At 39.8% G+C, this 72,089-nt stretch overlaps 1 long non-coding RNA gene across 1 annotated transcript; it reads left to right on the top strand.

The window, feature by feature from the left end:
* The first annotated feature begins 26,177 nt into the window (after window positions 1–26,177).
* Window positions 26,178–40,563, top strand: LOC114679376 (uncharacterized). The gene is made up of 3 exons (XR_003731198.2): window positions 26,178–26,677; window positions 27,752–28,541; window positions 38,105–40,563. It is a non-coding gene; the product is annotated as an uncharacterized LOC114679376 (long non-coding RNA).
* Window positions 40,564–72,089: the final 31,526 nt, after the last annotated feature.

Below are 72,089 nucleotides of genomic sequence, written 5' to 3'. Positions count from 1 at the left end.
ATCGCACCACTGTACTCCAACCTGGGTGACCGAGCAGAAAGAGACTCTGTTCCCCCATACCCTCAAGAAAAACTAAAAAAGTAAAAAAATTGTTGAGGGCAATTTAAAAATAGAATCTGTATTGAAGAATTATAAGCAGAATATAAAATCAGATAATCACTCTAGAGCATGAAAACATTATTTAAAAATCAAAGTGAATAGAAGAGGAAGAACTAGAGATCCTAGCTTAGAGATTTATTCTGACAGCTCGAAATGGTAGAGAGTATATGATGCTGAATCAATCAATGTGATATATATAAACTTTTCAGAACCGAATTTAAATAATGGCCTTTTATCTTTTTCTGTTTTAAGAAGCCTTAAATCTACCAGGATGAAAGAATTAGAGAAAAGAGATAAAATTAAGTTTTAGAAGATGGAAAACACAAGGTAAATGGAAGACCTTAAGGCTAAATCATAAACCAGAAGAGCAAGCCAATTCACAGAGCAAAACCTAGAAAAAGTTCAGAAACTGATGGAATCAGTTACCTTTGTAAGTGAATTCAAATGACTGCCTAAAGTTATATACAAGAAGCATTAAACTTGGAATGCCACTTTCACTTAAGATCCAGAAAACTGTAGGTGAGTTTCATCTCGTTCTAACAACAAGAAAAAGAGGAATCTATAAAATCTAAAACTATCTTCAACCTATTATAGGGCTCACTTTGCAAGGCAACTAGTGACCTAAATTCTGAGTCATGAGTATCTCCTGTAAGGAGAAATGGAATATATGGACTCTTTTACCTATGGAGATGAATGCCATACAAGTAAGAATAAAGAAACAGAAATTTTAATAAAACCTTAGAGGACAAATGTAATAAAACCTTAAAAGGCAAATGTACTCTATCATGGCAGTTTAGAATTAATGAGAGGACTAATAAAAGGAATTTCTGCATTCACCACTTTTTTTTCCCATGGATCTCCATTGGGAGCTCATAAGAAAGACTAGGAATGGGGCAGAATACCTGAAAGCCAGGCTTGGTGGCCAAAAAACACTTCAGAACTTCTCTTTCAAGAAAAACAAGACATAATCTACGTAAATCCCTAAGAAAAAAAGTCATGTGGGTGTTGGACCAAGATTTCATCATTCCTTTCTTTGTTCTTGATACAACAGTAGGAAAAAACCTCAGTTCCTGGCTAACACAGTGAAACCCCGTCTCTACTAAAAATAAAAAATAAAAATTAGCTGGACGCAGTGGCAGGCGCCTGTAGTCCCAACTACTTGGGAGGCTGAGGCAGGAGAATGGCGTGAACCCAGGAGGTGGAGCTTGCAGTGAGCCGAGATTGCACCACTGCACTCCGGCCTGGGTGACAGAGCGAGACTCTGTCTCAAAAAAAAAAAAAAAAAAAAATAAGGATTATAGAAGACCTGAACAATGTTGCAACCAATTTGACCTAACTGACCTTTGCAGACCACTCAAAGAGGCAGAATATACATTCTTTTCAGGAGTGCTGGGATCATTCACCAAAATAGACCATATGGTCTAGTCCAAACAATATAATTTAAACAAAATAGGCCATAGAGACTAATTTAACCAATCATAAACTAGTTTCAAAGGATACAAAGAATACAAAATATTTTTCTGGCATGATGGATGCTTAATAGATATTGGAATAATTTAATAGATATTTGGAAAATTCCTAACATTTGGAAATTATACAACATGTTTTGAAATAACCCATAGGTCAAATAAAAAACCATAAGAAAAAATAGTAAATAATTTCTAATTTCTGATTTAAAATGAAAAGACAGCCTTCCATTTCCAAAATGACAGTATAAAAGCAAGTTGGTGTTACTCTTCCCCCACAGAAGAACAAAAAGAAATATACAGTACTGATATTATAACCAGCAATATCCCAAACTCAAATATGAGAATGAGATAGTTCCTAAAGTCACAGAGAAGTGAAACAATTCCAAATAGATAGTAAGAGAATCAGACTTCCATATCCATGATGCCCCTCCGGGTAATCAGCCCAGCACCAAGTGCATGGAAAATTTCCAGAGTCCTCACCATCTGAGTTTACTAGAAAGAGACCTGTCCCTGTATCAACCCTTGGGAAGCAGCAGAAGTGTCTGAAGGGAGAAATATCCCTGAGGACAGCCAGAGACAAAGCAGGGAGGACTACCATCCCCAGTTCAGGGAATGCTTCTCCATAACTCAGCCAAAGGAGATGCCAAATCACAGTGACTATTCAGCAGCAGTATGTTGTAGGAGATTTGTTCCATAGGTCTTTGGGCACAAAACCCTACCAAGCCTTTTCATACTACCAGGATATTCTCTTTGAGACCTCCCATATTCAGGATGGACCATACTCTGATAATTCACTAGAACCAAAGAAAATCTAGGCTTAGGGTGTCAGCTACTGCCTAAAAGGAGGAAGCAATCCAGTTGAAAAATTAAAAAGACAGAAAATCAGCAGGCAAATTACAAAGAATCTCTATGCAAACATATCCAATAAAAGGCAAAGTAAGCCAGACAGAATAGTCTGAAATAAATAATCCTTCAATGCAAGTATATAGTACTATATCCACAGGAAACAGTAGCAAACAGGGAAACCTGACCCCCTCAAATGGATAAAGCAAGGAACCAGTGACTAACCCTAATGAGATGACAATATGTGAACTCTCGACCAAAAATTCAAAACAGCAGTTTTAAGGAAACTCAGCAATCTTTAAGATAACAGAAAAAAGCAATTCAGAAATTTATCAGAGAAATTTAACAAAGATACTGAAACAATTTTTTAAAAATCAAATAGAATCTTGGAACTGAAAAACACATTTACCGAACTGAAGAATTCATTAGAGGCCCTCAGCAGAATGGATCAAGCAGAGGAAAGAATCAGTGAGCTTCAAGATAAGCTATTTAAAAATACACCATTGGAGGAAAAAGAAAAAAAAGAGAATAAAAATAAATTAAGATCACCTAGAAAATATAGATAATTATCTCAAAAGACCAAATCCAAGAATTATTGGTATTCGAGAGGGAGTTTAGGAAGAGCAAAGAGTAGAAAGAAATAATAACAGAAATAATAAAAAATAAGAGAAATAATAACGGAAAATTTTCCAAAACTTGAAAAGAGATAAATATCCAGGTACAGGAACGTCAGAGAATACCAAAGAGATTCAACCCAAATAAGACTACCCGGAAGCATACAATAATCAACCTCTCAACCATCAAGGACAACAAGAGGATTCTAAAAGCAGCAATAAAAACGGAACAACATTTTAAAGAGCTCGAATTCATCTGGCAACAGACTTCTCAATGGAAATTATACAGGCCAGAAAGAAATGCGATAACATTTTTTAAATATCCAAGAATATTGTATCTAGCAAAGTTATCCTTCAAATATGAAGGCATGATAAAGTCCTTCCAGACAAACCAAAGCTGAGATAATTCACCACCACCAGACCCATCACACTGGAAATGCTAATAATTCTTTAATCTGAGAGGAAGAACAACCACTGTGCAAAAAGAAAACATTTAAATGCAAAAAATCCACTGGGAAAATTAAGCATGTGGACAAACTGAGACTACTCTAATACTGTAATTGTGATGTTCAATCTACTCATAACTCTAGTATGAAGTCCAAAAGACAAGTCTATCAAAGACAATACTTACAGAAACCTGTTAAGAGAAGGTATGTAAAAATACATAAATTGTGAAAACGAAACCAAAATGAGGGGGCAAGGAGATGGAATTAAAGAGTAGAAATCTGAAAAACGCTTTGTTTGTTTCTGTTCTTTCCTTTGTGATCAAAGTTAAGTTTTCATTCCTTTAAAACAACTTGTTGCATCTATGTTTTTTGTAAGCCTCACGGTGAGACTACAATGAAATGGTGGCCTATAAAGGATTCGCTAAAAATAAAAGGGAACAGATTAAAACATATTACTAGAGAAAAATCACCTAGCCACAAAGGAAGACAATAAGAAAGGAACAGAGGAGTTCAGTAAACAACCAGAAAGCAAGCAACACAGTGGTAGTAATAAGTCCTTACTTATCAATAACAATGAATGTAAATGAACTCAATTATCCAATTAAAAGGCACAGAGTTGCTGAATGGATAAAGAAACGAGACCCAACTATATGCTATCTATCAGAAAGGCACTTCACCTCTAGAGACACAGACTGAAAATGAAGGAGTTTCCATGGAGCTGGAAACCAAAAAAGAACAGGAACAACTATACTTATATCAGGAAATGGACTACAAATTAAAGACTAAAAAGACAAGATCACTACATAATGATAAAGGGTTCAATTTAGCAAGAATATGTAATAATTAATAAATATCTGTGCACCCAACACTAGAGATCCCAGGTATATAAAGCAAATATTAATAGATCTAACAAGAGAGATAAACTTCAATACAATAATAGCAGGAGATTACAACACCCTATTTGCAGTATGGATAGACCATCCAGACAGGAAATCAACAAAGAAACATCAGCGTTAAACAACACACTAGACCAAATATATCTGACATTTATAGAACATTTAATCCACCTGCTGCAAAATATGCATTCTTTTCATCAGCACATATAAAATTCTCCAGAACAGACAATATATTGAGCCACACAAGTCTCAGCAAATTCAAAAAAATAGAAATATTAGATATCTTTTCTGAACACAATAGAATAAAACTGGAAATTAATAATAAGGAAAACCTCAGAAAATACACATGCACGTAGAAATTAAACAACATGTTCTTGAATGACCATTAGGTCACTGAATAAATTCAGAACGAAACTTTAGAATTTTTAAAAACAGATTGAAATGGAAATACAACATACCAGAATCTATGGGATACAACAAACACAGTACTAAAAGAGATGTTTGTGACAATAAATATATATGTCAAAAAAGTAGAAAGTCTTCAAATAAACAATTTAGTGATACATCTCAAGGAATTAAAAAAAGAATGAATCAAACCCAAAATTAGTTGAAGGAAATAAAAATATGAGCAAAAGTAAATAAATTTGAAACTAAACAACATAGATGATCAACAAAATGAAAAGTACTGAAACTAAAAAAGTAATGTAATTTTTGTATCAACAGCCTGAAAAAAATGATATGATCTCCTTAGATGCAGAAAAAGCAAAGTTCAACACCCATCTACAATTTAAGAAAAACAGAAACAAATGAAAAATTCTCTTACCAAACTAGACGAAAGAAAATTGCTCCATCTGATTAAGGACAGCTTCAAAAATCTGTAGCTAGTATCAGACATAATGGTGAAACACTAAATTATTTCCCCCCCAACATCAATATAAAAGCAAGAATGTCTGTCCTTATGACATGTATTTGACATTGTGCTAGTGCAGTACTAGCCACTGCAACAACATAAATTAAAAAATAAATAAAAGGCATACAAATTGCAAAGGAAAAAATTAAATTTTCTTTATTCACAGACTTGATTGTCCACCTGGCAAGTCCCCAAAGAACTACAAAAGGCATGTGACCTTGAATATGACAACACCACAGAATAAGTAAAAGGTCAAATATAAAATCAAAAGTACTTTTGTATTCTAGGAAAAAACAATTGCAGTGACATGATCCAATTGGGATTAAAAAAACAAAACAAAACAAAACCACTCTGGTTAACTGTGAATCATGGCAGGTGATGGCATACTCAGTAAAAGGCCATTTAGGAAAGTTCAGTAGTCCAGCAGGTGATAATGATCAGTTGGCCTGGAGTGATGATGGAGGTGGAGAGTTGATTGATTCCAGAAATGTTTAAGAAGTCAAATCAATGGGATCAGCAATGGATTATTCGTGGGAGAAAAGAGAGGTGTTAAGGATCACCATTGTTCCTGACTTTTGTAAATTGGTGGAAGATGGTGCAGTTCATTGAGGAAGAAAATTCTACAAACAACAACAACAACAACAACAAAAACAGATTGGAAACAAAGGTCATATGTTTAGTTTCAGATACAAGCAGCCCAAGGTACCTTTGAGACTCTAGGAGAAATCAGATATGTCAATCAGAAAACTTGACTTAAAGACATCTGCACCTACTTAAAAACTAGTTGGGGAGTGTTTTACTTCCAATTACGTGGTCAGTTTTCATGAGGGGCTTAAAACCTAGATGACGGATTGATAGGTGCAGCAAACCACCATGGCACGGATATACCTATGCAACAAACGTGCACATTCTGCACATATATCCTGAAACTTAAGTAAATTTGTTTTAAAAAATGAAACAATATTAAAAAAAAACTAGTTGGGGTTCAAATCACCTAGGTAGAAGTTTAGAATAGAAAGAGAATAAAACCTGGGATTAACCTTCCAAGAAACCAGCACTTAAAGGCTGGGTGAGAAGGATAAAAGTGAGGAAGAGGAAAAAGAATAGTTAGCAAGATAGGGAACAAAGACATTATTTGTCTTAGATGCTAAGAGAAGAATCATCAGAAAGTACTTATTCTGAAAAACAGGCTCCAAATATTACTATGCAATGTGATGAATTAAGATTTAATTCAAAAATAGGAGCAATTACAGTGAAGAATAAAGTTGGGTAAGCAAAGAGAGATGAATACGTGAAAGTAATTTTTTAAATCAGAGATAAAATCATGCAGATTGTGTTTTCAAAAGAATTTTAGATTCTGTTTAATACCTTTACTTCTTGCCCTAAATTCTACTTTGTCCCGAAATAATTTTATTAATGCTACTTTATTTTCTCCCAATTATCATCAACTTACAATTTTTAAATCTTCTCTTTAAGTCTTTCTTTCATAGTCTCTTTTGTTGCTATAGTTGTAACTGCAGAAAATGTTTTGAATAAGCAAAGGAATGGTTTTGAGGGGAAATAAAAGCCCTTGCTTTGATAATTAGATAAATACAGAAGACATTAAACCAAACAGTTGCCGTGATCATCTCTGGGTGTTTGAATTTCATATGGATTTTATACCCCTCTGTATTAACTAAATACTTTAAGATAAATGTGCATTACTTTTTATATTTTAAAATATGTCATAAAGTATTAATTTTTTTTAAGGAGAAACCATTTTCCACCTATGTTTTTGTTCATTGGTTTACCCTTTTTGAGTTGTCATAGTGTTTTTCTCTTTTTCTACTGGATTGTTCTTTTTCAAACTTATCTAAAGCACTCTATATATTAGGCTTCATATCTTTATATATTGTGTTTATTGCCTCTTTTCTGTTATACATATTTATATTTTCTCCCAGTTTATCATTTTGTTTTAATTTTACTCATATCAGTGGTCATATAAAAGTTTTAATGTGTATGGAGAAAAATCTGTCAATTCCTTCCTGTGTGTCTTGTTGGTACATATCCAATATTTTAATAGTGAAAATAAGGGTAATAAATTCATAGCATTAGATATTTGCATAAATTGTGACACATCTATGAACATACAGCAAACAAAAATTTAGCAACATTTGAAATGTTTACAATTTCTTATTAAGAAATAGAGTAATTGCAAACATTATGATTCCATCTTTTTACTATATAAACACACAGGAAATGAGGACTGAAAATGGATAGTTATCTTTGTGCAGTGCAATTACAGATGATATATTCTTTATGCTTTCTTATATTTTTCAGCTTTGTTTCCTGCAATGTACAGAAAAAATGGCTTTTATAGGAAAAAAACTTCAAAAGTCATTTTAAAAATAAAAGGACATATATGCAAGTGATCATAACGATACACAAGATTAAGTGGGGAAGTGGGGATTAAGGGAAAGAGGCTATTTAGGATGTTTCTAACATTTTGAATCTGGACACCTAAAAGTGTGTCCTTGACAAATAAAAGATATAGGAGGAGATTAAAATGAGGAAAAATTGAAGAGTTCTGCCTTGCAAATGTTGAGTTTCTGCTGACAGTGCATTGTCCATGTATGAGTCATTTGAAAATGTAGAACTGGAATTCAAGATGAGAGATACAGATGTAAAAGTCATAGGAAAATTAGTGAAACATGAGCATTTTCAGAATAGGTAATTCCACAAGGAGATCTATCCAGAGAAGGAATTTGAGGCCGAATCCTTAAGAAACAATAATGTTCAAGGGAAACAAAGAGCATCTTCTATGGTCTGAATGCATCCTCACAAAATTCATGTTAAAAGTTATTTGCCAATGTGATGATAGTAAGATGTAGGGCCTTTGGGAGCTGATTAGGTTATGAGGGTGGAACCCTTGTGAATGGATTAATGCCCCTATAAAAGGATTCAAGGAAACTAGCTAGGCCCATCTCCCTTTCTGTCCCTTCTGCCATGTGAGGACATAGCATTAGTCCCTGCTGAAGGATGCAGCAACACGATGCCATTTTGGAAGCAAAGCCCAGGCCCTCACCAGACTCAACCTGCCAGCACCTTTATTTTGGACTTCCCAGCCTCCAGAACCATAAGAAATAAATTTGCTCTTTATAAATTACCCAGTTTCTGGTATTTTGTGATAGCAGCACAAACAGACTAAGACAGTGTCTGAGAAAGGGAGCAGGAGAGACCAGAGCTGATGAAAGAGAACCTGAATGGCACAGACCTGAATTACCCATCTTGTGGATGATGAAGAAGGTAAAGAAGAAGGTCTCAAGGAGGAAAGAAGTGAGCACATAAACATGCTGCTGTGGTTAATAATAATTAATTTCTGCTCTCATACTTCTAAGTAGGAATCCAAATGGCAAAGTGCCCCATCATCTTTCACCCTAACCCTAAAAGTCCCCAATATAGACTTTTTATCCTACTCCCACCTTCAAAACCTACAACCAAGATATATATATTTTCCAAATTAAGAATAACAGGGGAGTGCGTGGGGATGGAAATCAGGGAGTTGGATAATTAGGTGGTGCTGGGGCAATAAAATTATATGTTTAGAGAGGGGAAAGAGCAACATTTCCTCTTGTCTCCTGGCACCTCAATAGGAAGAGCTGGATTTCTCAACAACCTTGGCCAGATTCTATGAAGACATGAACTAATAACGAAAAGTGTCTAAGTAATGGCAGGAAATGACCCAGTTGCCCATTACTTAGAAAAGTATGGAAGATAAGAAAGTCTGTTCTTTGAAGACCCATGTCAGTGTAAAGACATCTGAAAGTCCTTTCATGAGTCTTTAGTGGAAGAGAAGAGAATCACTTCCCCCTTGCCAAGAGCATTCCTTAACAGGAATACCAGGTATTGCTGAGCAGTTCTGAATGGAGTGCCAAGCCCCATGCCACTCCAAGGACTGTGTCTGAGTGACTGATAGTAAATGCCATAAGATCAAGGACAAGCAAGGGAATGCTTCCCTTGTCGACCCAGATATCTGGATGTTTTGGTTTTGTTTTTTGTTGTTGTCACTGTCTCACCCATTACAGATGAAGAGGAAGGACGAGGACTTTTTTTAGGAAGTTAGGGAAGGATCAAGCTTTCTGAAGGAGAAAAAGATGGAGCGAGCCATAAAATTTGAAAACTTTTTTTTTAAATATTAGTTACAGAACTAAAGAAAGAATATAGATCCAGAACTGAAAACAAATTTTAACATTTTACAAATGATATTTATGAAGCAAAAAATTGTTTTACAAATAAATATGTACCTGCACCAAGATGACATAACAGACCATTGTCTGATTGGATATATTATTAATTTTTCTGAAGACAGAGCAAACGAGTCAAAGGTCAACCCCTTTGATATCAGTTAAGCTAAACTGAAGGTAAAGCAAAAAAAAAAAAACCCTCAGGATAATAATTGGAGAAACAGCTTCCTTAGGAAAGAAGAGCTCATGCATTTTTCTCTTAAATCCAAAATGAAAAACCAATATTAAAAATGGACAGAAATTTGATTTGTTTAAAACCAGAGTTGCTCTTGGAAACAAGTAACAAGGACAGTTTGTTCATTGCAGTAGACCTAATAAATTTAAGGCACCAAATGTGTAATTGGAAGTTTGTTATCATTTGGAAAGATCTTTCTTTCAAAAGCACAGGCGCCCACCAGCAGTAGGTTGGTGTCAAGCAAATAGCCAAGCCAAATAGCAGTGACTTACTGTTTGGCTTGCAGGTAATTGGGGCCATGAAACCATTTTTCAGAGAAGTCCAAACCCTGTGAGGAATGCCTGGGAGGAGGGAATAGAGCAGGGGAGGCTGGAAGGGAGGTGGTGGGGGTCATAAGGAACCAGGAAAGAACACCAGTACTCGTATTGGGATTAGGGACAGAGAAGTTTTACAACTTTTGAACCTAAAAAAGACAAGTATTTCTTAAGCAGACATTGATACGGGAGATGATTTATAATAATAATAATAATAGATAATATTTATTGCTTGGTATGTACCAGATAGCATGCTAAGCACTTTAAATGTCATATTTACTTCTCAAAACAACTGTTTTATTGATGAAAGTTCTGATTCTCAGTAAGATCAAGTAATTTGCCCACATCATGTAACTAGACACAGAGCCAACAATTAAGCCCACATCTGCCTGATTTCAATATCACACTTATTAACCCCCCTCCCCCACCTCCGCCTCTTCCCTAACACAGGCTAAATGAAATGGAAAGGTTTTGTTTGTCTCCATTTTATTTTTGGTTTCTGAGATATAGCGAGAGCTGCCTCCTTATCTCTCTTCCTTCTGGAATTCACCAAGAAGAGGATTCAGTAAAAAGAGCCAAGGCAAGCTCCTGTGGCTAAGGAAGAGACAGTGTGAGTTTCTTCTTCTTTTGAGTCATGCTTATGTTGTTGGTGTTTCTTATAGTGGATTATTTAAAGCAAAAACAGGTAGGTGTATTTCAGGATGTGTAGTTTCAATCAACACTCTTAAAGCAAGCAAAGGAAGAGATTGTAAATCAAGCAGACCTGCAGATGGTCCTGTGGTAAGAAGCTTCAGGGTCATCTGCTAATGCTCAATGAATCTCCGTGTCTCACCACCCTCCTGACCACCAAACACATCACCGTGCACCTGTGGCAGTTCAATTTCTCCTTTGATGACTGCAGAGAGAGGTTGAAAAAAATATCCCACAAAAGTCTTTCTTCTTCTCTGTTGCTTCAACTCCAAGAGGAGACTGAAATCAAGGAAGAAATCCTTGTAGTAGAAATCAACATAGTACCACATGCAGAGAGTTTCTGTGTCTATGAAAAATGGAAAGATAAACCCTGCACACTTGTCCCCCTACCCATGTCCTAGGAGAGAGACTGTGGGCCCTGCTGCAGCTCCTGTCCAGCAGCCCCTCCACCTGGTGCTCTCCACCAGGGCTCCAGTAACTCCTCCCTCCCTTTTCCCTTCAGGTGGCAGTGAAAATGCTCCCCACCCTGAAGGCTCCCTATGGCTTCCCTGCACTCTGCCCACAACTTCGATCATAATTTCTTAATGTAACTCTTTTTATGTTATTCATTTTTAAGGTGCTGTTTCTTGACAATATCCTGACAGATTCCATCTTATATAACATTAAAAATTGAAAAACTACAACCCAGAGGAAATGAAATCAGTACCCTGTAGAGATATCTACACTCCCACATTCACTGCATCATTATTCACAATAGCCAAGATATAGAAACAATCTAAGTGTCCATTGAGGGATGAATGGATAAAGAAATTGTGGTACATATATATAATGGAATTATTATTCAGTCTTTAAAAAGAAGGAAATCTGCAATTTGTGACATGGATGAATCTAGAAGTCATTATGCCTAAGTGAAACAAGCCAGACACAGAAACAAAAATAGTGTATGATTTCACTGTGGAATCTAAAACAAACATCAAATATGTAGAAACAGCCAAAAGCAGTGGCTCACACGTGTAATTCCAGCTACTCAGGAGAATGAGGCAGGAGGACTATTTGAGGTCAGGCACTGGAGACCAGCCTGGGCAACATAGAAAACCCTGTATCTTTAAAAAAATGAAAAAAAAAATAAAAAGAAATCAATGGGGCTGGGTGGCGCATACACCTGTAGTCCCCACTGCTTGGGAGCTTAGGCATTCAAGGCTGCAGGGAGCTATGATGATCGTGCCATTGCACTTCAGCCTGGGCAACACAGCAAGACCCTATCTCTTGGGGGAAAAAACAGCAACAGAGAACTAGAACAGGGAGGGAGATTAAGTCTAGGGAGCTCATGTACAGCATGAGGACTGTAGTTCATAATAAACCAGATGAATTAAACAACTGAGGAGGGGGTAAGAATGTTGTTAGGATAAAAAAGGGCAAGGAAAAGACAATATCAGCATGTGTACGACCTACAAAGTTGTGAATTTCCAAGCCAGCTTGTATACAGTCATCCCTCTGCATCTGCAGGCGATTGTTCCAGGCGACCTCCCACCTTTGCCCCTGCCTCCAATACCAAAATCAATGGATACTCAAGTCTCTGGTTTAAAATGGTATACTATTTGCATATAACCTAGGCATATCTTTCTGCACACATTAAATCATTTCTAGATTATGTATAATATGTAATACAATATAAATGCTATGTAAATAGTTGTCACCCTGTGTTGGTTTAGTTGTATTATGTTTATTGTGCTATTTTTGTTTTTTCAAATATTTTCAAGCTGCAGTTGCTTAAATCCAGAGATGTGAAACATGCAAATACAGGAGGCTGACTGTATTGTGTAGTATGTCGGAAATCAGCTAAGATAATAGCTTTTAGGTGACCCCACCTCAAAAAGTAACAATGGAAGATGATGGATAGGATAATTTGCTTGACTGTAGTAAACACTTCAACTGTGTATATCACAACATGATGTTGGACACCTTCAATATATACAATGAAACAAGAAATTCGATACCAGGGAAGTACTGTAGAGATCCTTCCTCACCTTCATTGAAACCCCCCTCATGCTCTGTCCTTTCTCCCTCAGATTCCACATGCTGCACACTTCATATGCACATCATTGTTTTCTGCTGTCACCTCTGTGGCTCTTGATTCATGTGATGAAGCCCTGCCTCTCCATCCTCTACCTGCTTCTACCCCTCCATGCTACCTCCACCTTTCACTCCCACGACTGCCTGTGTCATCATCTGCATGGATTCTTTTCACTTCTCTGCCAGCTTCAAGGTGTTGCTTTGTAAGGTATTTTATTCTGCCAGCACCTCCCAAGGATATCATTTGCCTCCTTGCACCACCAAGTCATGATGATCCCACTCTTAAAGGTCCAAATAGGCCAGGCACAGTGGCTCACGCCTGTAATCCCAACTGTAATCCCAACACTTTGGGAGGCTGAGGTGGGCAGATCATGAGGTCAGGAGTCTGAGACCAGCCTGGTCAACATGATAAAATCCTGTCTCTACTAAAAATACAAAAAAAAAATTAAATAAATAAAATTAGCTAGGTGTGCTGGCAGGCGCCTGTAATCCCAGCTACTCAGGAGGCTGAGGCAGGAAAATCGTTTGAACCCAGGAGGTGGAGGTTGCAGTGAGCTGAGATCGCACCATTGCCCTCCAGCGTAGGTGACAGGGCAAGACTCCGTGTAAAAAATAAATAAATAAATAAATAAATAAATAAATAAATCCAAATAACATTCTACTTCACTTGCAAAGCCTGCATTACAGAATCAAAAGCTGTAAAACAGTAGATTCTTTCACACTACTAACCTCAACACAACCAAATTGTCTTCTCCAGCTCTTCATGCCTGTTCCAGATTTGTACTCCGAATATATATTCGAGTCCATTTGCTTATTACCTATAGACACAGTTACTTGTTCTTCAGATAGCTGTGCCTTCTTTACAAGGCACATTTTCATTGACAATGGGCGCTTGGTGTTTGTTTCTGGGACTGCTAGTTAGAGTAGAGGGAAATGCATAGGCCTGAATTCTCTCTCTCATCTCATTCTGTTATTAAAAGTGAGTCCCTAAGAGTTTGTCTCACTAGGTTCAATTTTCAGCACACAGGTTATTCAAATGCTCATTCTACATTGAAATCAGCATGGAATGTGTAATAACAGGAAAGAGAAATATACAGACTCTCTGTGCTTGGCATGGTAATGTGTCATGTGGCTTGAAAAGGTATGTCTGGGAGTATCATATGGCTGTTACTCAGTCTGGACACAGAAGAGCTTTGTATGGCATCCCTCACTGTCCAGCCCCAAATAACAGATATTCAGCTGAGCTGGCTCACATCGACTGTGAGAAGTTTCAATCTACTTCATGAAATATTTTTTCAACTGCAAAATATTCATTTTTGTCCAAAAGAAAAAAATTCAATCACTTCTTTATTTTTACTCCCAATCCAAGATCATGTTTTAATCTTTTGATTCAGAGGACCCAGGATTACACCTTAAATAAAATAACTCATCTTTAATTTTCAAAGCATGGTTTGCTTGGAGTGTTCTCTTTTAAATATATTCTCATGTTGTAATTAATTCCCATTAATTAAATGCTTGTGAATGCTACAACAACCCTATGAAGGAGGTACTATTTTTCAAATGTCAAAAAATGAGGCTTAAGATGTTGAAGAAACTTGCCCACATTTACACAGTTAATACATAAGGATCTTGAATTCAAATGCAGGGCTATCTAATTTCAGATACTGATAGAGTTTGGCTCTGTGTCCCCACCCAAATCTCACCTTGAATTGTAATAATCCCCATATGTCAAGGGTGGGACCATGTAGAGGTAATTGAATCATGGGGCCAGTTTCCCCCTTGATGTTCTCAAGATAGTGGGCTCTCACAAGATCTGATGGTTTTATAACGGTCTTCCTTCCCTTGGCCCTCATTCTCTCTCCTGCTGCACTGTGAAAAGGTGCCTTCTGCTGTGATTGTAAGTTTCCTGAGGCCTCCCCAGCCATGCAGAACTGAGTCAATTAAACCTCTTTCCTTTATAAATTACCCAGTCTCAGGTGTTTCTTCATCGGAGTGTAAAAATGGACTAATATAGGTACCAAGATTTTTACCACCATACTACTAGCCTGTTAGACCAGTGCTGACTGTCTTCAGTGAAAGACAAAACCAAGATGATTTATTCTAGAAGTGTTCTCATGACTCATATTTTTCTAAGTCACCAAGAAAGCTATACCACATAGCAATGGGATGGATTCATGAGCCAAGGACAGTATTCATATCATTTCAGAAGAAGGATAAGCAGAAAATCCTTGGAATAGCTTATGAACCTAGGAGCCAGGAATAGCAAATCTCTTCTTGCTGCTTCATATCAGAGGTGATAGAAAACTGCACTGCCTCTTGGATCATGTACCCCCAGAAAATTGTCAATAAGAATTTTCCATGATAAAGTCAATTTCTGACAATCACAGATTTTTCACCAAATCTCTGATTTGTCAAGCATTATTGAAGAGCTCTTTCAAGTTAAACTGATTTTGGGGAAGGAAGAGGTCATTAAAATCTGTGGGATTAGCCACTTGGAAAATAGCAAGGGCTGGGAGGCTGCTACAAAAGAAGCTAGCAACACATGTGATTCTTTGGATCACTGGCCAGCCCTCATGCGTGTTCTTTGCAAAGGACACAGCCATAGCCATGAGACAAAAAACCAAACACAACACTCACAACACAATTAAAGTTGCCCTAAAACTTGGCTTCCTTACTACTGGGACATAGGATCCGGATCTTATCTCATCCCACATCACTCCAAAAAGGATATTTGTTTCCCACAGTTTTACAGCTTGTGAGGTTCTTTTTTCTAAAGATGTGAGAGAAATAAATTAAGAGGCTCTACAGTTAACTTAGTTAACTTCCTGTTTTGCACAAATGCAGCTATGTATTTCTCTAAAAAGTCAGCTGGAGCCATTTCACTATGAACTTTATCACTTGGGGAAAGAGCCAAAACAGCTATCAAGTCTTATATCTTCATCCGAGCTATTTATGTCTAGAAGCCAGTTATTTTAAGCGACATCAAATAAACAATTTAACCATGATAAATACTTGGAACACTCAACTGCTGTCCCTCTCTTCTCATTAGTATGTGTAATCATACACATGCATTGTATATAAATGACAACGATCCTTCAGAGCCAAATGGTGTTGTCCGCATGTAACTGTGACTGGATGCTTCAAAGCAGTGCTCTCTTCTCTAGGCATACGTGAGTATCCTGAACTGATGTGGCCACACTGGGGCCTTTTGAGATTCTGGCTGCCTACCACATTGCTCTAGAGTGGCTGATATTCCTTAGGACCCCAGTTTAGTCTTTAGGCCATTAAAAGCTTCAGTTTTGTAGAGCTTGTCTACATATATATGTAGCTATGCTGTATGATGCCCCTACTGTATCCATTAACACATCTTTTAGCCTCTCAATACCTATCATGGTAACAGTCCCAAGAAAAAGTGGCTCAAACTTAGAATTTGGGTGGAACCATTCCTGCTATTGCTGATTGAAACAGGAATCATGGCATAAACCAAAGTAATCCTATCTAGGCCTATATATGCTATAAATGTATTAGAGAGGCCCCCAACTCAAAACTGGCTCAAATATGCTGCCATCCCAGAATGTTTCATATCAAGTAGGCAAAAACCAAATCGCATCTCTTGTTTGGAGAAGTACAAATACTTCAAGTCAGTGGATCACTTGAAATGAGGCTGTTGCAAATAAAGCAGAGTTACTCTGTTGAGTCTTATTTGTGAATCCTTGAGAACCAGAAGGATTGCTTCTGAAGCATTTCTATAATGCCACACATTCCTGAGCTTCTGTGCAGCAATTGGCAGTGGTGAAGCAAACTTAACACACATCTCTTTAAAGAGGCTGAGCCATCATCTATTATTTCAATCTCAAAAAACATTGAGAGGCTTTTAATATCAAATAAGAAGTAAATATTTTAATTCCATTTTAAAGATGGAAAAACAGGCTCAAAAAGCTTAAGTGACTTGCCCAAAGCCCAAGAGGGAGTAAATGGAAGAAGCTCTATGTGCTGGGGGCAGTGTCATGTTCTTCAAAGCCTTGAAGCTGTCGGAGTCTCTAAGGCTAATCCTACATAAAAAGGAACAAAGAGGATGAGCAGGAAGGAATTGTGACCACCCAGGGTTCCCCTCCTGGCCCAGTGCTCCTACACTGGCATCTCCTCTAGGACTGCAACTGCTGAATCCATCCGGAATGGTTTACCTGCCTATCTTTAATGCATCTAAGCCCAGTTCTTTTAGATTTCCAAGTAATAATCCATGAACTGATAAAGACATCCAGATTGCTGTGATGGAGCAGGGAAGCCTCCTTCCCTCTCGGGGCTATCATACTCCTCCAGGAGCCCTGCCCAAAGCTCTGTGTTTGGACTTTTACTCTAAGATTGAAGAGTCAGGCATGGCAGAGAGGAAGGCAGTGTGATTGCAGGCTGATGGTGCTGATAATATTTTGGGATCAGTGAGGCCTTCTGGCACGCTTGGAGAGTGTCCTGTATGACTACCTACTTGTGATTAGCTCTGGTTATTGAGCATATGAACACACTATCATCATCCCCAGACATGTTTTTAATAATAAATAGTGAGCCATTCTCACCAACATTTAAGGTTTGGGGAAAAAAACAAGTTCTACAGGGAAAAAAACAATTTCTACAGAGAAAAAAACTTTGAAAGGATGTTTTTGTAGGACAGCCGCCTTTGCTGGTTGCTGTCAGCAGGGACAGCTATTAGCAGGACATCTGAACAGCTGGAACAGAGTTATCCTGGGATTTGTCCACTGCCCCTGGGAGGAAGGTGATCAATGCACATTCCAAGTAATAAAAGATCAGCTGGGAAACAATCCTGGGGCTTTGATAAACTCTACCAGCATCCCATAAATGAGACTAATAAAAATAATCCATCAAAGAGGCTGGTACATGCAGGTCTCTCAACAAACGAGAGCTCTTATTATTTCTTGTACATTGATGAAAATAGCAGAAGAATCTCAGATGGTGATTTATTCATGGGAGCACTTGGTAGATTTCCACTGAATCCCATACATTAGATAAAAACCCAGAAAGAAATAAACCCTAGATAAACATTGGAAGTCCAAGAAAATATAAGCACTTATCTAAAATGTGATTCCTGCCTCCAGTCACACTAAGACTGTGTCTATTTTTACAGCATTTATCATAATCTGAAATTATCTTCTTTGATCACTGTGGTATCTCCAGAACCTGGAACAGTGCCTACCTGGCATACAGTATGTGCCCCATAAATGTGCATTGAGTAAATACACAGACACATACATACAGTGTTGAATGAATATATATCAAGTCAATCAATAACTATTAAGAGGCCCAATAAAGAACATTTAGGCTATGTGACCTCGGGCTGTCACTTGATGTCTCTTTGATTCATTTCTTCATCTATAAAGTAATTATATACCAATCTCATCAGGTTAATATGAAGATTAAATAGTTTAAGACACATGAAAACAATAAACCATTGGTACAATGCAAATATTAAGACTATTACAATAAAAATAAACAGTGAGATAATGGGATTATTATATACTTAAGACCTAAGCTTTGTACAACTGATCCCAATGGGAAGCAGGTCCCCATTTTGAGTCCCACTTTTTCTAAACAATTCTTTAATAAGCATGCTCCTTCCTGATCTCAGAACGTGCATATGTCTTTCCCACTGCCTAGCTTAGCACTGTGCACATATAACAATGTTAATGTCTTCTGCCTAACTCTTACTCATCCCTGAAGACCCAATTCAGGGGCTGCTTCCTCCCAGAATTCTTTCCTAATGTTCTGCCTGAATCCTCCCAACTCCCACACTGTGACTAAGTTGGATCTTTCTCGTCTGTAATCAGAAAACTGTTTTGCCTATTTATTTGCTTAATCATCAGGACTGGACCATAAACTCTGTGAAAATTGTGGCTTTCCTCTGATTATCATCTGAACCTAGAACAGTGTCTGATACAAAGTAAGAATTCAGTAAGTGTGGAATAAATTAATTATGAATGAATGAGGCTTAGAAAGGCCTAAGTTTCCATGGGTCAGCATAGCAGAAAATTCCCTAAGGTAAGTTAATGGTTAATCTTCCAAATGTATTCCAAGTACTGACTCACAGACCTTCAGGAATGTGTGTCCTTGAAGGGGTTAGAAAAATGTCAAACTGAGCATGGCTGTTTATCTATTAAATGATATTTTCCCCCTTTTATTTTCCTTATATGTCTCCTCTAGCAATAAACAGGGTCTCTCTTCTTACCATGGCATAAATACAGCATAAACCACAAACTCCACACATTCCTCTTACTGAGGCAACTGTACATGTTTTCCAAAACTGAAGCAAAAGAAAAAGAAGTTAGATGCAAGACGTAGAAGTCATCAGCAATTTCTTAAGGTCTCAAAGATTATTAAAGGAATTGACATTTGTGAAATCACTTTGAACTCTGGCATTCAGCAGCTTTTTGACTGTTCCATACAATGAAAAGTTCCATTCCCATAAAGTTAGAAATACCTTTCTGGGCTCATTTCACATCAGAATGCAATAAGGTTCATAAATGTCTCTGTGAAGTTTGAGTGTAATAAAGTTCAGCTATAAAACATTTAATATGCAACAGGCTTCTACACCAGCTGAAGCACTGACTCCATTTAATGAGGCTCCCTTTACAGCATACTTCATCAGCAACAAGAAGAAACATTTTTTAAAATCTATAAATACCTGCAATACAACCATCAAAGTCTTTTTTATTATTCTTATTACAGATCAGGCTGAGACAAACTGACATGCCTGATCACTCCACCCAAAGTATGTTCATAGAAAGCTCTTGTAACTCTGTCCCCAAAGAACATTTAAAATCTACTTTGGTTGTCATTCAGCAGTTGATAGATATTCTCCAGCAACTTCAGCAGCAGCCTCTCCTACAAAATGAGGGTTTTATTTTCCTCTGAGAACCAAAGAAGCAGGTTCCTTCCACCTGTCCAGAGCTGTTTGTGTACCCCCTCTTCAGCCCAGTCCAGGTCCCAGCACAGAGCCATTGGCCCCTGGATAGAGCAATCACATTAGAGTTCAGTGAGTCAGTTCAGTTTGCAGTTTGGGTCTACAGTCCCAGGGTGTCTCTTTCCTAGAAATGACCATATCAGCCAACTAGGAGATCCCTCTTTGATTTCATACTTCTCCAAGGCTAACAGGAGTGCATCTATAATGATTTAAAAGAAACTACAAAGCTCACTCTCTCGGTGAATTCATGTTTCTAAGGAAATGTCTTCAACACATATAGCCTTTCCTGACTACCCTGATTAAAATCACTCCCCAATTAGACCATATCTCCTTATCCTATTTTTTATACCTTTTATAATCCCTCACTTGTCTGTCTCTCCTCACTAAGATGTAAGCCCCATGGAAGCTGGCACTTTGTTTCACTCACTCATTGTTATGTTCTCAGGAATTAGATTATTTCTTATTTTAAATTCCAAGTAACATGTGCAGGTTTGTTACATGGGTAAACATGTGCTGTGGTGATTTACTGCACCTATCAACCCATCACCTAGGTATTAAGCCCAGCATGCATTAGCTATTTTTGCTGATGCTCTCCCTCCCCCCGCTCCCCATCCCCAACAGGCCCAGTGTGTGTTGTTCCTCTCCCTGAGTCTGGGTTCAAAGTGTTCAGCTTCCACTTATAAGCGAGAACGTGGTGTTTGGTTTTCTGTCCCACGTTAATGTTCTAGAAGCCATTATCCTTAGCAAACTAACATGTCCAGCTCCATCTATGTCCCTGCAAAGAACATGATCTTTTTCCTTTTTATAGCTGCATAGTATTTCACAGTGAGAATGTACCACATTTTCTTTATACAGTCTATCATTGATGGGAATTTGGGTTGATTCCATGTTCGCTATTGTGAATAGTGCTGCAGTGAACATATGCATGTCATGCATGTATCTTTACAACAGAATGATTTCTATTCCTTTGGGTACATACCCAGTATTGCAATTGCTGGGTCAAATGGTATTTCTGGTTCTAGGTCTTTGAGGAATCACCACACTGTCTTCCACAATGGTTGAGCTAATTTATATTCCTACCAACAATGTAAAAGTGTTCCTATTTCTCCAGCCTCGCCAGCATCTGTTGTTTTTTGAATTTTTAATAATCACCATTCTGACATGAGATGTTACCTCATTGTGGTTTTGATTTGCATTTCTCTAATGATCAGTGATGTTAAGTTTTTCATATGTTTGTTGGCCACATAAATGTCTTCTTTTGAGAAGTGTCTGTTCATGTCCTTTGCCTACTTTTAATGGGGTTGTTTGTGCTTTTTTTCTTGTAAATTTGTTTAAGTTCCTTGTAGATTCTGGATATTAGACCTTGTCAGATGAATAGATTGTAAGAATTCTCTCCCATTCTGTAGGTTGTCTGTTTGCTCTGATGATAGTTTCTTTTGCTGTGCAGAAGTTCTTTAGTTTAATTAGATCCCATTTGTCAATTTTTGCTTTGTTGCCATTGCTTTTAACATTTTTGTCATGAAGTCTTTGCCCCTGTCTATGTCCTGAATGTTATTTCCTAGATTTTCTTCTAGGGTTTTCAGAGTTCAGGGTTTAACATTTAAGTCTTTAATCCATCTCAAGTTAATTTTTGTATAATTTTTGTGTATGGTGTAAGGAAGGGATCAAGTTTCAATTTTCTGCATATGGCTAGCCAGTTCTCCCAGCACCATTTATTAAATAGGGAATCCTTTCCCCATTACTTGTTTTTGTCAGGTTTCTCAAAAATCAGATGGTTGTAGATGTATGGTCTTATTTCTGAGTCCTCTGTTCTGTTCCATTGGTCTATGTATCTGTTTTTGTACCAATACCATGTTGTTTGCATTACTGAAGCCTTGTAGTATAGTTTGAAGTTAGGTAGCATGATGCCTCCAGCTTTATCTTTTTTGCTTAGGATTGTCTTGGCTACTGGGGCTCTTTTTTGGATCCATAGGAATTTTAAAATAGTTTTAGGAATTAGAATTATTTCTAACACCTCGTTGATACTCAAGAAATGCCTGTTGAAGTTGGGCATGGCGACTTATGCCTGTAATCCCAGCATTTTGCCAGGCCAAGGTGGGTGGATCACTTGAGGTCAAGGAGTTCAAGACCAGTCTGGCCAACATGGTGAAACCCCATCTCTGCTAAAAATACAAAAATTAGCCAGGCATGGTGGTGGATGGCTGTAATCCCAGCTACTTGGGAGGCTGAGGTAGGAGAATCACTTGAACCTAGAAGGTAGAGGTTGCATTGAGCCGAGATGGTACCACCGTACTCCAGCCTGGGCAACAGAGCAACACTCCAACTCAAAAACAAAAGGAATGCCTGTTAACTTTAGTATGGATGAAAGAATGAAAAATGAATGAATGAATGAATGATGACAAAGGTAGGAAGTTGTGGACAAATTGTGTAAAGGAAAACTAGGGAAGCCCAAATTGTAGTTAGTCCGTATCCAAACACAGTGTGCAGTCACATGCCTCCCTGTTTCTATTCATGTTGTCCCCTCTGCCTGTGATGTCCAAACTCCCTGCAAAGGTACCTGTTCTTTAACACAGTGCCAGTATCATCTACTCCCTGAAGCTGCCACAGCCCTCACAAGGCAGACAATCATGCCCCTCTCTATGTTACAAGTGCATTGTAAACTTATCTCTATAAAATCCTTTTAACAAGGCCCCACACCACATATGCACTCACACACATACACGCACCCCGGTGCCTCCTATATAAGACAGCATGTTTTCTAAAGACAAAGCCTGGTATACAGCAGAATCACACAACATATACTCACTGGGCTCTGACTGTTTAAGGCATTTAGGATACGTCAGTGAGCAAAATGCACAAAGATCCCTAACCTCATTGAAATTATAGTCTAATAAATGTGAACTAAATATTTGTTTCAAAAATGGATTTTCCTTTATGATATCTGGCTCAGCCTTCTCATCCATGAACTCAGCATTTTACTTACTACATCAAATTGCTTACAAAGGAGAAATGTTTATTGAGTAGACAAGGGGAAAGACAAGTCTTTAAGGGTTTCACCATTATGTGCCATTTCAAAGGTTAGATTGAGAAACTCAGCTTTTAGATGGCAAAAAAAAGAGAGAGAGAGAGAGAGAGAGAGAGAGAAGGAAGTGGGGAAATCAATGATTTCCTTAGGAATGGGTGAGCTCAGCAGCATAAAAAGCACCCAGGACAGCAGGACCACAATAGGAAGTCAAGGCAGAGGGCCCTGACCCACTGCTCATTCTAGTTCCATCCCTGCAGCTATGAGAACCAAGCACTATGATTCGTCCTGCAGCAGCCATGGAAATCAAACTGAGATTACTCCATGTGTGTACGAAGCTTGGGAGAATTACTTCCAAATAACAGTAACTAGTGGTTAAACCCATGATCAGTACATATGCGTTTTGGTGAGACAGATTTTTTTTTTTTTTAATATAAAGAAGAAGGCATTGAAGGAAGAGGGATTCTTTGGACTGAAATATTTGAAGGCCAACGAAACTAAAAATTGGTCAAGATGTTAGAAGATCTAGGCTTTCCTACATGGCCTTTACATATAAAGGCTTGCTGTTTTCATCACTGACATCTCCCTGCCCTATCAATAGTGTCAGTATGCTCTAAATCTCAAATCAGAACAGGTCATGTGTCAAACAGAGGTGGATGTACAGTACAGTCTGCAGGTTTGAAATAAGAACTATCCCACCAGATATAGATTAGGAACACTATAGCAATAGAAAAGTACCCCAATCTTAATAACAGGCTTCTGCTGGGGAATATGGGGAACAAAGTTAATGCTTTACCTAGCATCTATTTCCATACCCATTAAAAAGGTAATGCATTAGTTTTCAAATATTCAAACTGACATAGGCTAAATAACAGAATTTCAGCACCAGCAAGGACTGTAAATCATCTCATCCTCCCTTCCACACATAGTGCCTGCACCTTCCCTGGAACAACCCTTTTGTGTTAATACCCAGCTTCTTTTGAACATCTTCAGGATAGATTACTCATTGTGCATTTGTCGTACAACTTCCTTACACATCCCCCAAAGATATTTAATAGCTGATATTTATATATCTGCAAGGACATATATTGATCTGGGGAAAAAGTGAAATCCAGACACCCTGGCACAGTGCTCTCTTCTGTGTCTCATAATCACAAGAGGAATTAACCAAGGGTTAATTCAATATATGTAATGTTCTCAGAGGATGAAAGAAATAACTTTCCCCCTATTTTTCAAGCTATTTACCTTCATGTCCCTTGGAACCTTTTAAATAACATTGCTTGAAAATCCAGTCTGTAAGCTGCCTTTGGCTCCAAAAATCATTAAAGAATTTATAAGCTGTTTTCTCTCCTATCCCTGGAGCTGCTGCCAGGGGAAGCAAAATCCAGACATTTGCAACTCAACACCAGTGAGTGCCTGGTTAATCTGATCAATGAGGAGGCAGCCGTTGCAGTCACCTTTGACACAGGGCATCTGACAGGCGGTGACACTCTGTTCTTACTAGTGCTACCAGAGGGCACTTGCCTGGCCCACATCCAGCATGGTGGAGCTCTGGGTTTTAGGGGGTGAAGACTTCCAGGCCAGGTACCAATCCAGACAAAGCCAACCTCTCCTTTCTGCCAGTGCCTCTCTGGAAAGCCCAAAGGACAGACTGTCTTGGGAGGCTTCTGATATTTCCTGCTGGTGACGTCCAAGCGATGATGGCAATGGCGTGCAATTTTCACCTGAGGCCCTCAGGGTAGTATATAACCCTGTCAGGGCAGTCCAAACAAATGCCCCAATGTAATCATCTAGTGCTAATGGTGGCATTTGGGATCTCATAAATCATAATAAAAAAAGTTTTTCTGCCTGAGCTCCTCAGAGAGTTTCCAACAACAGAACTTTAGCCAGGCCTGTGCAATGCCAAAGAATTCTCTGTAGTCACCTGCTTGCAATGGCAAACCTGAGGAATCCTGTGTCCTGGGAAAGATTCAGCAGTTCAGGGACCACAGTAGTGGAGGCAGTCCTCGTCTACTTGGGAGAGTCAGGCTTTGCCCCACCTTCCCAACCCTAAGTCAGGGAAGGATTTCTCAAGTAGGTTGTGGAAGGGAGACAGCAACAGTGGTCTTTTAGATTTTCTCATCCCATTTATATTTTTCACTTTTTAGATTCCCTCTTCACCTAAAACTTATCTTAGAATTCTTTTGAAAGCAAGGGTTTCTTAGAAATTTGGATATCAAAATAGAATAGGGCTCTCTACTCTTTTATCTGACCAAAAAACAAAGAAATGTATTAAAGTGTGTGTAGACCACATAAACACACACTAAATTGATTGGTCTAAAAAAATGTAGCACTCAATTTATAATGGATACTCAATAAAAGTTAGCTATCATCATAAAAATAAATAAAATAAATGGATTGGCCGGAACCAACTCTCCTAGTTTTCACCAGCCTGATGTCACTTTTGCCTAATTTACATTCTTTTTGAGGAGGAAATGATGGGTCTCCTTAGCTGTAAGAATGACAATCTAGACAGTCAAGATGGTTTAACCTATGTATTTTATTTAGTAGAATGAGAAAATAGTTAAGATGACCCACTCAGCCAGGAGTGGTGGCTCATGCCTGTAATCCTAGCACTTTCAGAAGCCGAGGTGAGCAGATCACTTGAGGACAGGAGTTAAAGACAAGCATGGTCAACATGGTGAAACCTCGTCTCTACTAAAAATACAAAACTTAGTTGGGCGTGGTGGCACATGCCTGTAGTCCCAATTACTCAGGAGGCTGAGGCAGGAAAATCGCTTGAACCTGGGAGGCAGAGGTTGCAGTGAGCCAAGATTGTGCCACTGTATTCCAGTCTGAAAGAGCAAGACTCTGTCTTAAAAAAAAGGATGACCCACTCAGTTATTTCACGGACACATAGTGAAGAGCTTGACTGGGGCTGGGCATATTTCAAAGAAAAGTGTATGAATATCCTTAAAGGACTAACACCACATCCTTTCAGGACAGTGTTGAGAGACATTGTTAGTGTCATGATATGAATGGCCCACACCATCCAGACCATTAAGTCTGCCAATCTTGGTCATCCACAGTGACGGGTTTTACTTGCTTCATACATATGGGTCTTAACTTGCCTAAGAAATTGTGCAAGTTCACTAAGAGCAGGAATCAAGTCTTATGCTGCTTCTCTATCCCCAGTAGCAAAGTATGACAGTGAAGTGTCTCAGTGACACCCACCACAAGACGTATCAGGACTCAGTAAAGGAAAACCCACTCTATGAAGAATGTGTAGTTCCCTGGGATAGATTAAATTCAGTCCTATCTAGAGGCCTGGGTTGAGACATAGACTCAGATGCAAGGGCTAAGAGCAGAATGGAGAGAGGAAGTAATGATACAGCAGCTTGAATAGCAAGCTTAATGGAATTGTTTCATTTCTACATTTATCTCAAAAAGTGTCCTTATCTTCAGCAAAGACTGGCTGAGATATGTCATCAAAACCTAATTCCTTTTCCTCCTAGACATGCAAGTAAACTAAATTCCCCAGCCTCCCTTGCAGTTATAAGTGGCCATGTGATGAGATGTTTAACCAATGCAAGGTTAGCAGAAGCAATATGTACCATTAACAGACCCCACTGATAAACCTTCTCATGGTCACCTCCCTCTTCTCTCCCCAAGTATCAGGTGAATAGAGAAGATATAGAAGAGGTCCTTGGTTTCCGAATTGCCACTGGATTGCCTCTATCAAATATCCAAGAGTTTCATGAGTGGGAAATAACCTTCTGTTGCTTTAAATCTTGGGTTGTGCAATGCATCAGTGAGCCTACCATGACTAATACATCCTATGAATGTAGATTTCTCTTCTCTAGCCACTGACATGAGTGTGCATTCTGGATGCAGGTTGGTGTATATTGCTATTATTTTCTGCCTTCTCATATTTGATCTGGCTCTTAACCAGTTATTTCTGGTAAACACTTTATACAACAACCTCCTTTCTTCTAGACATTTCTAGTTTCCTTGAAATGAACTTTAGTTATGAGTAACATTAGAAATGTCTCTGTGTTCTGCACACGGGCACAGGGAGGGGAACAACACACACTGGGGCCTCTCAGGGGATATAGTGGGGTGGGAAGAAGGAGAGCATTAGAAAAAATAGCTAATGCATGCTGGGCTTAATACCTAATGGGTTTATAGGTGCAGCAAACCACCACGGCACATATTTACCTATGTAACAAACTTTCACAACCTGCACATGTACCCCAGAACTTAAAATTTAAATTAAAAAAAAAACTCTATGTTCTGTAAGCTTTCTCTTATAGAACATGGAGCTACTTTAAACTTAACCATTTCCTTCCCACTTAAAACTATTAGTGGGGAGGGAGTGGTTAAGAGTGGAAGTAAGAGAAAGGGGTTGTAGGCAAAGCCATGGAGAAGAGTCATACTCAAGAAAACCTTTTCTCATCTCCGAATAGAAGTCACTGATTAACTGTTCTTCTCGCTGAAACAAACTGTGAATCAGAAGCTAAGACTCCGCTTAACACTTATGAAAAATGATTTGGCCTTCCCTTCTGTTTTGAACACAAGAAGGAATAGCCACATATCTTTGACTTTGAAGACAACTGGAATTGCATGTATTATTCCAGGAGCAAAATCACCCCCTTTATGAGGAAAAGAAAGGTGGAAACAGAGTATTTGGGCTTAGGAAGATAGTAATTGCTATGCAGAGACCATTATTTACTGAACATCCCTATAACATATGCCTTATGGGAGGTAGGAGATGAGTGAAAACAAAAATAGACTAGGTTAGACACAGAGGTTTTATAACAATTACTAAGAAGTACCAGTAAAATTTACTGTTGATCCAGTTTAGTTTACTGTAAGCTTCATGTCCTTAACAGCATCATAAATGATGAACAGATTAACAGAATGTAAACAAAATCCTTCTCAGAAACTTTTTTTTTTTTTCTTTTTAAGTCACAGGGGACTCAAGATTCTTGGACAGAATTCTCGCCGGGAGCCAACTCAGCCTGATCTGCTGGCATCTCTCAAGTATCCGAAGTCAACAAAATGGTTTGCCTTGAAGACTTGGCCAGAGCAGCAGCCAAAGTTCATCAGGCTTTCATAGAGAGATTGTTGTTCTAAGAAAACAAAATTCTAAGGGTTCCCATTGTGCAACTGGGGTGGCAAAATGCAAACTAGTATAAGGAAAAAAAATGCTTTTCATTTCCATGGAAGAAGTGACCCATCCTATTGTTTTGGTATTTCCTTTTCTGTGCTAACTTATTCCATTAATTAGGCTCTCATTTTATGAGATAAATTTCACTGCATGCATATCTTCTTTTGGTTATTACACAAGGACTGTTTTCTATGGTTCATATCTAAGTCTAGCCCTGGAAGAATCTTTTTTTTTTTTTTTTTTTGAGACAGACTTTTTTGTTTTGTTTTGAGACAACACTCCCTCTGTTGCCCAGGCTGGAATGCAGTGACGAGATCATAGCTCACTGCAACTTCTGCCTCCTAGGCTCAAACAGTCCTCCCACCTCAGCCTCCCAAGTTGCTGGGATTACAGGCAAGTGCCATCACACCCGGCTAATTTTTGGATTTTTAGTAGAAATGAAGTTTTGCCATGTTGGCCAGGCTGATCTCAAACTCCTGCCCTCAAGTGATCTGCCCTCGTCAGCCTCCCAAAGTGCTGGGATTACAGGTGTGAGCCACCGTGCCCAGCTTGGCCTTGGAAAAATCTTGATGTAGAATTTATCTGCAGGTATCTCCATCTCTATTTTCCATTCTTAGTAAATGTTTTAGTTTGACAGTAAACGTGTTGAGACATTTACGATTGAGAGAGCGCCTAAGCAGCCCAAAGTGCTGGGAGTCTCTCCTAAAGAATTAGATGCACGCAGCTTTTTTCCCTCACAGACACTTTACTGAGCAGTCATGTTGGGCTTGGGTGGCATCTGCTATTAAGACACACTATTCAGCAATAAAACCCTGAAAATTGCATTGCAGAGGACTGATAAAAATGAAATGACTTAAGAAACATATTTATGGTATATATACATAGAAAAAGAATGAAAGTTTGAGGGGGGTATTGCCTTTGAGAAGAAGAGTTATGAGTAGTTTTTATTTCCTTTTTTATTAATCTGTATTTCATTTTTTAGGCAAGCAAATATATTATTTAGGCAACAAAATATGTATTATAAAGAAAAGACATTTTTTTTGTTTCTTCTTTGCTTTTCTAAGAGGAAACTTTGACTACAATTGCTTGTGAGTGATACCTGTGTTCTGGTAGCTTAAGAAGACACAATGTGGTTAGGGAAGGATAAGAACAGATGGCTTTAATAAATGTACTCAAGGCTAATGTACTCTTCGTAGACTCAGGCTTCAGATTAGATCTCTTATCTATATTGGCACCAGGATGTGGTTTTGAGTTCTCTGCTTTTTCTACAGCTTTAGGGAAATCTGCATGCAGACACATCCAATTGTCCAAACCAAAATCACATCCAGGATGTGAGGCAGCCTGGGAAAGGTCATTTTGAGTTCTGTAGTCTCCGAAGTATGAAAACACATATACACGTATACATACACACATTCACACCCACACACTTTTGAAGGAAGATGGAATGGAAGATAAGCACCACAGTGAAACTTTAGAAGAATTTCCATTACACTAAGGAAAAAAAGATAGAGGGTCCATTTTCATCACTTTTATCACTGTTGCCTAGAAGATAAGCTGAATAACATAAAATAAAAAGTGTATAGAACACTTGGAAAAAATATAAAAGATTGGTCCCATTCTCAGATGACATGATATTCAATGAGGAACCAACCATAAACAGGTTGTTATGAACTGAATATTAGTGTGACCCCAAAATTCACATGCTGAAATCTTAGCCCCAACGTGATGGTGTTAGATGGTGAGGCTTTTTAGGTGCTGACACAGTATAATGCCTCTTCTATGAAGAAGCGGGCCTTTGTCAGTTACCAAATCTGCAGATGCCTTGATCTTGAACTTCCCAGCCTCCAGAACTTGGAGGAATAAATGTTTGTTGTTTGTAAACCACCCAGTTTATGGTATTTTATTATAGCTGCTCAAAGGGTCTAAGACTCAAGTATAAGTCATAAGTAAATGCATCAAATTTGCTGAATATAAATCACATATAAAAATTCAACAGCATGCTTGGATCCCTGGGATGAATCACATCTGGTCATGGCAAGTAATCTAAAAAATAATAATAAAATCAATTTTAAAAATTAAAAAAGCAACAATATTTACTATTCACTGCCAATGACCAATTACAAAATGGCATAAACATGACATCTGTGGTAATGACAAATACCCTAAGGTAACTAGAACTACAAGTAATAAAAGATGTGTATGATTTATAGAGAAGGTTGTAGAAAGAAAAAAATTAAAAGTGAAAACCTAAATGGGAAGAAACATCATATATATTGGGTCAAAGCAGATATCATAATATAAATTATAAAATACAGAACTAAATAATATTATTTAGTATTTTATATACTAAACTTCAAAATGTGTTGGATACACCTGAAGTAGCACTAAAGAGGAATTTACAGCTTTGAATACATGTATTGGAGGAGGAAAGAGATAAAGTTTAATGTGGCAGTAAGCACCCACTTAAGAAAAAGTACAAAAAGAAAATAGTAGTAGTAGAAAGTAATAAAATATAAAAGAGGTTTTTAAAAAGATGCTTACAAAATGGACAGTTTTTATGGGGATTGAACAAGAACAAAGAAAGAAGGCACTAATAACTCATGTCAAGAATGTGGAAGTGGATATGTGGATATAACTAAAATGCTGCAGTTATTCAAGATAAGAGTATTATTAGTAACTATAAAATAATACATTTAAAAACTTGGTCAAAACGGTCAAATTTCTAGAAAAATGTACCTCAACAAAACTGATTCAAGAAAAATAACCCATTAAAAATAAATCAGCGGTTACCTTTCCCCCCTTTTTTTTTTGACAAGAAAATACCAAATGGTTTTACCAGCAAGATCTGCCAAATATTCAAGAAACGAGTAATTTAAATCTTAAACAGAATTTTCCAGAGAATAGAAAATGGGAAGAGGGTTGTTCCTCATCTTATTTTATGAAGCTAGTATACACATCGGTGCCAACATTTGACAAGGGAAGTCTGAAAAAGGAAAATCACAGACTAACCTCTGCCATGAGCAGAGACTTAAAAAATTATAAACAAAATATTTGCCAACCAAATCCAAATATAAAAAGGATTGGACACCATGATCAAGTTGAGCTCATCCTAGGAATGTATCCTTTATGGTAACATTTGGGAAAGCAAAATACATGGGTGCACATGCAAGAGGTAAGAGATTGAGACCAGGAGTCTGTAGGACTTCTGATTTCATCCATTTTTTCCAAGTGAATTAGATTTTCTTTAAAAAAGGTTACTGGGTGAAGACGCAGATAGAGGACCAGGTCTTGGAGATTTAAGGAGAAAGGAAGTATGATATAGTCTTCCAGAAGACTGGAAGAGTAAATAGAATATAGTGTGATTGCATTGGGTCTCATCTGAGCTTTATGGGCATGAATTTAAAGATTATTTATTAGATAACCTGGTTTGTGCAGTAAGAAAACATTTGTTTAGGGATTAGGAAGGAACAAATAAAACTAAAACTCTCCCATTACTCACAGAAGACATGATGATTCTTATAGAAAACCCAAAAGATATTATGTCAATATAGAAAAGCCAATTACTTTTTTTTTTTTTTTTTTTTGCTTTAAATTCTGGGACACATGTGCAGAATGTGCTGGTTTGTTACATAGATATATATGTGCCATGGTGCTTTCCTGTACCTATCAACCCATCATCTAGGTTTTAAGCCCAGAATGCATTAGGTATTTGTCCTAAAACTCTCCCCCTCCCCTTCCCCCACTCCCCCCAACAGGCCCTGGTGTGTGATGTTACCCTTCCTGTGTCCCCGTGTTCTCAATGTTCAACTCCCACTTATGAGTGAGAATATGTGGTGTTTAGTTTTCTGTTCCTGTGTTAGTCTGCTGAGGATGATGGTTTCCATCTTCAGCCATGTCCCTGCAAATGACATTAACTTTCTTTTTTCTGGCTGCATAGTATTCCATGGTGTATATGTGCCACATTTTCTTTATCCAGTATACCATTGATGGGCATTTGGGTTGGTTCCAAGTCTTTGCTATTGTAAATAGTGCTGCAATAAACATACATGTCCATGTGTCTTTATAAAGTGATTTATAATCCTTTGGGTATATAACCAGTAATAAGATTGCTGGGTCAAATGGTATTTCTGGTTCTAGATCCTTGAGGAATCACCACACTTTCTTCCACAGTGGTTGAACAAATTTACACTCCCACCAACAATATAAAAGCATTCCTGTTTCTCCACATCCTCACCAGCATTCTGTTGTTTCCAGACTTTTTAATGGTCATCATTCTAACTGGTATGATATGGTATCTCATTGTGATTTTGATTTGCATTCCTCTAATGACCAGTGAATAGTTTTTCTTATGTTTTTTTGGCCACATAAATGTGTTCTTTTGAGAAGTTGTTCATATCATTCACCCACTTTTTGATGGGGTTTTTTTTTTCTTGTAAATTTAAGTTCCTTGTAGATTCTGGATATTAGACCTTTGTCAAATGGATAGATTGCAAAAATTTTCTCCCATTCTGTAGGTTGTCTGTTCATTCTGGTGATAGTTTCTTTTGCTGTGCAGAAGCTCTTTAGTTTAATTAGATCCCATTTGTCAATTTTGGCATTTTTTGGAAATGCTTTTGGTGTTTTAGTCATGAAGTCTTTGCCCATGCCTATGTCCTGAATGGCATTGCCTAGGTTTTCTTCTAGGGTTTTTATAGTTTTAGGTTTTACGTTTAAGTGTTTAATCCATTTTGAGTTTATTTTTGTATAAGGCATAAGGAAGGGATCCAGTTTCTGTTTTCTGCATATGGCTAGCCAGTTTTCCCAGCACCATTTATTAAAGAGGGAATCCTTTCCCCATTTCTTGTTTTTGTCAGGTTTGTCAAAGATCAGATGGTTGTAGATGTGTGGTGTTATTTCTGAGGATTCTGTTCTGTTTCATTGGTCTATATACCTGTTTTGGTACCAGTACCATGCTGTTTTGGTTACTGTAGCCTTGTAGTATAGTTTGAAGTTGGGTAGCATGATGTCTCCGGGGTTGTTCTTTTTGCTTAGGATTGTCTTGGATATACAGGCTCTCTTTTGGTTCCATATGAAATCTAAAGTAGTTTTTCCTAGTTCTGTGAAAAAAGTTAATGGTAGCTTGATGGGAATAGCATTGAATCTACCTGGAACCCAACCAGTAGTATCTACTTTGGGCAGTATGGCCATTTTCATGATATTGAATCTTCCTATTCATGAACATGAAATGCTTTTCCATTTGTTTGTGTCCTCTCTTACTTCCTTGAACAGTGGTGTAGTTTTCTTTGAAAAGGTCCTTCACGTTTCTTGTAAGTTGTATTCCTAGGTATTTTCTTTGTAGCAATTGTGAATGGGAGTTCACTCATGATTTGGCTCTCTGCTTGCCTATTATTGGTATATAGGAATGCTTGAATTTTGGACATTGATTTTGTATCCTGAGACTTTGCTGAAGTTGTTTATCAGTCAATTGCATTTCTACACACTAACAGCAAATAGTTGGAAAATGTAATCTTAAATAAGATCTCATTAAGTGTGTGTGTACACACATATATATACCCATATGTACACTTAATGTGTGTATATGTATAACTTTTAAACAAATCTAGCTAAAGTATAGATTTTTATGAGAAAAAAGTATAAAATTCTATTGAAGGATATCAGAGGAGACCCAAATGAAGAGAATGATATAACATATTCATAAATAGGAAGAATAAGTAACAAAGGAATCAATTTACCCTAAATTCAGGTGTAAATTCAAGGTAATTCTAATTAAAATCCTATAAAGCTGTGTTGTTGATGGGAAGGAGATGTGTCCCACAATAAATGAAAAATTATTATCATGCTATAATAGTTAAGGGGTGTGGTATTGGTCCAGGAATGAAAAATAAATTAACAAAATAGGGCAGACTCTAGAAATAGACTCACACATATTCAGAATCTTGATTTATAACAGATCACCAGAGAAAGACACAATTCAAAAAATGGTGCTGAAACAATTAGCTATCCAGATTTAAAGACAATTAAAATTAACTTTCTACATTATACTACACACAAAAACATCCACATAAAGACTTCAGCATAAAAATCCTTTAAAAAAGCATCTTTATGACATTGAGATTGGAAAGATTTTCCCAAATCATATGGAAAATGCCCCAAAAGAGAAATATTTGAATTCACTGAAATTAAAAATTTCTATATGATAATGTGTCTGGGTTTCAGTTTTCAATGTATTGAATCAGGAGCCTAAGATAGGGAGAACTGAAATGGGCTATAATTATAGCTATGTGACAAACTATCTACCATAGAATTACACATGTAATAGAAATGTTTCTCTGCCTCCTTTTGGTGAGATCCAATGACTTGAGTTCTAAAAGGCAATATATTATAGATAGAGGAAAGTTATAGAAAGAAATATAGCTATAGCATAGTAGCAGTTGAGAAACAGCCTTAGAGATGTACTTCAGAATCTGAATCAAGGAATGAGCACAAGCAGCTACAAATTAAAAGAAAATATGGCTTTCAAAGAACAGCCAAAGAGAAATGGTAGATAATATGTTGAATATGAAGAGATGGAAAATAAATCCAGGAGGGGTACATCAACCCTTAACTCAAGCCATCTTCTTTTGCATTTCCTAGCTTCTCACAGTCAATGCCCCTGAGTACACAGCAACCAAAGGTCAAGTCACAGCAGTTCCTCTAACAATTCTAGCAAAGGCAGAAAAGAGTTTACAACCTTAATGCCACCATCTTTCAAGCCTTAGACTTAACTCAAACCACTCACTTAGCCATGACTGGTGAGTACATATTCAGCTTCCTAAAGTGACTTACACTGCTCAGAACTGGAACCCAACCAGTCCCCACACTACACTGGTGACTCTCCTTCCCCTCATTACTCCTCATTCCCCTCTGTAGTTCTGACCCAGCTTCCAGTCCCCACCCCCAATCATGGCTGGGGCCCTGCTGCTCATCTACACATATTCACCCTCTGCACAAGGCTAAAGCTGGTCTCAATCCCTTGTGGCCAGCATACCACATAAACTATCCTTATCTCATTACTAGCAGAGGAACTTTTTATTGAAGGGAGAACTTACTTGAGAAGGGATACATTTAAGCCAAAAAGGACAGTCTACATCTCTGTGCTTATTGTCCCAAGGCAGCAGAAATAGAATTCATAGATTCCAACACTTAGCCTTCCCCACCCTAGTCACAGAGCATCCCTCTGCCTGCCAAGGGAATTGGTTCTGCAGATATGAGGGATTTGCCCAGGGATAAAGACCCCTTCTGGTTCAGGCATCAGGAGATACAAATGCAATACACCATAGCTGACACAACTGGACATCTTCAGCGTTGCAGTGTCTCACCCTGTCTCTCTGCATGCCAGCTCCAGCTCATCGGGCGAGTTATGAGAAGGAAAACATATTTTCTAAAAGCTTTCTTAAGTGTTCACATGGCCAGCTGCCCTTGTTTGTTCTCCTGAGTACTGAGGTCACTGGAAGCCACAAAACCCAGCTGGGACCACTTCAATGAGTTATGCTCCAGGGAAAATTATGGTGTGAAAAGGTAAAAGGAAATTTTGGAAACTGGCGGAATCTTCATGGAAGTATCACCCTGGGCTAATACCAAGGATCTGACATAGACAAAAGTATGAATTACTCTGCAGGCTCAGCGCCAAGGGCAAGGTCTTAAGAGCCATTGAGATGGCCTTAACAAATTAAGGGAGGCAGGCAAAGTTCGATTGCTTACTGTGAGCTGGACCCTTCTACATTATTTTTATCATGGAGTCCAATGTCCCCATGTTGATCCTAACAAGCCAAGTCCCACATTGCATCATCCCACACGGGCAGGCCTTCTCTGGGCAACACTTCAAGATGTGAAACTCCTTCTTTCTCCTCTCTAAATGTGCCAGTCCTGAGTCTCCTGTATTGGGTTCATTAATGTTAACATACCTTTTCTGGTCACCTACAATGACCCAGGCACTGCACTATAGTCCAAAAGCACAAAACAATAAATTAGACTTGCCCCTTGTTCTCAGCACCTTAAATGTTTCCATTCACTGAAAAAACAGGTGAAAGTTTACCCAACTGTACTAATGTGTTAATTAATGCATCAGTGTTTGTTTATTCTACACGTATTTTACTTACCTCTATAATATGCCACTAGATGCTTCGGTATGGGAGATGTTGAACTCTCAAGTTCTAAAGGGGGTAAGGCAGAGATATGGACGTATCTCAAAATTAGCAGGAAATTTAAATAGAGATTTTAAGAGAAAGTAAGGTCTGGTTATAAGAAAGGACGAAGCTACTTTGGGTGAGAGAAAGCTGGTAACTATGCCCTAGGAATATCCAACATTTAAAGTGTAAACAGAGAAAGTAAAGACAGAGATGACAACTGAGAAAGAGTGGGAGTCACAGGGGACTGAAGTGAGTGTAGCTTGAAGATGTCATCAGAACCCTAGTTAATAGCATGTGGTCTACCATTGCCACAATACAAGTGCCCTCCAGCCATCTCAGGCAGGTGGGCCTTTACTCTCCTCAAATTACATTCCTAGATGAACATCCTGTGCTCTACGAAGGAGTCGGGCCTGAATACTATCCCCTTCCTAATGGGGGAGATGTGACAGTTGAGGATTTAGGAAAGGACCAAATGGACTCACCACGCAAGTGTGCTTTAGGATGGAGGGCAGGGTTGGCTCTGTGCCAGGAGTGCAGATTTCATCTGTTGGCTGCAAATGTGTGCCACTTCCTGATGGAATGCTGCTGTTCTCTGACCTGCCCTCAACTCATAACGTAAGTCACAATTCACTGGAGTTTCACAATACGTTTCTCTGGATGTTTGGAATCAGAAATGCAGACTCACAGAATAGCTGTATAGGATTTAAAGAGAATCAGCAGAGTTCAGGCTGCTCATTTTACACAGGAGGAGGCTGAGTCTGAAGACTAATTAATTTGGCCAGGGTTGCATGGCAGTTTAGCAAAGCAGTTAAACAAATGGGCTTGAAACTCAAAGAGTACCTGGGAATCTTAAGCTGCATGCCTTAGGCAGATCTGCTAAAATTGCTGTGTCTCAGTTAACTCCTCTTAAAACTGAGTAAGAATAATATACACACACACACACATATACACATATATACATATATATTTCATGTATGATACATGATATATATGTATTATTCACATATTATGACACATGATACATATATAATGTAACCTATGATATATATCATATATATGAAGATTATATATATATCTCTCATAGGTTATTTTGTAAGAGATGAGGTAGTGAATTCAAAGCACTTAGCATGACAGCTAGCATATGGTGACACAGCTATCACACAAAGCCAAGTCTTCTGACTCGTAGTTCAGCGATCTTTCCCCTGAGCCATGATCCCTCCTTTATATAGAGAAGTTAAAAATGAACTTAGAGACATTGCATGTGTACCAACCCAACACTATAGCACTTGATTTATGCATTCATTTTTATAACAACTATAATTTGAGCATCTATGTACTAGGGTGCTGATGTAACCATGCTGAGTGCTGAGGTACCCATGCTGAATTAGACATGATCTCTTCCCACTAAGGAGAGAGAAGACTGTGCCTATGACAGCCAGAAATAAGGTGGACTTGCAAAGGAGTAGGCAGGAGTGGGGAGAGCCTAGAGGCAAGGAGATGAGATAGAAAGTTCTTGCCATAATTTAGGCAAGAATCAACAGGGTGCTGAATTACCTTGGAGAAAATGGAAATTAGGGGAAAGGACAAAGAAATGAAGTAGGAACATGAGACTTACCCTTGACACATAATTATTATAACATATTTATGAAATATTTGCTTTTGTGTTTCTGACAAGCAATTTGCCTCCAGAATTGCCAAATGAGGCTGGTGTTACTCCAGATTCAAGGTAACATCTGCTTATTGCTAGTGCATCCACCAGGGCAGGTGATGGGCTTTAGGCCTCTTATCCAGGGTCTTACACGGAATTGTAGGTAGGCCCAGAATTACTAGTGCCAGGGCTGCAGAAATAGGAACTGTTCAGCCAAGTCTATGACCATCTGTTTTCCCTCCTGCCAAATGCATCGAGGGCATGGTGGATCTGGCTTCGATGGTAACAAAGTGCGAGCAGAGTTGAGCAAACAGACAAATGTTTATCTTTTGCAGGAATGTGCACTTGACTCTGGGGATTGTAGCTGTCCATCAGCATCCACACTTGATGAAATTGCTGAAGGAAAGGGCTCCGAAAACACCCACGTTCCTCGGCCTCTGCAGCCTTAGCTCCATGTGCCAGCAGGTCAGGCTAAAGCGCTGTGGTGCAAAAGGCATCAGGCAGACATGTCTACTGGTCCATTAAGATTCTGTACCTAAACACTGCCCACCTCACCCACCCTGCCCTAATCATGGCCCTGCTTTTCCTGCCAGGCCTGCTCTCCTCCCCAAGAAAGGGAAAATGGTTAGCAACTTTCAGAAACTAAAACAAACACAAAAGTTTGCCAGCATTAAACTCTGCTTCACAGCTAAATGGACCATAAACTTTCAGGACCTTGAACAAAACTTCAATTCAATCCCTTCTACAGGTGCTGTGGGCACAAAGACTGCACAGTATATTTTTGCCCTGGGAAAGAGTCTCAAATTATTTTTGTAAAAAAAAAAAAAAGCAAGCAAGAAAGAAAAAGTTGCCTGGAAAAAAGTTTCATTTTGTGCTTAGAAAAACAAGCCAAGAGGCAATGCACACCCCCCTTTCTCTCCATTCTCACTTCCCTGCACTCCCACGAGAAGATCCCAGCCCACCTTGAAACCCAGTGTGGATACCAGAGAAGACATCTTTTTCTCCAGTTTTCAAATAAGCATCCAGGATGAGACACACGCAGACCTTTCCTGCTAGCCTGTAATTCACCACCTTCTAAAAGGACCAGGTCGTGATACAAATTAAAGCAATGAAAAGCACAGGACTGCATGACCCAGGTCTGAGTCTGGCTCCGTGTCATCTTCTATGTGACCTTAGCATTTCACTTGACCTCTCAGGTCTCACATTTAGCATCCAAACAACTTAGGATTTAAGTTCTCTTACAGCTCTAAAACTCTGTATGGGAGTGACATCAATAAAGTAAGATAATTTTTTGTTCAAACCAGGAAAGATGTGCAAATACAAGTGGCAGTGAATAGCAATTATGCCTGGCATCCAGAACTGTGCTGGGAACCACGACCTGTGGTTCCGAGGGCTGTCCAGACAGCGCCATGGGCCATTCGTGTGCTAAACCTTTGCAACCTGAGCCCAGTAACAGGAACACAGAACATTCTCCAGGACTCTGGGGCCTTGCCTCCTTTCTCTAACTGCTCCTCTCCCATTGTTTTCCCTCTCCACAAGCCTGCCCTTTCTTGGGCTCCCCATGCTCTAAGTTAACTTGGCAGCATGGCAAAGAGCTTGAGAGCACAGGTTCTGGTCTCAGACTGCATGGGCTCAAATTACAGCTTCATAATTTACCACGAGATCTTGGGCAAGTTACATTAAACTCTCTCAAATATAGACTTTTCAAACATTTCTTCACTGCAGTCCACAGTAAGAAATACATTTAACATAATACTCTAGTCTGCGTGCGCGCGTCTGTGCACGCGCACACACGCACACACACACATACTTATATATTGTGGGAAGTCAGGGAACCCAAACAAAAGGACTGGCTGAAGCCACAACAGAAGAATATAAACTGAAGATTTCATGGGTATCTATTAGTTCCCCAAATTAGTACTTTTATAATTTCTTATACCTGTCTTTACTGCAATCTCTGAACATAAATCGTGAAGATTTCATGTCATCACTTCTCCAATCAATACTCTTATAATTTCCTATGCCTGTCTTTACTTTAATCTCTTAATCCCATCATCTTCATAAGATGAGGATGTATTTCACCTCAGGACCCTGTGATGATTGCATTATCTGCACAAATTGTTTGTAAAGGCTGTGTGTTTGAACAATATGAAATCCAGGCACCTTGAAAAGAATGGGATAACAGTGATTTTCAGGGAACAAGGGAGATAACCTTAAAGTCAGACTGCCTGTGGGGCCAGGCAGAACAGAATCATATTTCTCTTCTTACAAAAGTGAATAGGAGAAATATCACTGAATTCTTTCTCTCAGCAAGGCACAGCCCTGGGAAAAGAATGCATTCCCAGGGGAAGGCCTCTATAATGGCCGCTCCGGAAGTGTCTGTCTTATGCAGTTGAAGATAACGGATAAAATACGCCCTGGTCTCCTGCAGCGCCCCCAGGCTTGCTATGATTAGGAAATTCTAGCCTGGCGAATTCTAGTCAGACCAATTATCTGCTCTTGAACCCTGTTTCCTGTTAAGATGTTTATCAATGATAATGCATGCACAGTGGGACATGGAACCTCATTAGTAATTCCAATTTGGCCCTGGCCTTGTGATCTTGCTCTGCCCCCATTTTTGCCTCGTGATATTTTATTGCCTTTGAAGTATGTGATCTCTGTGACCCACACCCTATTCGTACACTCCCTCCCCTTTGAAAATCGCTAATAAAAACTTGCTGGTTTTGTGGCTCCGGGGTATCACGGAACCTGCCAACATGTGATGTCACCCCTGGAGACCCAGCTGTAAAATTTCTTTCTTTTGTACTCTTTCTCTTTATTTCTCAGACCGGCTGACACTTAGGGAAAATAGAAAAGAACCTATGTTGAAATATTGGGGGCTGGTTCCCCCAATACTCATATAAATTAAAAGATTAATAAAAAATAATTGTTTTGATATTTTCTAAGCACCATTTATTTGATTGGTCCTATTCTATGTAAATTTCTATAAATTCATAATACAGCAAATTGATTTCATAGTCTCATTCTCAAATGATTTCATAGTCTTTCATTCTCAAATTGAAAAACCCTGCTCTAAGCTTTAGTCATCTTCATAACAACTCCATGGAAAGGGTATTATTTATATTATCTTCATTTTACAGATGAGAAAACTAAAGTGTTCATATAAAAGCATTTGGCCGCAGTGCAGGGTGGCTCACACCTCTAATCCCAGCACTTTGGAAGGCCAAGGCAGGCATATCACATGAGGCCAGTAGTTCAAGACCAGCCTAATCAACATGTTGAAACCCTGTCTCTACAAAAAATACAAAAATGAGCCCAGCATGGTGGTGCACACCTGTAGTCCCAGCTACTCAGGAGGCTGAGGCAGGAGAATCACTTGAACCTGGGAGATGGAGGTTGCAGTGAGCCAAGATGGCACCACTGCATTTCATCCTGGGCAACAGAGTGAGACTCTGTCAAGAACAAACAAAAAAAAAGGTTGGCTTGGAATGTAATAAGTGCTCAGTGAGTATTAGTGTTGTTATTACTCAAGGAAGGGCGTCAGCACAAAATAAATCTTCAAGTCCAAAAGGGAAGCTCCCAGCAATCATACCTTTCATGAACCTGTGCATGAATCAAATGACTTTTCCTACTGGGCATGCACGTCATGCCATCAAGCAAGTCAGAATTTAAGTTTCTGCGCTGGTCAGTGAAGACACGGTGCTTGGCACTGCAGCAGCAGCCATCTTGCAAACATGAGGTGCCACACCTGAGGAAGGAAGAACAAAGCAATGGAAAGACCAGTGTTTTGGTATTACTGAGTTGCTGAACCAATCCTGGAACTGGATCTCAAGCTTTCTTTTTATTTAAATCAATAAAATCTCTTGATGTTTAAATGGCATTTTTATGCAAACCAGCTCATTAGCTCCTACAGTGTCCCTTCCCTCACCAACAGGAAGTGGCTCCACATTTCAGTTGGCTTTTGGCCCCTGAGAATCAGCATTCCCTAAACCACCACTATTAAATTTGGGACTCTGAAACCACAGAAATACCCCGCAGTAGGAAATCCCCGGTGGGTGCCTAGACTTTCTATCACTTCTGCAAAACTTTTAAGTAAAAGAGGAATATCTCAGGCTTCCCACTTAGCCACGGAAAGTGGTACCACCTTCAGAGGAAAGATGGGGGATTCGGGAACCCCGCCTCCACTTTCAGGAGGTGTCTCTGATTTCCTCAAATACTGACAGGTAATTTAACCTAAGCAATGGAGAGAAGCCCTGCTTCAAGATGCAATGCTAGGCTCACCATGACCAGCACTTGGTGGATAAGAAAGAAAAAACAACTTATAAATTCTTCAGTGATGCTTGGCTCAGTACTTAGCTTGCTGGCTGGCTGACTTCACAACTACTTCTAGTTAAGGGCTGCAAAGGAATGGAAGGTAAATAACCAGCAAGGTGTCATAACACCGAGACAGAGTAAAATATTATTTCCACCTTCTCGTGCCCTCAGTGGCCATTTTCCAGCTCTAGGGCCAGTCTGCACATGATGATGAGTGGTATCAGATGGCTGGTCCTGGCATGAAGTGTGAAGGGAATGCCAGTTTAGGACTTGAACCTTCCATCTCCCACTGATTCCAGTCAGTGTAATCCAAACCTGGTCTGTCTTTTCTTTCCTTTATGCTGCAAACTTTCCCCTGCTTTAGTCAAAATACACCAGCTCAGTAATTCTGGCAGCCACAGACTCAATTTTGATCCTCACCAGTTTCCAAATAATTAAGACAGAGAAGTTAAATAAAATATGGCCAGATTAAATAAACAATTCAATACTTTAGGAGAAGAATTCAGGCTGGGTCTAAGATATGCGCCTAGCGCAGGGCTCTGCCACAGACATAAGGAAGTATTAAGGTGGTTTTCAATAGGGGCACCTAAGGGTACATTTGATTAAAAAAAAAAAAAAGAGAGAGAGAGAGAGAGGGGGAGATGGAAGCAAATATTTATCAAGCACCTATTATCTATCAAGCACTACATATTCTCTCATTTATGTCTTACAAAGTACATATATCCTAGCAATTATTTCCATTTTAAAAAACAGAAAATTAAAAATTACTTGCCCAAGATCATAAAGCAAGTAAACATCAGTATTAGGATTTAACCCAAGGCCTTTCTTGTACAGGAGTCATGCTCTTTCAAGCACACTGTGCTGTGTCCCACGAAGAGCAAGGGGTATCAGGGAAAGCAGAGGAGTGGCAGGAAAGAAGAAGGGGAAGGATTTTAAAACAGGGAAAACAAAGGAGAGAAATACATAAAAATAAGAAATGGGAACAGGAAGGACTGCAAAGAAGGAGAAGGAAGAATGGTTGGTGAGTATCTTGGCTATTTAATGGAATTTGATGATTCAGAACTGGAAATGGATAGTAAGTCCCTTCAAATACCTTGGGGAAGCCAAAATTGTCATGGAGTTGTTCTTTTCTCTATCCCAAGTACAAATGTCTCAAAGAACTCTGAAAGCTACTTAAAGCAAGAGCAAGGAACTCAGACTAACTTCTTACTGAGTGGTGGCCAAAAAGCAAGCTGGATGAGCTTCCAGATGATACTGCCGGGATGATTCTTTTAGCTGACAGTTACCAAAAAGGAAGGCTTTTAGGACATGTCAATAGCAGATCTTACTCCTTCTCTGACCTAGGCCTTCCTCAGAGTCTTTCAACTGTAATGAGCAAATATTAGCATAAGAGACAGGGACCAAATATTTATTTAGTGTCTGTGTTGATTATTAAGCTGTTGCCTGTAAGCTCCACACTCACCCTTCATTCTCGGCTTTGTGTTGCTGGGGCTGGGCCTCTGTTAATCACATTTAGGCTTTGCCAGAGGGATCTCTCTTAGGCTGCCAGTAGTGGGGCACTAGAGGGAGTCTGGAAGAAGGAGGGGGGAAGAAGGGATTTGTTCCTTCTGGTTTTTTTTGCTGGTCCTGTCAGTATCATCCCAGCAGCCCTTAGCTCCAGTTTGCAGTTATTTTCCTCACTGCAAGAATCTCAACACACTCCCTCAATGACAGCATCTGTCAACCAGAACCTCCTCCCCAGATGTTGAGTTGCTGTTTTGAGGATCCCTGCTCTGAGTCTCCAGGGCACCTGCCTCCACCAGGCAGCACCCCTCCCTCCTGGTCCAGCTTCCAGCTCTGCGGGTCCCTCCTCCAAGCTTCCAGATCACAGGCACCTCACGTCTCCCTTTTGTTCCCTCAGTCCTAGGGGTAGGGATTGCTTCCTGCAGTTGCTAACTTCGTGACCCATCAGTGGTCCTCCTCTGCGCTTTCAGTGCTTCAATTCCTTATAGTAAGTATTATTTATTAGGAAAACTGGTGGGTGTCTGTTTTCTGGACTGGTCTTCACCTGATTTGTTCTCACTTCTGCCTACGTCCAGGACAATACTGAGCAATATTCTGAGGCTGTACTGTGTTAAAGGGAAACTTCAGACAAATTAAGTTTAACAGAGTTTAACTGAGCAAGAAAAAAAAATCATAAATTGGGCAGCCTCCAGAATCATGGCAGATTCAGAGAGTTCAGGGATGCCTTATGGTCAGAACAAATTTACAGATAACATAAGGGAAGTGACATGCAGAAATCAGAAGTGAGGTACACAAACAGCTGGATTAGTTACAGCTCAACATTTGTCTTATTTGAACACAATTTGAACACTCAGCAGTATATCAGTGGTTGAAGTATGGCTGCTGCGATTGGCCAAGGCTGAGCTATTGTTACAGGTGCATACTGTAACAATATGTTAGGTTTTGAATCTTGTCTGGGACTTTAAAGTTAGGTCACAGTTTGTCCACATGGACTCAAATATAGAAGTATGGCATCCTTCTCAGGCCATATTTACTTCAGTTTAACAAGTGCATATGGCTTCTGACAAAGGAGTGACCTCTTTAAGACTCGAAAGATGCTGTCACTTACATGGTATTCGGGGTGGACACAGTGGATATGTGAGCAGCCTGCAGCCAAGCTTTGAGATCATATTCTGAGATTTTTTTTAAAATAAATGAGGAGTGTTCTGGCTCCTTTTATTACTTTATTCATAGCAAAAATTGGAGGTCGAGGTTGTCGTTAAATTGAAACTCACTTCACCTGAAAAGGATTTGATGGTGAGTGTAACATTGTTACTTCATTCAAGACATGGAAGCAAAAGGGTTAATTAGTGCTGATCCCAAAATAGTTCCAGTTTTTCTTCTTCCAATTATATGATTGGTCAACCCTTCCCTGACTCCCTTGAAGTCAAGGTTGCCATATGGCTTACTTTGGTCAATAAAATATGATTGAGAGCAATAATGTGGTACATCCATACAGTAGAATATTATCCAGTGATTAAAAAAAAAAAGAAAGAAAGCCACAAAAAGACATGGAAGAGGGCCAGTTGCAGTGGCTCATGCATGCAGAAATCCCAGCAGTTTGTGAGACTGAGGTGGGCAGATCACTTGATCTCAGGAGTTCAAGACCAGCCTGAACAACATGGCAAAACCCCATCTCTAAAAAACATACAAAACAATTTGGCTGAGTGTGACTGTGTATGCCTGCAGTCCCAGCTACTGGGGAAGCTAAGGTGGAAGGATCACTTGAGCTCAGGAGGTCAAGGCTGCACAAGGCTGCAATGAGCAGAGATTACGCTTGGGCAACAGAGAGATCCTGTCTCAAAAGATGTTAATGAGAGGGAACTCTGGGTGAGGGAGCAGTGCGGCAGAGGAGGAGTGTGGGGGAAGGGGAAGGAGTGCATACCTGGAAACTCTACTTTCTGCATAATTTTTCTGTAAACTTAAAATTGCTCTTAAAAGTAAAGTCTATTTAAAAATAATAAGAGAGAAATATGAATATCACTTGTGTCACTTTTGTGTCAAAGCATTAATAGCCTGCACATGATTTGCCCTGCCACTCCCTTCCTCTTAGTCTGCAGTCCAATGCTCTACCTCTGAGCCATACCCTCTCCGTGCCACTCCCTTCCTAAAGATAAGCCTCCCTCATTGGATTAGAGTTCTCCGGAGAGACAGACACAGTAAGATATAGATACAGATGGAGAGATAGAAATAGGAATTGGCTCACAGGATTATGGAGGCTGAGAAGTCCTGCAAATAGGCCATCTGCAAGCTAGAGAACCAGGGAAGCCAGTAATATGAGTCAGTCTAAGCCTTAGGCTTCAAAACCAGAGATGTCAATAGTGTAACTTTCACCACAGGACTGAAGGTCACAGGCAGAATGCCTGAGAAACTGGGGAGTCACTAGTCCAAGTCCCAGATTCGAAAGGTTGGATAGAGAACCTGGGGTTCTGATGTCCAAGGGCAGGAGAATAAGGGTGTCCTAGCTCCAGAAGGGATGAGCAAATTCACCTTTCCTCTGGCTTTTTGTTCTAGTAGGACCGCAGTCAATTGGATGATGCCTGTCCATGTTGGGTGAGGGCACATCTTTATCACTCGGTCCACTGATTCAAATGCCAGTCTCTTTTGGAAACACCCTTGTAGACATACCCAGAAGTAATGCTTTACCAGTTATCTGGGTACCAGTTAATCCAGTCAAGTTGACACCTAAAATTAATTATCACTACAACTTATCCTGGTTCTCTTAGTGAGAATAATCAAGAACATATCCCCATCTCCTCATTCCCAATCAGTGGACATGCACCCTGAGTGGAAAAAAGAAAAACAAAAAAACTGTTGCTATTGTTCTTTTAAACAACTCAGATTCAGAGGTTATTTGTTATTGCAGGACAACCTAGCTTATTCTGTCTAATAGAGAGAGAGAAAGTCCTTTGATTTCCAACAGAAATATTAAACAGCAATCAATCACACAATATTGGTTAAAAAAGATAATAATCATTCTTATTATTTTCATTATTTCTGGAAATAAATTTAAAACTACTGAGAAAACTTACTTTTAAAATTCTCAACATCACTAATCATCCAGGAAATGCAAATCAAAACCACAATGAGATTCATCTCACCTCAGTTAAAGTGGCTATTATCAAAAAGATAGAAGACAGCAGTTGCTGATGAGAATGCAGAGAAAGGGAAGCTCTCCTACACCATGGGAATGAAGATTAGTTTGGAAGTCCATCAGAAAACTAAAATTAGAACTACCATATGATCCAGCAATCCCACTGCTAGGTATGTAACCAAAAGAAATCAGCATATAAAGGAGATACCTGCACTTCTTTGTTTATTGCAGCACTATTCACAATAGCCAAATATAGAATCAACATATGTGCCCATCAACAGATGAATGAACAAAACAAAATGTGGTATATATTCACAATGGAATATTCATTCATAAAAAAAATAAAATTCCATCATTTGAAGCAACATTGATATAACTGGAGGGTATGATGTTAAGTGAAATAAGCCAGGCACAGAAAGACAAATATCACATGTTCTCACTCATATGTGGGAGCTAAAAAGTCTAAACTTACAGAGGTGGGGAGTAGAAGGGTGATTACCAGAGGTTGGGAAGGGTTGAAGGGAGGGAAGAAGAGAAGTTGGTTAATGGGTACAAAAATACAGTTAGAAGGAATAAGTTGTAGTGTTCACAGTAGGGCAAACATAATTCATAAGAAGTTATAGTATATTTCAAAATAGCTGCAAGAAAAGCATTACAATATTCCCAAAACAAAGAAATGATAAGTATTTCAGGTGGTGGATATCCCAACTACCCTAATTTTGTAATTATACATTATATGTATCAAAAGATCACATGTACGCCATAAATATGTATCAATAAAGATAGAAAAAGCATTATATATGATAATTACATAATACAGACATAATGAATATGAATAAACTCTTAGTATATATGAGGTTTATATATGAGGAAGAAGTGCTTGACAAATTTCTGTACTTTTAATCATTAAAAAACCTAGTCTCCAGAATCAAATTTTTTTCACTTAATCAAGTCTTGTTTTATGAGCGAGAGACAGATATAAAGAAAGGGTATGGCTACTTGAACAAGGGAGGCAGCATCCAAGTAACAGCCTGCATGTTGTTTATTCCCACAGAGTAACTGCTGGCCAAAATAATTATCTCCCGATGGTCATTTAGTGTTGACAGAAATGGTGAGAATATTCAATACTATCAACTTTCAGCCACTGAATGTGCTTATTTTGAGTGCACTCTTCAAAGAAATGGATTCTAGCTATAAACACTGCCTTTCCCCCCACTTAAATCATCTGCTGTTGAAGAGGAAAATACCCATACACATTCGTAAAATGAGAAATGAGATAAAACTATTGTTTCATGACTCTAATGCCGACCAAGAATAATAGTATGATTTAAGGGACCTAAGTAAATGGCATATCCCAGTAATATAATCAGTATTGTGAGCCACCTAACTCTCTCATTCAAAGCCAAAGTGTGGAGATTGTTTTTTTTTTTTTGGGGGGGCTCATTATTATTTATTTATTTAATTATACTTTAAGTTCTAGTGTACATGTGCACAACGTGCAGGTTTGTTACATATAAATATATATATATATGTGCCATGTTGGTGTGCTGCACCCATTAACTCGTCATTTACATTAGGTATATCTCCCAGTGACATCCCTCCACCCTCCCCCCTCCCCACAATAGGCCCCAGTGTGTGATGTTCCCCTTCCTGTGTCCAAGTGATCTCAATGTTCAATTCCCACCTATGAGTGAGAACATGCGGTGTTTGGTTTTCTGTTCTGGCGATAGTTTGCTGAGAATGATGGTTTCCAGCTGCATCCATGTCCCTACAAAGGACATGAACTCATCCTTTTTTATGGCTGCATAGTATTCCATGGTGTATATGTGCCACATTTTCTTAATCCAGTCTGTCACTGATAGACATTTGGGTTGATTCCAAGTCTTTGCTATTATGAATAGTGCCGCAATAAACATATGTGTGCATGTGTCTTTATAGCAGCATGATTTATAATCCTTTGGGTATATACTCAGTAATGGGATGGCTGGGTCACATGATATTTCTAGTTCTAGATCCTTGAAGAATCGTCATACTGTTTTCCACAATGGTTGAACTAGTTTACAATCCCACCAACAGTGTAAAAGTGTTCCTATTTCTCCACATCCTCTCCAGCACCTGTTGTTTCCTGACTTTTTAATGATTGCCATTCTAACTGGTGTGAGATGGTATCTCATTGTGGTTTTGATTTGCATTTCTCTGATGGCCAGTGATGATGAGCATTTTTTCATGTGTCTGTTGGCTGTATGAATATCTTCTTTTGAGAAGTATCTGTTCATATCCTTTGCCCACTTTTTGATGGGGTTGTTTGTTTGTTTTTTTCTTGTAAATTTGTTTGAGTTCTTTGTAGGTTCTGGATATTAGCCCTTTGTCAGATGAGTAGACTGCAAAAATTTTCTCCCATTCTGTAGGTTGCCTGTTCACTTTGATGGTAGATTCTTTTGCCGTGCAGAAGCTCTTTAGTTTAATTAGATCCCATTTGTCAATTTTGGCTTTTGTTGCCATTGCTTTTGGTGTTAAGATCGAAGATAAGTGGTCAGAATTTCTTAAGAGGGCTGACCATGCGGACAAGGGCTTGGTTGTTCAGACTTTGACCCTTCCCCAGAGCCTGAAGATTTTCTTTAGAAAACAAAGTCAATGCCACAACTGGACCTTTCAACCCCACACCCAAATGCTGCAACAGATGATACCACTTTGCAGGGTAAACACAAGCAGTGTATTCTGAGGCCATTGGCCCAACTTCCCAGGTTGAATCATCCTGCCTTCCAACCTTGAAGGGCAATATCCTTACCAATATGTGATCTGAAGGAGCTCTAAACCCTCCAGTGAGACATCGGCCCATTGGACCCGCAGAGAACAGCAGGAAAACCAAAGACTCAAGATTTATCTATCCTTCAGGTGAGCAAAACTCCTTGGTAAAAGATTATAAAATAAAACAATTGTTTTTCTGATAAAATTTAATTTTTTTCAGTATTTTACCATGTTTACATTTTTAATTCACTTATCATTGGTAGTTTATTAATGAGCTAAATGTCTATTAAGTGATTCAGTGGTGCTGATTACAATAGGCCTCCCTTATCCGAAGGGAAAACATCCCAAGACCACCAGTGAATGCCTGAAACTGGATGCTACTGAATCCTGAGACGGTGCTAAGTGACTAACAGGCAAATAGCGTGTACAGCATGGATATGCTAGACAAAGGGAGGATTCGCATCCCAGGCTGGTCAGCAAGAGATTTCATCACCCCACACAAAACGGCTTGCAATTTAATACTAATAAATTGATTATTTCTGGAACTTTTCATTTACTATTTCCCAACTGCAGCTAACCATGGGTATCGAAAACCACAGAAAGCAAAACCGCGAATAAGGGAGGACTACTTGTATTGGGAAGGCGCTGAGGTAGCTCAGCACTGGTGGCTGCCGGGGAAACAAGAATGTGACACGTAATACTCTTCAATCAAATAGGAATGTCTGGTTGCCATGGTGCCACCACAGGGAGGATTGGCTCCCATCTGGGGACCTGGGTTTGCAAATGTTCAGTAAGAGTAAGACTTCCTGTTACTCCTTATAACGGACAAACCTGGACTGGGTCTTCAGAGTGGATACTTCTTTCTCACCCGAGCAAACACAGATGAGCTCTTTGTTGCCGTGTGAGCCCCGAAAGCCTTCCTAATAACAAACTGAAGTCAGCTAAGTTCAGGTGGCTAAAATGGTGTATTTGTTATAAAAGCCGTGGCTCTTTGAGCCACCCAGCCCAGCTATTTCCTTCAGAATCTAACACTGAGCCAAGCGGTTTTTATTTTGTCTTCTCAAACTAGGTAACGCTCCCTTGTAGCAGACTCCTGGATAACGTGCAGGGAGCTGGGTGCACCCCCACTTTTGGGGGTGCTTTTCAGACCAGACCAGATTTAAAACCAATTACCAGGTGTTATGTAACTGAGGGCACCAGCAAGAGCCTGGCATGAGTGGGGAGGGAGGCATTGAGGAAAAGAGTCACAAACAGCAGAAGAGGAGAAAACCATGGAGGGGAAACCAACAGGAGCCGCAGCTGGTGCCAAATAGAAGGAAGGATTGTTTTCCAACAGGATTTACAGACATGAAAAGAAAAAGGAGACAGATTTTCTTCACTCCTGTACTCGATCAGCAAGCATTTCTTAGAGCATGTCATAGATGTAAGATAAATAAATATCCTGCCTTTAGTGTTTCACAGTCTGGTGGCAGATGGAGGTGTGGAAGTCGTGAGAAGGTCCCATTTTTCTGAAACCCGTTGCTTTCTCGAGACTAGTAGTTACTCTCTAGTGTAGATGCTGTAGGGATGTGAAAAACATCACACTGATTTGCGCCTGGAGGCATCAGGAAGGCTGTAGGGAAGGTAAGGCTTCAAGGATGAATTGATATGTGCCAGACAGAAAGGGGACCAGATTTGGAAAGTCACAGGGGTCTGTGGGAACCTGTGCAGTGTGTATACCATAGAAGCCCATTGGAGAGGGGCAGGAGAGAGCCTGAGAAATAAGCAGGGACTCGAGCACACCAGACTGCAAACACCATGCCGGGGACAAACCAGTGAACTGAGGAGCGACGTGAGATCGGGATGCAGAATGCTCCTTCTGACTGGCCCTGTGGACAGGAGCCCTTTAGGGAGCCACTTAACGGGTCCAGACCAAAAAATAAATGTTTAAATGATGAGGGCCTGAATCAAGTTAGTGATTATAGGATTGGACATAAGGAGACAGGTCAGGCGATATTAACAAGTTTAAGTTGATCACACCTTACTGGCTGATTGAATATGGGAGTGAGGGAAAAGGGGGAGTCCTGTGTGGTTCATTTCAGCCTTGAACGGTGAGTGGGGGTGCCATTCACTGGGATGGAGAACACAGGGAAAGTGTGTTGTGGGAGACTGAGCATGAGCTGAGCGAATCAGGGTTGAGGTGCTGCTGGCACCTTTTGGAACAGAGATTTCAAGGTCTGGTCTAGGGATTTAGATCTGAAAGACATTTGAATCTAAGACCCTGCAAGCAGATGTAATAGAGCAGAACGGCCAGGAAGCAGTAGAAAGCATGCAGAACTTCAGATATTTGAATACTAGTGGACAATGCTTTTCTCAGTCATTGAAAGAAACTCAATCAGTGTCTCAGAGACAGTTTAGACAAAATGGCCAAGGGATGAGACAAAGAATTCTACACTGAGTTTTTGGATTCTGTCTCTCTGGCTCTGAGCATAAGGAACAGGTCAATGGTCAGTATGCATCTTGAAGTCACACGTACCCAAAATTAGATCATCAGGTACATTTTTGAAACAATAGTGCCATTCACTTAGCCCCCTTGCTGTTGGAGGAATGCCCCAGGGCCAAAGCCCTTTGCCATGTGGCTTCTCTCTTCTGGCCATTTGCTGTGGAAGGCATCTCATGGCTCCAGAAGCCTCTACCTTCTCTGTCTTCCAAATCCCCTACGTAAGAGAACTGATTCCTTTTCAGGCAGGACCATATGAACCTGAATCCAGAGAAATGGCTCATCAGTCTCCAATCCTCTGATTTTCTAAACCAGGACTACATTATATTGAAACCAGAAACAGCAATACCTCTTTTCATAGAATGGACTTTCTGGTGGAAATGGGAGGAACCAAAAGAAGGCTGACTTCTTCATTTTGATACCCTGCCCTGACTGCAGAACATGATTTCCCTAAAAGACTGAACCTTAACCTCAAAGCCTGATCAACCAACATGCAGGGGAAGTCTTGACCAAGGCTCTGAGTATGCTGTGGTTACAATGGTGAGGGTGTGATATGCACTGTCTGTTCCTGGAGTCACAGTGCTCATCTCACGGTAAAGACCTCTTGGAAGAATGTGTTTAGAGGCACATCTCCAACTGAGAGTCCTTGTTCCCTGATTTTTTTAAGTTTATGTTATATGAACAAATGACTCTGCTTTCCCGGCAGGAGTAGCTCTCAGACGCCCACTGTGAACCTGCTTTCTGGAAGAAGCCAACTCAGACAGACCACAGTGTGTGCCCAGCATATGTGGCTGCTGGCTGTGGATGAGAAAGTATTCCTGATCTGTCAGAATAATGATTTCAGCGTGTTCTCAGCAGGTCCTCAGCGTGATCCCATGAGGATACCCTCAACCCCTTGCATGATATGTTGTACTTGGAGTCCTTCCCCATTTCAATTTCAGCATCAGTGGGAGGGAAATAGCAAAACAGCATTCCTTCATGTAGATAACCAGTAGGCAGCAGGCTACTCCTGGTTCGTAACATAACTCCACCAGTGTATTCTGGCAGCTGGGCTTACTTAAGGGAGAGCTCAGACATTCCCTGGTCAAAAACAAAACTGCTAAACGTCACTCTGGGAGCCTCCGTGCTCTCTGCAAGAATAAAACCCTTGAAGAAAAACCGTGATAAGAAGTCTGTCTTTGGAGTCAGCCTGAGCATAATCATGCATCTCCAGTTACCACCTGGGTGGCTTTATTCATTTATTTATTCATTTAAGAAATACCTGTAGGATACATACTACGTGGCAGGCGTGCTTCTCAGATGTTAGCTCATCTTGCTAAGCCTCCAGTATCTTCATCTAAACAGTGAGGATAACAATACGTACCTCCCAGGGCCATGTGAAAAAAAAGTGAGCTAGTGTGTATAAGCTCATAGCACAGGGCTCGTACAGAGGACATGCTCAGTTAGTGTTGGCTATGGTAAGTATTATTCCCTTTACCCCAGCCTATGTCATCCTTGCCACCCCGTCAGGAGCTCCTGATGATGCCAGCACCTCTTGCCCAGCCCTCATCTGGGGCAGGGTTCGCCTTTAACTTTTTATTCCTCTTGGCTTTAATATTCATTGACTTGGAGCTGCCCACACCAGGGGCAGCATAAATAATGCTAGAAGTCACAGTCTCTGCTCTGGCTTCACACCTCCTTTGGTATCAGCTGTTCACCATGCTTTTCCTACTGGGTCTTTCTAGGGCCAGCACCAACACCCTGTCTTAATCTGATATACATATATATACACACACACACACACACACACACACACACACACACACACATGACACTATAAACACTATGCAAAACCATATTACTATGTATCTAATAAATGAAACTAAAATATATAATCTGATATTATAGTCTGGTGAATCTATACATATTTATGTATAATTACATATTGCATACATACCAGATCATACAGTACAAAATATATGCCATGCACTATATATGCAAATATAGACATAAATATATTTATATTTTTTCCTTACCCAAAGCTGAATAGATTTCTCAGGGATGGGAAGAAGAAAGTGATAGATGTTTTGTGTGTGATATAAAAACTGATAGATTATTTTTAAGAGAGCAAAATACATACAAAATTTTTAAAACTGGAACTAAACAATGCATTTCAAATACAAAAATGTAAAAATACGTCACGAAACAAAGTTAAAAATAAGCCTATAAAAAGTGTTAACCATACGTCATTTTAATATTGACTGATAAATAATCAATCACAATCATTCTGGCTGGGCGTGGTGGCACATGCCTGTAACCCCAGCAGAAAGTGATAGCTTTGACACAGCTGTATTAATACAAAGACTTTAGCAGACTTCAGCTCCGCCCGGGAAATGTTTCCTGAATAGCTTCCAGTTCATCTGGGGTTATATTATACTGTGGAAACAATAGCTGAGGGTATTGAAAACAGCTACTGCATTTCCTGCTCTACTTCAAATTGTCCCACCTACCGGTCATGGTATTGAAGTGTATCTGGGTAAGAAGGTAGCAATGATGCCTGTGAACCAAAGGGTGCTTTGTCACACTAGTCAAGACCAGCCTTCTTCCAAATTTCACCTATCTCCAGAATGCGGCTACTTGACTTCTACATCAGAGCACAGGTCTCCCCAAATCCCTGGATGAAATCTTGACCCTAATGAGAAGACTTCAGAGCTCTGGCTCAGAGGTTCTGATGTGAATATCAAATCACATTTACTGTCAACTTTATTCTTTCTCTTCACTAGGCAAATATTGATGGCAATTTTGCTATGTACCAGGCAACGTTCTTAGCACTGGATTTTGTACCATAGTTATAGTTACCTGATCCAAGTATCTGGGACTTATTTCACCAAGACTGAATTCTGCCTTAATATTCTGGCCAAACTCCAGCTCCTTCAAGACTTCTCAATCTTCCCTTTTCATGGTGAACCAGTCCCTGGCTGGGACTCAAGTTGCATCTTTCAGCCCTCTACCACCATCACCAGCTGCACTACAGTGTCCAACACTTTGTGTTGTGCCCACGGTCCCCATTCCAAGCTTCCTCCCATGTGCAGGGACACAGGTTACCCTTTGCTGGACTGTTCCACATTTAATTACCTAGACAGAGAGCTTGCATATAGAAAGTGTTCAATAAATGTTATTTGTTCCATCTAAACTTCCCACGAGTAAACTCCACAAAGACAGGAACTTTCCTTACTTGTTCACTGACCTGGCCCTATTGCCTAGATCTATGGTTATCCCATAGTAGCCAATGAAAAAGAATTCCTTCTGAATGAAGGAATCACTAAAGATTTGTTCTAGCCTTTATTTCAAGAAGATGTGAGAATGTAATCCTTTGCTGTCCAGCAAAAATGCTAAACTAGAACCAGGAAATACAGACTTGGAGTACTACTTTTTGTTTAAGGGACTCTTGGGAGACACCACCTTATGTACCCCCAAAAGCTAGATGTTCATCCTATTCCAAATAAACTACAAGGATGAATACTGTACCATCTTACCCAAAGCCAAAACAGCCCTGGAAATATGTTTTCTGGCCTAGTTAACCAGAAGAAGCAAGGGTATGCATAGTAATGTGGAATGTTTCAAGCAGAGAATCACTCTTCTATGCATTTTCTCAATGCCAATGTGCACCAAAATGACAGACAGTTATTTCCTTTGCCTGGAAACTACAGTTCTGAAATATATCACGTAACAGAGCATTCCTCCCCATTTCCTCTCTCCCTACCAACTGTCTGAAGTTCTTTGACAACGAGATCTTAGTTGGAGCCTCACAACGGAAGAGCGCTTGTTCATTGATATATCACTTTGGTTACTTTGAAGACATTTGAATAGAAATTTTGATGTGCCAGATATTTCTCTGCAGAACTAAGAGAAAGTTGAGAAGAGTTTCAATATGATAGGGAATAATGGAGTAGACTGGTTTTTATAGATTAGCCTAATCCTTCTTCATCCACATGTAATTCCCAGTTCACTATCTTCCCAAGCTCATCAACCTACGTTCTACCAATAAATGCATTCACTGAGAAGCTTCACTATTTGTCTGCCGTGAGTATGAGTTGGCCACAGATACATGGGATTACGTATGATGTAAAGACAATGCTGAATTACCATGATATTCATACAGCAGATACGTTCACAGGTATTAGTGAGAAGATAATAAAAAATAGAAGATAGTTTATTATGTTCCAGAGAGGGTGCTAGATAATTTATACCTAATAGTCTTATCTCACTCTCATATTAATCATATAAAACTGGTATTCCTAGTTTAGAAATTAAAAATTGAAAAGGGCTCAGAAAAAAAAAAGGTCCCTGTTTAATAACCCACAGGATTTGAGCTCTAGGATCTTTGCTTTGAAGAAAGGAAATCTGCAATACTAGTAGATGAATTTTTACTTCCACTGTATTACTCTAGCTCTTTACCCATAAAGGCATGATAGTAAGAGTAAATTCTGCTTTAATTTTTTGTTTGTATGTCCATTCCATAACCAGGTTTATCACCTTTCCTGCTTGTTCTTCATAGCACTGAGTCAGTTGGGGTTCAACCGGAGAACCAGAACCAATAAAGGATGACATGGAGAAGTTTGCTACAAGGGATTGGCTTAGGCAATTGTGGCAGCTGCATAAATAAGTCCAAAATCCATAGGTCAGGCCAACCATAAGGGCAGACCAGGACTCTTGGGCATGGCTGAAGCTGTTGTCTTACACATGAAATTCCCCTCTAAGAGGAGCCTCAGTCCTGCTTTTAAGGCCTTTTAAGCTGATTGAATCAGACTCAGATTCTCTAGGATACTCTCTCTTAAAATCAAGTAATCATGGACTTAAATTAAATCTATAAAATACGTTCACAGCAACATCTAGATTTGTGTTTGATTGGATAGTTAAGGGTTATAATCTGTTCAAATTGACACATCAAAAAGACCACCATAACCTGATGTATTTTACTCATTTACATTGATGATCACTTCTCTTCCCACACTAGAATGTAAGCTCCATGAGAAAATCAACTTTTTGGATTTTGTTTACTGCTGTATTCCTGAGCAGCTAGAACACCATCTGGCACATGGTAAACAGTCAATAACTGTGAAATGAATAAAGAATTGAATGAATGAACAGCTTCTTGCCAGGAAGAGCCTCCCATCTCTGTATTGGTCTAACACCCAGCACAGTCCCCAGAACAGGACAGGTAGTCGTAATTGTTTTCAATTAATTAAAACCAGCTGGTGATGTACATTCTTTCTATAGAATTCCACATCTCAGGAATAGCTGGTATGGTGGAGACGATGGGCATAGAGGGCCAGTTTTACTCACCTGATATTACCAAGGTGAAGAGGAAAGGCCATGGGCACCATCACATCCCTGCTGGGGATTGTGGGGACTGGGGATAGGAAGAGGTGCAAACACCATTGGCAGTTGTTTGGAGTGATTTCAGGAATAGTTCAACATAGCGTTGGCTGAAAGGAAGTGGGAAAGGTCAGAGTACATGCTGCTTCTGCTTCTGTTTCTGGGTGACTGCACAACAGGAAAGTCACTGTCTCGGACAATCAACCCAGATGAAATGTTCATGAGCCCCTGAGGTCAAGCAAGCTTCATTTTCTATGACCCCTGAAGGAAATGGGCATCTCATATAATTGGGTTCTTTCTTTTGGAGGCCCAGGGCTGAGACTCCTTTTCCTAACCGCGATGGGGTATTTTTATTTACAGCTGGGATGATAATTACATGTGCCATTCTTTTAATATGGAACACGGTTCCTCCTTTTTACCCTTAAAGAAGTAGAAGTTTTCCTACCAAATCTGTCATTACCAACTGGCATTTTCTTCTTCCCAATACATGCTTCTTCCCAAGGCCTACCAGTCTGCCAACTCAGCAGACATATGGAAATGTGGGTGTGGGTGTGCACCCATTCACACACATACTTACAGGCAATTACAGAAAAGTCACAAGAATAGAGACGAAAACAATAACAATCAAGGGATAAAATGCTTATTCAATACATAATGTTTGCTCTAGACTATAAGGAAATTACACTCAGAAAACTGAAACATATGTAGACATGAGGCCATAAATTTGGGGCTAAAAGGGAAAATCAGGTATAAGATGGGGTCAGTGAACTAAAGAATCAGTGAACAGAAATATATGACCATTGAGTCAGCCTATAAATTTCCCTCCTCATAAAACTCTGTGGAGGAACTAGAACCAGAGCCAGAACTCTGGGAGGAGATATGGTTAGCACCTAACACAGTAGCCACCAAATAAAAGCATGCTGCTGAAGACAAAGTCACAGAAACACTTGTTAAAACAGATAGAGATAGCCTTCCAAACGATAGCACTTTCAGATTGAATGGTTTCAGAATGCAGACAGATAATGTTTTTCAAGAAATGTAGGTTTCTCAGCTTAGTATCTGAGCTCCCACCATCCATAATTCCGTAAGTCTTTCTCAGACTTCTCTATTGGTGCAAAAGTAATTTTGCCATTAAAAGTAATGGCAAAAACCACAATTACTTTTATACCAATCTTGCATTTGCAGCAGGCAGATGCTAAGGATGCTCACCTTGCCCCATTCCTCCCCAAAACAAGTCATAATCATCCAAGATTGCACTCCAAATCCGGGAAACACTTTAGTGAGGCACTGAACTGATTAATAAGGAGTGTTTAGACTTTGCCCATAGATATTTGCAACAGAATACCAACTAGGCTGCATCTTGAGACTCAAGGACTAATAGAGGCTGGTCTCTGGACATATCCCAGAAATCGAGTAGCTCTTAAAACTAATGATTAAATTAACTTAAATATGAATTGAACATAAGGATATAACTGAAAAATGTGTATTAGTAGAGGATGGCAGCAATATTAATTTTTAGAAATCATTCACGTTGGACTTCGCCATGTTTCATAGAGCATTTCTAGATAATGAAACTCTGTATGTCAAAGCAGATTGTGCAGCCAAGCAGCTCTGAAGGGACTTGAATATTTAGGGTAGATTTTATTTATTTACCTATTTCCTACCTTGTTGCTAAAATGATTTAAGGAGTTTCTAAAGATGTATGTAGTGAAATAAGATGCATTTAAAACCGAGAAAATAAGAGAAAGGGAAGATAAGGTTAGGCAAATAAGATGGAGCCGGGGATGAAGTTAATATCCAAAAACAAATTCCCTGGACACTGGATGACATAAGAGGATAAGAAAGATCTCTTGCTTTTTCCCTTCCACACTCTACCAGCTTCTAATTTCTCCATTTAGTTTCCTAAATGCTGTGAATGGATAGCATAAGAGCCATCTCTAAGCTAATCAATTCTCTCATTTCTTTCTTGGGGAAAGGGATAGAAATTAAGTGTTAGCTAAAGGTGAGTGTGGAAGCTAAGGGGGGTGGTCTCATACTTCCAGGTTCCTCCCACTATGTAGACTGCCTTCTTGTAAGGGTTAAGAAACAAATTAGATTAATAAGGATAAGTCTATTACTACACCCAGTCTTTAGCAAAGACAGGACAGAAACCCAGCAATCCATGTGTTGGTAAGGAAAAGTTAGTGATGCTAACACTTAAGGTTTTCAGGGTCTACATAGTAACATTTGTTTATTTCCCCCTTGAGTTCATGCCAAATATGAGATAAATACAGGAATCAGAAAGATGAAAGCTAAAATAATGAGCTTTATGTCTAGGGTAGCTGAATTTGAGAATGCAGCTTGACCTACAACCAAAATGTAGCTCCTCATGAATCTCCCATAAACAAAATCTACACTGCAAAGCCCAGGTCTCCCCACTGCAAAGGCCAAGTACACCTGGGTGAGCTCCAAATGCATGAGTAGAGAAGTGGGATCCTGACAAGAGGTGGCTCCAAACAGAGAGGACCAAGAAGTGGAGCCACACACGGTCAGAGCCTTTTCTCTATCTCACCAATCAGAAGAGTCTCTCCTCCCAGGGAGGCAGGTGGGAGGGGCTTAATAAATGAGGGCAAGGGGGGAGACAGCCCACAGTTTTATCTCCCAAACTTCTCTATCTTCCATGGGATGGGACAAAAGAAGTCTCTCTGAAGGGCCACCAACTAACACTACCGTCTTCAGCTGCATCAAACTTATAACCCTGGCCCGCATAGGAAGAGATGGGAAACTGTACAAGGGTTGATTCATTTCTAAAATCTACATCCAAAGCTGCAGGTAACATGCGTCTGTGTGGGGACCTAAACAGGTATGTGGGGCAAAACTACGTTTTCTTCTGTCCCTAAAGGTCTAAGAGTCATGAGAATTTAGCAAATAGCATATTAACACGAGATTCTGTCGTGATGCCTCTTCCTGGTACAGTCACACCAGACTGAATGGTACACTGGGTCATCCCTCCACATAAAACCCTTTAATGCCCTTTCTTGGGTATTGGAGGCCCTAACCTTTTAGAATACCCTACAAAGCCTCATCCTGTGGTCTAGTACCTGCCTGTACTAGTAGCTCATCCCTTATGGCTCCCTCCCTCACCCTCGCCTCCTTCACTCAATGTCTGTGAAGCACCAGTGCTGTCACATGGGCATTTTCTTCCACCTGGAAGACCCTGGTCCTCCCTCTTTTCCTGATTAACCTCAACCATCCTTCAAGTCTCCATGTCCTCCAGGAAGCATCTCCACAGACGTGGTTAGGAACACCTCCCCATGGAGTTCCCCTGTACCACCTCCTGCATTACACCAATCATCAGTTTGTTTGTCAACAGCTCTTACTGAAATGTATACTTCATGAAGTCGGGGACGATGACCACCATTTTATTATTTATTCCCAACACACGGCACAGTGTCATGTTGAGGGTGCAGAATATTTACTGATTACATAATGAGGGACACTGTTCCCCAACCTTAGGAGCCCCCCAGCCCTCACCCCAGCCTCCTCTCCCTCGTGTTAAGGGACTCAGATTCAAAGTAATGAGAAATATAAATTCCATGATCCGGCTTCTTAATTAAATGTTTTTATTGTTGTTACTACTACTAGATAAAGTCTCCAAGGACCAGAGAACTTGGAAATCAGCAATGTCCCCTTCTTTCCTGCCAAGCTAAGGAAGGTTACAGCTCTTTTCTCCCAAATGCACACCCTCCCACATGGCTTATTAGCTCAAATAGAACCCAGGAGCCAACAAGATTGTCTTTGTTCAATTGCACAGCCCTTTCTCTGTTTAAGCCCTCATTAGCCTCACTCTCGCCAGGCAGACTGCAGCCTTCTCCCCATCAACAATGACTTTGATTGAAGGGTGGGTACAGCTTTCTATCAAAACTCACACTCTTAAAATATTTCAAATCCAAACATTTCTGCTCCCAACCCTCTGAGATGTCCCTTGGACCAACCCGTTTGTACTTATTCCATCTACTACAGTGACCAGGGTGGTGCTCTAGAGAAAGTGATCATTCTGGTATTTTCCCCAGGCAATACCTGTTGTCTCAAAAGTTCTCTTATCTCTATAATGGAGTTCTTAAAACGGGCTCATAGATTGGGTTTTAGGTGATCTGCAAACCATTTAACTGTATGTGCACAATTTTATGCAAACTTGCATTTGTCTGGGAAAGGGTTTGTAGCATTTACCAGGTTTTTCAGAGCAGCCCATTATCTCAGGATCCTACAGATTGAACTGGATGGTCTTTTACAGAATTTTCCAAGTTATCCCACCAATGATTTTCCCTTTTCTAAACATTTGTTCATTGAGGCCATTTCATGGACTTGGAGAATCTTTTCTTACACACTGGGCTCTTTGTCTAAGCTCAGTGTGCTCCCATCTTGGGGTCCCTCTCAAGGGAGGAAGCCATGAGGGGAGATGGCAAGGAAATAGAAGACCTGGCATTGTAGCATTCAATGCATCAAGACTTCACAGAAAGAGACCACTAGTAGAAGTTTAGGGACCAAGTTCTACTGTCGATTCTGCCTCTAAATATATATGTATGTCACCATGTGCAAGCTACTAATATTTTCTTCAATTTATTCAGTATCTGTTGAAAAGAGAAAAGGAAGGGGAAAAAACAACAACAACAGTGTGGACTAGATAAACCCTAAAGTCTCTCCAAGCTCAAAATATCTATAATCACATGAAATCAGACCATATGGGTAATTGATGGGTAAATGATGCTATGGGTAATTGACTGCACAGGTACAAGCTGTATTAACATATCCCATAGTGTTTTATGTTCTAGAAGTGCCTGACCATGTTTTGTGTGGAACAGGTAACATTAGACTATTTTCATATGTTCTTTTTTTTTCTTTTTCTTTTTCCCACGTAATTTTTATCTGTATTTGGGACATGAACTAGGGCAGTAAGATCTCAGAAGTATAACAGAATGAATCAATGTTCAGCTTTTAAGTCTCAAAACAGACTGGAATCCTTAGCATAGAACACAGACTGAATAGATTTATATAGAAGGCATAATAATACAGAGCTTGTTTGCTTGCTCTAGACTTCATAAGACTTCTCAGAGTAGTGGAGGCTAAAAAGAGATGAAGAGGTAGTGCTTAGGCACAACTGTGTCCCTTGGGAAAGGGACCTGCATACTGCTACTGTCCTCCAGGGCAACACTGGTTTGAAAGCCAGATGTAGAGAAGACTTGTGTTAGTTTCCTGTGTGGATCCTTGGAGTGTGAGCATGGTGCTAGACCTCCTTGTACCAGTGTAGTGATGGTACAGTAGGGGCAAAGGGAATCTAGGAAAAGAGGGTCTGGAACAGTTCATGCTTCCCATTGCTCAAGAGCATCAAAGGGAGCACCTTCTCTCAAATTTCTTTTTGGATTAACATCTGCTGTAATCTCTTTATGCTGATAGAGAAGTGGGATTCTCTTCAGTAGCCAACAAAATTCTTATTCTGATGTCAGCATGAGATACATTTACAAAGGTGACTGTCAAAATCCCCTCTGAGCCCTTTCACATTTGAGAATTAAGATATCCATCCTTCCCATGCAATAAGTTATATTTAATTAATAACATAATTTACCATGGTTATTTTCAGATATATTGACTTGCCTACACAAAAATAACTGGTAGATAATTCCTTTTGAAAATATAAAATGCTTCCATTTCTACATATATCAAGCACTTAATAATATGCAAATGCCATAGCAACACCCTAGCAGTTAATGACACGGCTCCTTTGCCATGGAAACACGTCTGGGCTCAATAGAAAGGTGCCAGCTGTGATGCCAAACACGTCTCTGAGCTCCCTGAACTGACAGGACCAGCCCTGAGTTTGGATTTCTCTATGCACTTGGACAATGTGCTACTTTGTACGGTTCTGCCTGTGGCCACAGACCACAGGCTGCTCCCACAACGCCTTTCCTTGAGGGCATCACAAGGAAAACAAGCTGGTATATTGAAACCACACTGACACTCATTATTCTAACACCAGGAAAAGAAATATTAATCCAGTGAAATCAGGTTTTGAAAATACCTAAGGTACAAAACCTGAGATTTCACACTGGGGAAAAGAAATAGGACATTTGCAGATCCGCATTATACCCCATGCAGAAAAGTTTTAAAATGACAAACACAGGACTTGACAGATCATGGTCCACACACAAAATGTGTGGTTGGCCTCTTGCACCTCAAACATTTTCTTGCCAAGCAAAGAAACCTAGGTGGAAAATGTCTGTCCGCCACCAGAATGCACCATTTATATCTTACAGCGTCACTGACTCAGGAATGAAAAACACATTTTTGACTCTAGTGTTCTGATGTTTTAGGTGAATAAACTGCAGCATACAAACTTGGTAATAGTCTTTCTTACCCTACACTTTTTCTAGAAATTTGACTTTTTTCTCATTAAGTATCATGTAGTCACTTTGGCTCTGTGAAATTTTGAAAAGCAATGTAATTTCCTTCCGATATTCATCTCCATCCACCTCTTATTATGTCAAGATAGTTAATGCCTCTGGGAAATGTTAATGGGGATTCAATAATAATGTTTTTGAAAGCACTTTCAAAAATAAGGATTATTATTATATCCCAGAAAAGATCACCTTCTCTTCCCAGTTGGCTACTTTCAGCTTGAGGAGTGTAAAGGAAAAATAATCAGGAGATACAAGGGTGGGCATCCCTCTAAAGAGGCAGAACCAGGCAGAGGAGAGGCCACCTCCAGGGGGAGGCTGGGAGCTGACATGGGTGCGGTTTTGGCATTCTGGGCTGGTGTTTGTGCTAAGAGGACCAGCAGGTTAGCAGCAGGTTTACTGGGGCCCAGGAATAGCTGGGACAGAGCTGAGACTTCCGGCTGATGCCCCAGGTCAAACTCCTGAGTACATCTTTCCTGCCCAGCTCTCAAAGAGATTACAGAAGGAACAAACCAAGGTTCTTCTCTAAGACTGAAGAGCTGGTTGCCACCTTTCCTGGTTAACATTCAGCAAAAGCATTTTCTCTCTAAGCCCTGGAACTGGGATCAGGATATCTTCTTTTGTAAAATTCACTTGTTACCTTCAGACCAAAGTTGTGTTTTACATAAATCATGCGATCTTGGCACTCGTGACTGTTTGGTTGAAAAAATATTTCTTAATAAAAATATTATTAAATTTGCCATTTTAAAATAATTGTCTTCTTTGTACCCGAATGTTGTTTTCTACTATTTGTGATTCTGGAAATATTTGATCCTGGTCCATCATGGTGGCACATATGGAACTGTTTGTCAGTGGTTTCTGCCCTTGGGTCTACAAGAAACATCCCCCCTTGTTGAACAGTTTTTCCAAAACAGTTTCCTTAAAACTAACTTAGAAGTCATTCTTACAAAACACGTATGACACATACGAAATGTGACCACTTCTCACTACCTCTGTCAATACGGCCTGAAGTCAAGCCACCAACATCTCATAACCCTCTTGGTTTCCCCGTCTTTCTTCCTCATCAGGGCTGCTGGGACTATTTATTTATTTATTTACTTATTTGAGGGAGTCTTGCTGTGTCGCCCAGGCTGGAATGTGGTGGCATGATCTCAGCTCACTGCAATCCTCTGCCTCCTGGGTTCAAGCGATTCTCCTGCCTCAGTCTCCCGAGTAGCTGGGATTACAGACATGCATCACCATGCCCAGCTAATTTTTGTGTTTTCAGTAGAGATAGGGTTTCATCATGTTGGCCAGACTGGTCGCAAACTCCTGACCTCAGGTGATCCGCCCGCCTTGGCCTCCCAAAGTGCTGGGATTACAGGCGTGAGCCACTGTGCCAGGCTAGACAATTTCTTTAAAACACTGGTCAGATCATTTTCCCTGCCATTCCCCATCTATCCATCTCACGCTTAAAATAAAGCTCAGAGCCTTTGCCATAACCTATGCCATGCTGCATGGATGTTTGACCAGTACAATCACTCAAGGCCGTGTACCAGAAGAGGCCTGTGCTTGGTACTTAATGCTCTATAATTGATAACTTCAAATTCTTAATAATTTCTCTCTTAATTTGAGCTCTGTAAATGAAATATAGTGGAACAATGGAGCATGCACTCAAGGCTTGGCGCCTCAGCTCATGGGCAATCCTGCCTCCTCTTCTCTTCCTTCCCAGCATGGGTTTTGGCTGCCTGCTCTCTACTCCCTGGCATCCTGGGCCCTACCTGGCCTCCCCTTCTCTCTCTCTCTGACACATGGCAGCTGATCACTTGCACCCAAAATGGACCTGGACAGGCCAGACAACCACAACGCTTTGACAGGAAATCGGGGGATAGGGATGGGGTAGGCAGCAGGGCAAGCCCCTTACTCCCCTAACCCAGGTAACTAACACATCCCAACACAGCTGTTGCAATTCTGGTGGTGCCACCCATCACTTTGGGTGGGGAGGGTCCATGGGAAGGGGAGACTGACTTCCTCTCCCTGCAGCCAAGTAGGGCAGGTTGGTGGCCCAGTGGCTGGCAGGAGGAGGAACCCTGCTTTGTCCATGAAGCCAGGGGATTGTGCATACACTAAGTAGCAAAGCAGGGACCCCAGGTGCCCATGAGGTCTGTACTCCCCCATGAATATTCCCAAACCCAAGGGAGTAAGACATAAACAGCAAATAAATGACAAGGGAGAGACTGAAAAAAAAAAAAGTTTTCTATTTTAGTAACTTTTAAAGCCATTTTTAATTGCTTTTTGAACAAGGGGCCTCACATTTTCATTTTTCACTGAGACTCCTAAATAATGTAGCCAGCCTTGCCTGTGCATGACCAGCCCCTGCCTGTCTCTCCAACTCCCTCCTCTCCACTGCCTCCCTCCTGCACTCCTCTCAACCAGCCTGGAGTTCCTGTAGGTCAGAACATGCTCACCAAGCGCCATCCTGCCTCTTGGCCTTTACCTTGCTGCTATTTCCCCTGCCAGGAACATTGTTTCCATAGGTATCTCCATGGTCATCCTCTCATTTTTATTTTTCTCAGATGTCACCTCCGGATCCTGATTTCAAATGATCACTAACTTTCCTGTTCATGCCATAAAAATGCTGCCATATGCTAATCACCCATTATCTCGTGACTCAGCCTTGATTTTCTTCCAAATCTTTAATGCTAGGAACATATACAGATACGTGATCTCTTTTGTATGATTGGTCTTACTCACTAGAATGCATATTCCATGAAGTTAGGGAATTTTGTTTCTCGGCTCACTGCAAGCTCCACCTCCTGGGTTCAAGTGATTCTCCTGCTTCAGCCTCCCGAGTAGCTGGGACTACAGGCACCCTCCACCACGCCAGGATAATTTTTTCTATTTTTAGTGGAGACGGGGTTTCACCGTGTTAGCCAGGATGGTCTTGATCTCCTGACCTCGTGATCCACCCGCCTCGGCCTCCCAAAGTGCTGGGATTACAGGCGTGAGCCACCGCACCGGGCCTGGTGATTCTTTTAAATGTGTCATGACCCTTCGCTCACCCCATTGGCACCACATGAACCAGTGACCCCACATTTGGAAGCACTGGTTACACTTGATGCTCCCCATTGTTTATTGCTTCCCAGACAAATTCTTAGGCCCCATGAAATTGTTTTCATACAAGTCAACTGAATTCAATTTAGCAGGAAACATTTTATGTCTCGGGAGAGATCTCTAAGTATGCATTGCCTTCTGCCAGGGCTGGGCTAATTCTTTTTAAATTAGGCCACTTAAGGATTCTTTGCAGTTATTAAAAGTCAAAATAAGTAAAGAAAGATGAATCACCAGTCCCATGGGGAAATCAGAAGACAGCAGAATAGCCTCAGTTCTCCTCTGCTGCTGGGTTATATAGATATCTCGCAACGGAATGGACTTGGGGTTCGGACAACTAATAAAGTAAAAGAGAGTATCATAAAAAAATTAAAAACGAAATAAATTCATGGCAAGAAAAAGCAGACAAATCCATACTCAAAAGTAGCCACCCAAAAGAATACACTCCAAGGTGCACTATTTGCACTTGCTTGACGCACCAAATGATTATTACTTAATACTTATAAAATAATATAGTGGAATCTAAATCGGTTCTTTGAGCAATTACAACCTGCCTTATTGAGGTCTGGGCAATGCCCTCTCCCAGATAGAGCCACTGAGGTGGAAATCACCCTTAAAGACAGTCCTATCTGAGCCACACTCTGATCATCACAGAAGCGGCTCCTCTTTTCCAGGGCATGATAACGTTCATAGTATTTTGCTATGATTCCCAGACCCCAAGGTTTGATTTGTCCTATTAAGAATAAAGCTGCCACCAGTATACACTGAATCCTTCTTGAAACCTGGGACAATTAACATAAGTCAGCTTGGAAATCCAGGACTTTGAACTCTTACACACACTGATGGCTTTTTCTTGCTTTTTTCCACTCCTAAATTGTTTATTGATTCCAATAATTATTTTCTAGGCAACATTTTACTTTTTAAATGGCAGGCTACGGGAAGGTCTTTTGCCGTTGAAATGTTTGGAACAAAAGACCGGTTCTTTGAGGTAATTGTGTATGCATACTTTATGAAAGCTGTGATCAGCTACTCATCCATGATTGTGAAACAATCTTCCTTCTTTTTACAGAGTTGAAAAAAGTTGAGAATAGATGGTTTTCTGTTGCAGCTAGGGTGAGCATTCATGGAATTCACTTCTTCCACCTTCTGCTGATGCACTTAGTATTTATCTTGTCACATACAGGACCCAAAATACAGAACTTTTGTTCACAATGAGCACAGGTAGAATTGGTGATAACACTTCTCAACTTTTTCAAAGCTATAACTTTAAAAATATTGTAAATAGGCTGGGCACAATGGCTCACATCTGTAATCCCAGCACTTTGGGAGGCCAAGGCAGGAGGATTGCTTCAGGCTAGGAATATTGAGGCCAGCCTGGGCAACATGGTGAGACCCTGTCTCTATACAAGATGAAAAATTAGCCAGGGGTGGTGGCATGTGCCTGTACTCCCAGCCACTCAGGATGCCAAGGTGGGAGGATCGCCTGAGCCTGGGAAGTCGAGACTTCAGTGAGTCATGATTGCTTCACTGTACTCCAGCCTGAGTGACAGAGCAAGACCCTGCCTCAAAAGTGGCTCAAGCCTGTAATCCCAGCACTTTGGGAGGCCGAGACGGGCGGATCACGAGGCCGGGAGATCGAGACCATCCTGGCTAACACGGTGAAACCCCGTCTCTACTAAAAAATACAAAAAACTAGCCGGGCGCAGTGGCAGGCGCCTGTAGTCCCAGCTACTCGGGAGGCTGAGGCAGGAGAATGGCGTGAACCCGGGAGGCGGAGCTTGCAGTGAGCTGAGATCCGGCCACTGCACTCCAGCCTGGGCGGTAGAGCGAGACTCCGTCTCAAAAAAACAAACAAACAAACAAACAAAACAAAAATAAAAACATAAATAAAAGACAAGGAAAAAAGACACTGATTCCTAGGTAAATTATGGAATTTATCTCAAATTAAACTTTTGTTCAGTGCAAGTCCAAGTAGAATTGTTTTGCCTCCTTCCCACTAATATAATTTGAGAACCTGAAATACTCAGAGGATTGCTTTTGATGGGCATCCTGAGATTTTATTTGGGGCAAAATGGTAATTCTTCTGTTTAAGGTTGCTGATTTTGTGAAGCTTTTCAAACTGCATTTTGTTTCCCACATGGTTTTCAATTTACCTTCAGTACACTTTGGTATTTGTGGAGGTCCTAATCCCTTTCAAGTGGATGTGTAATTACAGTGTAGTAGAAGGCAATAGTGGGTCATGGCTGACAGTGCAAGCTCCTGCCTAACTAATTTTCACTGATAGGATTCCTACAACTGAATCAAACACAGGAAGCCCATATCAATCAGAGAGAACTACCGTAGAGTTCTACCCAAACCATTTTATCTTCTCTGGGTTGGGTGGGTGGGTGGGTGGGTGTGTGTGTGGGTGGGTGTGTGTTTGGGTTTTTTTGCTGAATAGAGACATTGGCTGAGATTATCTCCTTCCTGCTGCCTCCCAGAAGGTTAGTGCCAGGAGGTCCAAGACACATCTCATGATTTAATTATCAGATCCCTTTCTTTAGAATTTCCTCTTGAGCTGACCAAGTCTTATTATTGATTTTTGGGAGTACCTGGGACTACAGGCTAATGCCATCATGCCTGACTAATTTTTAAATTTTTTGTAGAGATAGGGTCTCACCATGTTGCCCAGGCTGGTCTCAAACTCCTGGGCTCAAGCAGTACTCCCACCTCAGCTTCCCAAGGTGCTGGGGTTACAGGCATGAGCCACCACGCCTGGCCTATTTTTCTGTATAAACTGATTATATATTTAAGACTGTTATACATATTTTAAAAGTTTTACATTGCTGGTCAAAGTTAAAAAATATTCTTTTGTAAGCTGATAGTTTACTTAAAACATATTTGAGAAAGCTTTTGGTTTCTACTTCCAGTTGCTCAAATCATGTTTCAGAATGTCTAAATCATGTACATTTGCTTTTGTTCTTTTTGTACCCCCACCTTTATCCTGTAGTAGTGTTTAAAAATCCATAGGCTATAGACCTCTACAGGACTCTTTGGAATCTTAGCCACTTTGGATTTCCTTATAGCAGTGACATCATTTCTATTGCTAATTACATGTCAATGCCCCTTTGGGGAATGCATTTATTCCTAAAATACACTGTCATAAAATTAAATGACTATACCAATTGCCAACAATATATTTTATAGAAATAAAATTTTGTTCACAAAAATAAATCACTATAGGAAAGATACCTCACAAATCATGTTTTGTGAGGCTCTAAGTTTCAATTCTAACAACATCCCCTCCCCACCCCTCCCCATTTACAGTAATCTGCCTTAGAGATTCGTAGCTTATCCAATAATCCTTCTCATCAAAATCTGGCATTTAACTGACATGAGCTTTCTTCACCAATTTTATCCTGTGTGTGTGTGTATACTCTGTTTGGAGGAATGTGCATTTGAATGGAGGCTGAGGGAGAGATGGAGGAGGAAGGATGTGCAGGATTATCAGTGGCATACCTTGTGTGTGAGTGTGCCTGGATGTGCCTGCTATGGAATTTCCTCTGGTCATTAATCATAAACATATTTATTACTTGAATCTTGTTTTTCCCCTGATGTGTGTGTTAAATCATGTATTTTCCATCCTAACGTAAGTAATTAAGTTTTGAGTTATTTATATATCCCTATTTTACTTCCTCATTGCAAACGGTAAATGAAATGGAATGAACTCACAAGTCAACACAATTGTATTAAGGCAATGCATTCAGTGGCAAAACTGAAAACTGAAACTGAAAAGCTTATTTTCAGTGTCTCCTTCTTAGATTATTTAAAACATAGAAAAAAGTCAAGCAATATACCAATATAAGAGCCAATTCCATAAAGTATTAGTGACAATAAATCTCCTATAGACAAGACAGAAACTTTGTAGGAGGTTCAAAATAGACACAATAAGAGTAAGTACGACTGGGCAGGATGGCTCATGCCTGTAATTCCAACACTTTGGGAGGCCAAGGCGAGCAGATCATGAGGTCAGGAGATCAAGACCATCCTGGCCAACATGGTGAAACCCTATCTCTACTACAAACACAAAAATTAGCTGGGTGTGGTGGCACGTGTGTGTAATCCTAGCTACTCAGGAGGCTGAGGCAGGAGAATCGCTTGAACCCAGGAGGCAGAGATTGCAGTGAGCCGAGATCACACCACTGTGCTCCAACCTGGAGAGAGAGACTCTGTCTCAAAAAAAAAAAAAAAAAGAAAAAGAAAAAAAGGGAAAAAAAAGGACATGTCCCAAATCAATCCACTACACAAAACAATGCATCCCACTACCATCCTTTTTTGCAAACACAAGACTATTTCTGTATTTTTTGGTTACACTGTTTCTATGCTGACATGAATTAAAAAGAGCTTGGTTTTGTTCTGCCTCAAAAATTGTAATGCTGTTTGCATTTCTCATTGTGCTACAATGAAACTTGATTGCTCACCCGCTAATTCCTGGAATCTCTGTATCCAGAGTGTAGAAGTAATGGAGATACAAATAACCAAACCACTAAAGCCCTAGATGGCAGCTCAAGAATGTGGCAGTGTTTCATTTTTAATTGCAATTATTATTTTGTTTCTTGAATCTTTACTGTGGTTCCATCACTTTAGAGTGACCATCTACCCTCTACAACAGTTTTCCAGTGTGAAAATCATCTAGCCACTGCCAGATGGGATGGCTTATGCCTTTTTCCCTCCCGGAGAGAAGAATTTGAGATTATATGCTATTGGAAAAACATGATTGTTGTTATTCCAAAATGTGCAAGTCGTGGTGTCTATTTCTCCAGAAATGTTTGTACCAATCCAGGGCTTCAACCCAGAATCCCTTCTGCCAGCCTGAAAGAACAAGTTGGAAAGTTATTTAGGACTTCAGAGACATATGCTCAACTTTGCATCTCATTCTCAAATTGACCTGTGGTCAGTTTTGAAATTTAACCTACTTTTTAAACATTTAGTTCAGGGACTAAGACGAAAAAGCTCAATAGGGTTGGGTAAAATGCTTAAATAATGGGGATGATTTTTCTTGGTGAGGGAAACTATCTTTAAGGCTGCAAAGAGGGTTAGGACAAGGATGGTAGCCACAAGTTGTGTGTTTTATTTGAGCATGAGCCAAAATAAATTTTTTAACTGTTAGCTGAAAACAGGCTAGAAATAAGAAATTTCTTACTTTATATTTTTAAGATTTTAATCGTATTAAAAATAAATTTCTCTTTTAATATTAAAAAAGGATAGAACTCAATAGAAAATAA

This window comes from Macaca mulatta, chromosome 7 (genome assembly GCF_049350105.2).
Source record: "Macaca mulatta isolate MMU2019108-1 chromosome 7, T2T-MMU8v2.0, whole genome shotgun sequence".
Classification (NCBI taxonomy): Eukaryota; Metazoa; Chordata; class Mammalia; order Primates; family Cercopithecidae; genus Macaca; species Macaca mulatta.
This window is presented reverse-complemented; position numbering and strand designations above follow the sequence as displayed.